Below are 65,413 nucleotides of genomic sequence, written 5' to 3' on the forward strand. Positions count from 1 at the left end.
ACTTACTACAGAGTTCCAAACTGTTCCTGGAAGCAATATCAGTACAATAAGCACTGCGTGGCGGGCTTCATGAAATTGTTATATATACATAATGCCAAGTGACAGCTGAAGTGGTGTAAAGCACACATACACTAGGGCCAGGAGCAGTGGAAACTATGCTATTTTGATTCATGAATCATGCTTAACAATTTGGAAGTCGATGGACGAATCTGGGTTTGGCAGATGCCAGGAAAATGCTACCTACTGGAATGCATAGTGCCTACTGTAATGTTTAGTGGAGGAGGGATAATGGTCTAAAGCTTTTTCCAGAATTTAAGATAGGCCCCTTAGTCCCACTTTGTGTCACCAGTTTGGGGAAGGCCTTTTCTTGTTCTGACATGCTAATGTTCACATAAAGCGGCCTATACAGGGCACTGACCTCAACCCTCTGAACACCTTTTAGGATTAATTGAAACACTGATTGCGAACCAGGCCTTCTTGTCCAACATCAATGTCTGACCACACAATTGTTATTTTAGTTGAATGGGCATAAAATGAAGAGCGCGTCACATGGAGCATTTGTTACTGGTCCCCAGCATTGTAAGGGGCTGAAGGGCCCATATTTCTTAGAGGATGTAGTGAAGGAGCTACTGGCCACAGTACATACAGGATTTAAAAGTATTTGATGACTTGACTTATTTAATTTTTACAGTGTAGGAACAAACCAGTCCCCTTCTGGTTGTCACACATAGTGCTAAAGGACAATGCTTAATATGAGATCATATTTTTCCATATGATCTCTCTTCTTCTTCTCATTTGGGAACCAAAAGCAGAAGGTGGACTGGGGGGGCAGATCCAGAGGGTGGCATTGCTTTATGGGTAGTTGGGATGATCAGAGATCTCCTTTTTTAAAATCACTCAGTTACATGATGGAGGTCTGTGACACTGGGCCTCCACAGTGCTTGGAAGTGGCTGGTACATTTCTCTGGGTTAGGCCTAGCCAAGCTCTTTGCCAAAGTAGACCACTGAGCTGTACCCCTACAACTTTTACATCTATGCTATGGTATGCGATGTGTTCATGTCACTCCCATTCAAATTTCTGTTGGCAAATAAAAAGAAAAAATATATAAATTGAGGGAAATGAATACAGCGTTCTTTAACAGAGTTTACAAGCTGATATTTACTTGTCACACCCTGATGAATACTTATGCTGGGAGTAAGAGAGGGTTCACAAACTGTACCTATATCTACTGTATCACAATGACTAGGATTCTCTTTCTTTGTTACATTTCTTCGGAAGCCACATATATTGACGCTGGAACCATACCATTTCATTGCCTTACACTCAGCCTTATTTTACAGGCTTGCATATCGTCAACACAGAAATTTGCCTGAAAGGTCCGACCCTGGGCCCAATCGCCAGGGGTATGCATTCTGAACACTTTACAATAATTGAACATGTGACATCAGGGTGGAAATATAATACTACAGCTTATAGTTACGAGCGTTCCTTAAAAATGAATCATGATTTACTTGACTAATTTATGTCTTGAAAAACAAGGTTTAAAACCAGTTTCAACTACACAATCCAATTATCTCCCTACAACTTGTAATAAGTTCTGCACATTGTTCATGTAGCTTACTTTATGATACAGGCTCACAGTAATACAAGAATTCTGCTGTGTAGCTTTGTTGAACTTTACCTGAATGTTTCAAAGAAAACATAACAATAATCATTTATTAAAACTACCAGTGATTTTTATGTTTTTCTTCTATAACAGCGTAACTATTTTGTAGATATTTAGCTGAAGGTTCTGCTTGTGGCAGGGCCGACATTATTAAGTCAATTTCCTATTCTAAAATTATCACATCACCAATGATTTCTAACCTTACAACAACAATCAGCAATTTATTTGCCTCTTCAGAAAACAATTAAACAAACTTACTTATATTAAAATACACATCCATTGCTTACTACCCTGACTAGTAAACACTATTATATAGGTACAGTTAATAACTTTACAGTGCTTTTAACAAAAAGTATTTGCTCCTTCCAGATTCCTTCTATTTTTGCATATGTGTCACCCTTAAATGTTTTAGATCATGAAACTTTTAAAATTGGACAAATATAACCAGAGTTAACACAAAATGCAGTTTTAAATGATAATTTCATGTATAGAAGGAAAAAGCTATCTAACCCTACCTGGCCTTTTGCGAAAAAGTAATTGCCCCCTTTCTTACTAAATCAATGATTATGGCCACCCCTGTTGACTCTAAACAGCAAACAAATAAAAAAAATGGCGTAGGCTAAAAGGTCTGAAAATGCAGCGCACATTACCGCTAAAGAAAGTCAAGAACAGATGAGAAACAAAGTAATTGACACCTATCAGTCTGGAAAGGGTTACAAAGCCGTGTTAAGGCTCTGGGACACCAGTGAGAGACATCATTTACAAAACTTGGACCAGTGGTGAACCTTCCCAGGAGTGGTCGACCTAGCAATATACCTCCAAGAGCTCATCAACGACTCGTCCAGGAGGCCACAAAAGCACCCAAACAAACATGTAGGCCTCACTTGCCTCAGTTAAGGTCAGTGTTCACAATTTTGCAATATGAGACTGTGCAAAAAATGGCATCCGTGGAAACCATTCAGGTGAAAAACCACTGCTGACCAAAAGAAAAAAACACACAGGCTTGCCAAAAAATATCTTGATGACCCTGTAGTAGTGTGTGCCTCTGTAGGATACTCTCACAGCAGGACAGGACACAGAAGTTTCAAAATAAAGACAGTTTAATTTTACTCTACAGCCCAATAAACAGACTAACTTTAGATGTTCACAACTTGATTAGTAAATAGCAAATAAAAGAAAACAGTTGAGTTCACACATAGGTAGGTATACAACTTATACAGCAATATGTATAACCATCAGGTAGTGTCCACTGCCAACCTGGAGACTTCTTCTCACACTGCCCTCTCCCTTAGGTTCAAAACTACTGCCTGTTTTGTTTTTAAACCCGATTGATTAGTTTCCATGATCCATCTGTGCAGCTGCTGCCTCTGCACTGCAGGTAGAAATTTAAAAACCCGCTTCTCTTCCCTTTTTTGGAGGCTTTAACCCCTTAATGCCTTGCTAAGGGGAAAGATTTATACGTTCAGACACCAAGACGTTACAGATAATATTCCGTGGACTGATGAGTCAAAAGTGGTACTTTATGGAAGACATGGGTCCTGTTACGTTAGTTATAAAGCTAACACAGCATTTCACAATAAGAGCAATCATACTGACAGTCAAAAATGGTGGAGTCAATCAAAAGGTCAAAATCTGAATAGAGATAGCGTACTAAAAAAAAAATATATCTTGTCAATGTCAAGAAACAGAAGTGTGAAATTTGGCAATTTTGTACCATGGACTTTGTCCACAATGTAGAACATCTTCAATTATTTTTATTATAATAAGATAACATCATTTTTATCAACGACTTGCTGCTGTAAACATGCAAAATACTATGGTGCATTGGTTGACAATGAGAGGCGGAAGGGCAGTCATAATAGTAAGGTTGGGCCAGATGCATACAGGGGCCGGAAGTGGAGTTGGGACAAAGATCGATGGTACCAACAGAGGCCCATAATTGGCTGTGATTGCAGCAGTGGCGGCTGGTGGGTAATTCCAATGGGGGTTCGCATGCTGCCGTTTCCTCTCCACGAACACACAGAATAATGGCACTTTGCGCCTTGCATTGTTAGCCCCGCCTCCCCGCTCGCGTCAGTCACTGGGGAGGGCGGGGAAACTCCGGGCTGGGCGGTGAGTGTGTTGGCTGGGAGCTGACGGCTGGGAGCTCCTTCCAAATGGGTGGCTCAGCCGGCGCTTTAGCAAATTGGGTGCCTGTTCATAGCTCTTTCTTGGCATAGGCAGGCAGGCAAAATCAGGGGACAGGAGGCTTCATGCACACGTGAACCCCAACGCGTAAAAGGAAAAAAAAATTGCAAAATTCATCATACATCTATTTTAATCTAAATTATATAGATTTAATTTAGATTAAAATGGATTTTTTATAAATGTTGCTAATTTTGTTTGCTTCCACTGGATTGCAGGACAATGATCTGAAATACACAAGCAAGTCTACCTCTGAATGGCTCAACAGAAACAAAATGAAACCTTTGTAGTGGCCTGGTCAAAGGCCTGACTTTAATCTGATTGCTGAATGCTGTATCCAGGGGAGGGCTGGCAGCCTAAGTCTAGTCAAGTTGCCCATTGCGCCACAGAATCAGCCCACCATCTATGCATATCTTTTCCTGATTTTCTAACACATGTTGATGTAATGTGATTGGGAGTACACTAAAAAAGTCATCATACATGGGACCCCTTAAGCAGGCGCGCCACCTCCTCGTACCGCCGGTATGACGCATCGGTGGTCTGCGAGTACCTTCTCCTATTTAAACCCCGTTTGTTTCCATTTTCTTTACCCGTTCAAAGTGTAATGCTTATTAGGTGTGCTGTTCCTTGCCATTGATCTATTGCCTTGTGTACCGACCTTTGCCTGTTATTTGACCACGATTCAGCGCTGCCTGCCTACGACCCCGGACCTGTTTATACCGTTTATGCTTCTGATCTGCCTGCCTTGACTTCGGACCTGTTTATACCGTTTATGCTTCTGATCTGCCTGCCTTGACCTCGGACCTGTTTATACCGTTTATGCTTCTGATCTGCCTGCCTTGACCTCGTACCTGTTTATACCGTTTATGCTTCTGATCTGCCTGCCTTGACCTCGGATACGTTTTGACCTCGCTGCCTGCCGTTGCCCTTGATCACGGACTGTTTACTGGACTGCTCTACGTCTACATATCTGCATAGTTGGATCCTCCTTTGCTACCTGACCCCGTGACATAGATAAAATGCTGCCTTGCAGTATGGGGGATGTATATCTGACTAGTTTGTTCCTTCTTTGAGTCATCCCCCATACTGAACACTACACATTCAAGCAATGGAATGGAGAACTACTCATGATAAGCTAAGGAAAAGACATTAGCAGTATTGGAGACAATAGGGTCAGATAAACCTTGTGCCTTCAGTAAGAGCAAAGGTGGAGGCAGGAAAAACACCAAAACAAAATAGGGCCAATGGCAATATAAAACCAGAGACAGGGGAAATACTGTAAAAAGATAAGCCCTAGCCTGGACACAAAAGAACCAAGGAAAGTGAAGCTTCAAAACCCCCTGGTACTCAATCCCAATGCCTGATTGGCTGGTGGAGTCACTTGGCCAGGTTCAGCCAATCAGAAGGCAGGAGTAAGGGCCAGCCCCTGATCGGCTGTTGGAGTCAGCTGACAAGGCTCAGCCAATCAGCAGCTGCAATATGTAAGGATGTGAGGGCATTCATTTACGAGGGGGTGCTTAATGGGTGCGTCACATAAATTAAAGGGGGGCGTTGGGTGGTGGGATAAATATACAATGTGCGGCTGGATGAGGACAATACACAAGGGTGTGTGTGGGGCAATGGGGCATTCATTTACATGCAGAGCTGGCTGGGGGTCATCACATAAAAACAATACACAATATAGGGCTATCTGGTGGGATAAATATACAATACAGGGCTAATTTTTAAGTTGAAGATTTTGTATGGCCTGTGAATGATGATATAAATATCCAAATGTTCCTTGGCAGAAAAAAGGTCCCAGCAGGAGCTCTCACCAAATGCGAACAAAAACAAAACAGAGAGGAGAGACAGTTGAAAAAAGGGCTGCTAAGGAATTGAACCTAGAAACTCAAGCACCCTAGTTCTACACCTTAACCACTACACTACAGACACTAGCAATGCTTCTATCTGTTGTTTTTTTTACCTCAATGCAGTCTTGTAGCTAGCCTTCCTCCCAAACAAACACATAAAATAAACCAAACAGTGGCTTGCAAGGGCAGAGACTTATGTTTTGGTCTATGTCCAGGAAAAGGTAAAGCCTGAAGGAATTGAACCCAGAATCTCAGGAACCAAACATTGCACCACAGAGAACAGGGATAAGTACCGACATAAACAATCCTTTAGTTTTTACCCCCATACAGTCCTTTACCTAGCCTGACTCCCAAACAAACGCACAAAAATAAACTAAAAAGGGTGGCTTGTAAGGGCAGAGACAAGATGTCTTATGTTTTGGTCTACATGGTTACTAAGAATTGCTTTTCTTCTCCAAAAAAACAAAACAAAAACCTGAACAGATCTAGGTAAAAATGAAGACATAGGGAATTGAACTCAGAAGCTCAAGAAACCAAGGCCCTTATGCCAGAGAACTGGCATAAGGGACTGGAGAAACAATCCCCAATACAGTCCTTAAGCTGATGCGACTCCCAAACAAACACACTAAATAAACTAAAGAATGGTGGCTTGTAAGGGCAAAGACAAGATGTCTTATGTTTTGGTCTACGTGGTTGCTCAAAATCGCTTTTTCTCCCTTACCAAATGCAAAAAAGCACACAAAAAAGCATCCAGGAAAAAATGAAATTTAAGCCTCAGAGAATTGAACCCAGAAACTCAAGAATCCAAGATTAACACCTAAATGGTTACACTATGGAGACTATCCTTTAGTTTTCACCCCAGTGTATTCCTGAATCTCTAGCTAGGAGTAGTGGTTAAGGTGTTGGACTTTCACCCGATTGCTCGTAAGTTCAAATCCAGCTGTTCTTTTCCCACCCCGGTAATGATGGGTGTTAACTCCCCTTGGCAAAAGCAGTGGTAATTGGTAAACATGTTGCCCATAAAACCAAGAAAAAAAAAGATAATTTAGTTGCTCATAAAAAAATAATAAAGTCGCATGCAATATGATACTAAGATGGTTTTACCAGTTTTTGATTGGTCAGCTGACTCCAGCAACCAAACAGCAGCCGGCCCTGGCTCACCTGTCTCTGATTGGTCAGCCCTGGTCAGGTGACACCACCCACCAATCAGGCAGCTAGGGCTCAGGGCCAGCTGCTGATTGGCTGAGCCTAGTCAGCTGACTCCAGCTAACCAATCAGCAGCCGCGCCAGGTTCACCTCTCTCTGATTGGTCAGCCCTGGTCAGGTGACACCACCCACCAATCAGGAGCCTAGGGCTCAGGGCCTGCTGCTGATTGGTTGCTCGCGTCACCTGTCTAGGCTCAGCCAATCAGCAGCCGGCCCTGGCTCACCTCTCTCTGATTGGTCAGCCCTGGTCAGGTGACACCACCCACCAATCAGGAGGCTAGGGTTTCTGGCCTGCTGCTGATTGACTGCTTAGTCAGCTGACTCCAGCAACCAGTCAGCAGCCGGAAGGCTTCACCAAGCTGGTTCACTAACCAAATTAGCATTTTCTATAGCCTCCCTCTAAAGGCGCAGGTGCTAGCACCTCCTACCCTCTGCAGTGACAACTACAAAGCAAAGGAATATAGAAAAAAAATACACACACTTAAATAATTCATTTTAGTTCCATAAAAGATTAAACATGTGAGACGTTCCTTAATGTGCCACATCAAGTCACTTCCTAGGTTGGAGTTAAGTCTCTATTGGCTCAGCAAGACTCCATTTATTTATGATTGGGTGTAGCATTTTCCATACTTCCGTTCACTCCAAACTGGGATAGCAAACTCCACCGAGTTGTTAATGTGACAAAATAGACAAGGCAATTCATGGAGGACACACTGCTTGTCATATCCCACAGGTCTGTGCTGTTAGCTGAGCCCTCGGAGCGTAAATAACGTGGGGGTGTTTTGTGGCCACCAACTTGGAGCAGAAAAACACCACTTTACTACCAACAACAAGAAAGGGTACTGCCTCTATCTTCTCTTTCCAACCAGTTCACTACCCCTGCTCCCTGAAAATCAAATCTAGCATTTTAGCATTTGTAAAATTTTTACTCATGGTGCGTAGTCAGTGGAGGACCAACTTATAACATGCTTTTCTGACAAGCTTAATGCGGTTTGTAGATGCTTTTCTCATCCAGCTCCTCATCAATCTGTGCATTGCCTAAGGATTTCGAGCAGGTTCTCCAGGGCACTAATAAAGATATCCAGAGGTATATTGCATCTATATGCACTTTATATCAAAGTAAAATGTATTACAGAACAAGTTAAAAATACTAATTTGTTTTTGTGATTTGCTTTTTCTCTTGTGGCCGTGCATTCTGCTATTGGACAGGCCATATCTTTAGGACTGCCACCTGTATAATAGGGAAAGTCTCTGAGTGAGATTTATTGAAAATCGCCACACATGCATTATTTGTATATCTGGAAAGTCTCAGGTTGTTGCCCAAAGATTCCAGGATAATCACTTTTTCTCTGGGTCATCACTTGAAAACTGTGAGCCGCAGGAGCGGCATTCTGACATGCCCCACTTCTCCACGCCGGCGGAAATGCCCACCAATGTCAGCAGGAACAGCCACCATCAGCGGGAAAGCCCACTGTTAGCTGCAACCTGCAAGGGGCAGCAGGCTCCAGGTAGCCAGAGCCATAAAGTTCCAAGGCATGATTATGTGTTGCCCACTCAGATTTTGTCCTTTGTAATGCACAGGAGTTGAAATGTTGAAGGCCAATGAGTTTTAACTGTAAGTATCCTAAAAATGTCCTCTTTTGTAAATAAACCTATACACAAAGTACAACTTCGGTTCATTCACATTATGATGATGGCTGTCATGCATAGCAATTGAAGCTCAGCCACCAGAGAAGAACACTAGTGTTTGGCAAGAGTAATGAGCAGATAATATCTTATTTCTTATATACCCATTAGATTCACTTGGATGATAGGTCATCACCCCTCCCCCACACCATGTGATTACTGTATACAAGTCATCTGGAAAGAAATAGAAAGAATTTGAATGGGGGATGGGGTCATGTCATGATATGCACAGGTCTTGTAAGGTCATCCATTGAGATCAGAAGCTTTGAAATTTCACCTTATGTAAACAAAAGCTTTATTTATAGTATAGGTATTAAATGTTTAGAAATTTAGAAATTTTAGTGTAGTAGATACAAGCACTCTTCATTCAAGAGCTAAAGGTGACATACCCTTTTTATAATAAGTTAATCACAGAAAGAATGTTAATCCTCATGGAAATCAGACTTTGTTTCCCAACTAAGAAAAGGTATATACAGTGGTGTAACCACCGTTCCTGTCTCCTGTAGTGGCGGGCAGGAGGTATGTATGCAGGGGCGTAACTAGATGCCTCAGGGCCCGGGTGCGAGAATCTGTTAAGGGCCCCCCCACCCCCTCACCCCCCCAAAAAAACATGATTTTTACCCAACAATTTTTTTTCAACTAATTCAACAAATTCAATTTACATATTGAATCATAATCAAAGAAAAAGGGGCGCATGTACAAAGGGCATAATCCAGGGGTGTCCAAGTTTTTTCTGCAGTGGGCCACTTCATCAGAATTGTATACGTGCGCGGGCCGCACTCATTTTTCACTGTGACAAAAAATATGGCCTTTAATAAAATATGCAGATTAAAATAAAGTAAATGACACAAAACCTTTACTCTTCCTCTCACTGATTTCTGGGCCTTGAAAGTTTTGCGACTACAAATTCAGGATTCCCTAGATTTATTCTAGGGATGAACTAAAATGAAAATTCTGGACCAAAACATTCAGGGTTCACTTAGCCAAAACCGAAAATGACCCCCACCTTTAAAAATACTAATAAAAACTCACGTTTAATAAAAGTAGGTAACACACAATTGGACAAAATTAGCAATATGACTTGGCATGATAGGAGTATGATTGCTGTTAGCCTAGGCAACCAGTAAATGCTGGTACCTAGGCATGATGGGACTGTGCTCGCTGTGATTGCTGTTAGCAATCACACTCCTATCATGCCAAGTCAGCCAGTACATGCTGGTACAGGGTGGCTGTAAGTGATGTGCAGACCCCATACTGCTGGCTCTCCGGAGCGGTCACAGCCCATCGAAAGGTAAGTGTTTGGTGTCGCTGGATGCCTCCTGATCGAGGCATTCCAGCGACACCATTTAAGTTTAGGAGGCGATCATCGATCGCCTCCTAAACGCTTTTAAAATGGGCGTCCGCCGCCATACAAAGTATGGCGGATGTTGACGCCCCGTGGAGGGGCCAGAGATGGCCCCTTCGTTCCGATCGCGGCTTTGCTGAATGCCTCGAGGTCGAGGCATTCAGCAACGTTTTTTGGGTGCAGAAAGCGAAAACAGATCGCTTTCTGCACCCGTTTAAAGACGTGCCGGTCCTGGCACGTCAATTGTCGTAAAGCACATGCTTTTCCGTGTCGTGCCAGGACCGGCAATTGTCGTTAAGGGGTTAAACTGCTTGGGACAAAGTCCTGTTTGAGGCAAAGGTGGAACTGTGGGACAGGACGGGTTGCTTGATGAAGTTGGGGGCCCCGGGGCAAATTTTGCACCAGGGCCACATGGTTTCTCTTTAATCCCCTGGGAATATAAAACATTCAGCTTTCTCAAGCTTAATATTTTCATGAACATTTTAATTGAAATGTTTGACATTTATGAAAACAAAGTCACATGCAAGTAAAAGAGCCTATCTATATTTGTACTTGGAATAGAACGTGGATAGGGGTAAGGGCATTAACGGGGTATAGGCAGCCAGCAGAATAATGGGGTTTGAAGTAGGGCTGCAACTAACGATTATTTTCGTAATCGATTAGTTGGCTGATTATTTTTCCGATTTATCGATTAATCGGATAAAAAAAGCAATATGCAAATTTTTCATTTATTCAAAATAAAAACTTGTAATTTACATTAAGATGTGTCATTAACACTTTTTCTCTTTATCACAATGGCATTTCTCTATTCACCTTCTTATTTTACCGATATAATAATTAAAACTATATTTTAAAGGTACAAGAACCCAAAACACATTATTTCTCAAACTAAGTTTTAACAGTAAATATTAATTCATGTAAACAATTTTTTCATAAACTATGATTGAGAAAAATGTAGGGCTGCGACTAACGATTATTTTCATAATCAATTAGTTGGCCGATTATTTTTTCGATTAATCGGATAAAAAAAATTAATGTAATTTTTTCATTTATTTAAAATAATTTAATAAACAAACAGGATGTTAAAAACAAACAGAATAAAAAACTTAAAATGAATTTATTGTTTTTATTTCCAAACCTGCCCCCCCAGTTATGCACATTTGAGCCCAGGCCTCCCACACTACCTCCCAGATATGCCACATACTCCCAGATATGCCACTCCGCCCTCCCCACATATACCTTATATCCCCTGATATGCCACCAGGGGCGGGCTGGGCCATGGGGCAGGGGGACAATTGCCCCCCAGGCCACCCTAAATACTAATAAAACGGCCGGCCGAGTGACCGATGCGCAATCACTTCCAAAGATGCCCTGCCACTTACCTGTACGTTGTACCACCCGAGACAAGCAGGAAACCAGCGGAGCCACACTGACTCCACTCCGTTCCTGCTTTCCAGGGCGGTACAAGAGAAGAACGCAGAGGGACGCAGCGGCTCCTGCAGAAGTCTGCGAGTGGCACAGAGTGATCTGCAGTTCAGGTAAGGGGGTAGGGGTGGTTGTATGAATGGGTATGAGTGATTGAGGGAACTAATGAATATCTGTCAATGAGTGAATGAATGAGTATCTGTAAATGATTAGTATCTGTAAATGAGGAAATTAATATATGAATGAGTGAATAAATGTTTGTGAATAATAAATTAATTAATGAATACCTGTGTGATTGCATGGAGGTGTAACTGGGAGAAAGCATTGCACAGGGAGGCTGTTTGAGGATACCACAGGCAGGCTGTTTGGGGGCAAAGGTGGGAAGTCCTATGCTTCCATTCTGGGTGTTGGGCAAATCCTGTGAGTGAAATCTGGGTGCTAAGGGGTTACTGCAGGGCAGCATTTTATCTATGCTGGCGAGATAGATAACACATGGGACATAGATAGGACCATTACACATAAGGGGGCAAAAAAAATAAATGGGGGGTCAACGCCAAAGTGTGGAAAATACTTTTTTTATTATTATTGTTGTAGCTTAGCCTGTCCTGGTATGTGTGTCTGGGTGTTATTGTGACAGGGCCTGTCCTGGTGTGCGTTTGTCAGTGTCTCAGAGCCTGTCCTGGTGTGTGTGTGTTTGGGTGTCGGTGTGGCAGAGCCTGTTCTGGTGTGTGTGTGTGTGTTTGGGTGTCGGTGTGGCAGAGCCTCTCCTGGTTTGTTTGTCAGTGTGACAGAGCCTGTCATGGTGTGTGTGTCTGTGTGTTGGTGTGGCAGAGCCTGTCCTGGTGTGTTTGGGTGTTGGAGTGGCAGAACCTGTCCTGGTTTGTGTGTTTGGGTGTCGGTGTGGCAGAGTCTGTCCTGGTGTGTGTGTTTGGGTGTTGGTTTGGCAGAACCTGTCCAGGTGTGCGTGTTTAGCTGTTGGTGTGGCAGAGCCTGTCCTGGTGTGTGTGTGTTTGGGTGTCGGTGTGTCAGAGCCTTTCCTGTTGTGTGTGTTTGGTGTGTCGGAGTCTGTACTGGTGTGTGTGTTTGGGTGTCGGAGTGGCAGAGCCTGTCCTTGTTTGTGTGTGTCTGGGTGTCGGTGTGGCAGAGCCTGTTCTGGTGTGTGTGTGTGTTTGCGTGTCGGTGTGGCAGAGCCTCTTTTGGGTTGTGTGTTTGGTTGTCGGTGTTGCAGAGCTTGTCATGGTGTGTGTGTCTGGGTGTTGGTGTGGCAGAGCCTGTCCAGGTGTGTTTGGGTGTTGGTGTGGCAGAACCTGTCCTGGTGTGTGTCTTTAGGTGTTGGTGTGGCAGAGTCTGTCCTGGTGTGTGTGTTTGGGTGTTGGTTTGGCAGAGCCTGTCCTGGTGTGTGTGTTTGGCTGTTGGTGTGACAGAGCCTGTCCTGGTGTGTGTCTTTGGTGTGGCAGAGTCTGCACTGGTGTGTGTGTTCGGGTGTCGGTGTGGCAGAGCTTGTGCTGGTGTGTATTTGATCATCTGTTTCCTGGCACTTTAGCTCTGTAGGTACTCCCAATCCCATTACATTATATCACATCACATCAACATGAGAAAGCATTGCACAGGGAGGCTGTTTGAGGATACGACAGGTAGGCTGTTTGGGGGCAAAGGTGGGAAGTCCTATGCTTCCATTCTGGGTGTTGGGCAGATCCTGTGAGTGAAATCTGGGTGCTAAGGGGTTACTGCAGGGCAGCATTTTATCTATGCTGGCAAGATAGATAACACATGGGACATAGATAGGACCGTTACACATAAGGGGGCAAAAAAACTAAATGGGGGTCAACGACAAAGTGTGGAAAATACTTTTTTTATTATTATTGTTGTAGCTTAGCCTGTCCTGGTATGTGTGTCTGGGTGTTATTGTGACAGGGCCTGTCCTGGTGTGCGTTTGTCTGTCAGTGTGTCAGAGCCTGTCCTGGTGTGTGTGTTTGGGTGTCGGTGTGGCAGAGCCTGTTCTGGTGTGTGTGTGTGTTTGGGTGTCGGTGTGGCAGAGCCTCTCCTGGTTTGTTTGTCAGTGTGGCAGAGCCTGTCATGGTGTGTGTGTCTGGGTGTTGGTGTGGCAGAGCCTGTCCTGGTGTGTTTGGGTGTTGGATTGGCAGAACCTGTCCTGGTGTGTGTGTTTGGGTGTCGGTGTGGCAGAGTCTGTCCTGGTGTGTGTGTTTGGGTGTTGGTTTGGCAGAACCTGTCCAGGTGTGTGTGTTTGGCTGTTGGTGTGGCAGAGCCTGTCCTGGTGTGTGTGTGTTTGGGTGTCGGTGTGTCAGAGCCTTTCCTGTTGTGTGTTTGGTGTGTCAGAGTCTGTACTGGTGTGTGTGTTTGGGTGTCGGAGTGGCAGAGCCTGTCCTTGTTTGTGTGTGTCTGGGTGTTGGTGTGGCAGAGCCTGTCATGGTGTGCATGTGTCTGGGTGTCGGTGTGGCAGAGCCTGTTCTGGTGTGTGTGTGTTTGGGTGTCGGTGTGGCAGAGCCTCTTTTGGGTTGTGTGTTTGGTTGTTGGTGTTGCAGAGCTTGTCATGGTGTGTGTGTCTGGGTGTTGGTGTGGCAGAGCCTGTCCAGGTGTGTTTGGGTGTTGGTGTGGCAGAACCTGTCCTGGTGTGTGTCTTTAGGTGTTGGTGTGGCAGAGTCTGTCCTGGTGTGTGTGTTTGGGTGTTGGTTTGGCAGAGCCTGTTCTGGTGTGTGTGTTTGGCTGTTGGTGTGACAGAGCCTGTCCTGGTGTGTGTGTTTGGGTGTCGGTGTGGCAGAGCTTGTCCTGGTGTGTATTTGATCATCTGTTTCCTGGCACTTTAGCTCTGTAGGTACTCCCAATCCCATTACATTATATCACATCACATCAACATGTGTTAGAAAATCAGGAAAAGATGTGCATGGATGATGGGCTGATTCGGTGGCGCAATGGGCCACTTGACTATACTTGCCCCCCAGGGCGTAGGCTGCCAGCCCTCCCCTGTATGCCACTGTACCCCCAATATGCCTTATACCCCCAGATATGTCACTCCGTCCTCCTCAGATATGCCTTATACCCCCCAGATATCCCAGAGGATATATACAGGATAAATACAGGATTAATCTTCACTGCCCCCAGGTCCCATTCCCTCCAGATTGTGAACTTGTGAGCAGGGCTCTCTCCACCTAATGTATCGATTTGTCTTAGTCTGTCAATTCTCATCTTGCCATAGCCCTTGAATTTATGTATTGTATTAAGCGCTGCATAAACTGTTGGCGCTATATAAATAAAAGATAATAATAATAATAATTTAGATTCCCCTTAGTTTGCCCACCTTTACCTCTAACTGCACTTTAAGTTAACCTTATTAATTAAATTAACCCTCAGTCCTCAGCATTAAATTAACCATAACTGCCCCTAATTTAACCCTAAAGACCCCATAAACCACAACTGCCCCTAAATTAACCCTAAAGACCCCATAAACCACAACTGCCCCTAAATTAACCCTAGAGACCCCATCAACCATAACTGCCCCTAAGGTAACCCTATTGACCCCATCAACCATAACTGCCCCTAAATTAACCATAAACACCCCATTAACCACAACTGCCCCACAGCAACCCAAATATTAATTTTATACTCACAGTTAGATGAATTGTTGAGCATTTTGATCGCAATAAGGAAAGGGGCGGGGCCAATCATCAGTGTGACTGCAGGGAGGGACTAGGAGAAAGAAAGGGGCGGGGCCAATCGTAAGTGACTGCAGGGAGGGACTGTAAGTAGTAACTGCTGTGAGTCACACTGAATGAAACGGATTATAAAACGAGGGGTATTTTAGAGAGCATTTTTTCTGAAAAAACCCCTCATTTTATAATCAATAAAAATTGCTTCAACTAAGCGATAATGATATTCGTTGGCAACGATTTTCATTATGGATTATATCGATTCGTTGCTGCAGCCCTACTACTATCCCAGGTGACCTCAATCCTACCCCACTGCAAAAGGGGAAGGCTGGTAAGGTACTGCTATCCTGGGTACCCCCACGCGACCCAGCAGCCGACAAGGAGAGCACCAAAAAACTGGGAATTTGAAGCCAGATATATGTAAGGGGCAGGCTGGTGAGACACATGCCATGGCCCCAGACAAGCTGTGGCTTTAGTAGGTGAGCCTGTCAGCAGAGCTCCAGAAAGGTGCCTGGCATTGATAGAACAGAGGATGTGGGGGTGACATTGACCTCATATACTCTAATGTAGTATCCGCCATCCCATACGCTGCTCCTCAGGCTCTCCTGCTCAAATGACACTGGCTCTAAAAGTAGAATAGAATCTTAAAATTCCGACTACATGATAGATGACTTAACAATCCTACTAGTTGTTTCTTACTTCTTTGATCTATCACTTTCCCCGCTCATGTCTGTAGGACTTCGCCCTGCAGCTATTCTCTGGAACTCTCAACCCTGTCCTACCAGATTCTCCCATATATTCCAACGTCACATTTGCAAATGTACATCTACTTTCATACAATGTATTTTTCGATGATACGTGTCAGGTCAGCTATTTGTTATGGAAAAATACTTCTGCCAATGTATCGTTTGCATACATTGTCCATCTCTGTCAATCCGATCTGTGAGGCAGACATGGCGCTAATATTTGCTCTGTAAATAGGCAGTTTTTAGACTTTACTTAATAGTAAAATTATTGTACTTTAAATTACATTGTCCAGTATTTTGTAATTCTGTTCACGGTATGTGCCTTGCTTCTTTTATAAATGTTCTAAATAGACTTGTAATTACATTAAAGTAGGCTACCATTTTGTGGAAACTGCTATCCGTATTAATATTAAATAGAGGACATTTTGAAGCTTCACCATGCTGACTGTTTATTCTGTACAGCCCGTGTATAATGCCAGCTTTGCATTACTAATCCAATTGGGGACATACCATATAAAACAAACACTTGACTTGTAGGAGGAAATAAATTCCTCCTGCTCATTCCCACTTTATAAACTTTAAAAAAGTCCGTCGGTCAGGTAAAACCAACGAATAAATGGCGTCGCGCTTCGTTAACAGCATGTGCGCAACCTTATTGCGTCACTTCGTCCCTTAACAAATATGGCTGCGCTAGTTTCACCGATGACCTTTACCCCGCTAAGGGAGTACTTCCGTCAGCAACTCATCTCCCATAATGCTACGGGGCTACTTCTGGCCAAAATGGCTACTCCCATGCACCGGCTGATCGCTCGGAGGCAGGCGTAAGTACAACTAGGGCTGCAGAAAGTAATCGATTATGAAAATCGTTATCAACGATTTTTATTATAGAGTAGGTGAACCGATATTCTCCAATATAGGATCAGGGTTTTTTTTTCAGAGCAAGTGCGATGAAAAATAGCCTTCGTTTTATAATCCGACCTTAAATGGAGGTCGGACTATAAGACTAACATCCAGATCCCCCTCAGCGCTGCAGGGGACCTGGATCTTCCTCTTTGGCAACCGGCGGGTGTCTGCGCTATGCTTGCAGACATCCCCCGTTACTGCCCTCTACTTACGCTGGCGTTTATGATGGAGCACCGGCGTAACGTGACTTTCCGGCGCTCCGTCATGGATGCCCCGGCGGAGGTGCTGGGCAGCAACAGAGGTTGTCCACGCGCATCACGCAGGCGTCCACCGGCTGCCCCTACTAAACACCAATGAGTCTGGGGAAGCATTAACCCGGGGGGGGGGGGGTCGGGCAGAGTGACATATCAAGGGTTATAAAGCATACCCTGGGGGTGGGCAGAGTGGCATATGAAGGGTTATAAAGCACATCTGGGGGGGGGCAGAGTGGCATATCAGGGGTTATAAAGCATATCGGGGGAGCAGAGGGGAATATCTAAGTAAGGTACATTATGAATTTAAAAAATTATGACCTTAAAATGGCTATTGGCTTTTCAAATATTTCTTTATAACATATGCTGACCAACTGCATAATAGAAAAAGTAAAAATACACGTATTACTGTTTATTAGATAAAATACTGTACCGTGCGGTGATGGCTCTTAGGTCATAAAGCATTGTTAAATTAAGCCACCAGGCACTGTAATGTTGTACAATATTTATGACGTTTATGGGGGGGGGGGGACGCTTTGCCCTATTTGCAAATAAAGTTGCTTTGGGACGTTTTAACGTAAAATCCTAATGACTTCAGGCTGTGATTTATTTTTTATTTTTTTTTTATTTCTTTTTTTTGGCCAAGGCCCGTTCATTCTTTTAACCTCTGCAGTAAGAATAGGAAACTTCCGTTGTTGCTCATGTATATGGCTGCATTACAGATTTGTATAAATTGAGCATTGACGATAGCAAAAAAAAAATGCATTTGATTAAATGATATCTAAATAAATTTAACTTACTCTTATTGAAACGGGTGAAATGTTTTGGCAGTTCAGAAAACTAGATTATAGGTAAAGGGCACTATTAACACATGTCAGACCTAAAACTAAAATGTCTTCTCCGCTGTCTACTCTTCTTTTCCAGTGAGGCTAATAAGCAAAATGTACGTTGCCAGAAGTGCCTCGAGTTTGGTCACTGGAGCTATGAATGTAAAGGCAAAAGGAAATATCTCTACAGACCTTCCCGAACGACGGAACTAAAGAAAGCCTTAAAAGAAAAAGAGGCCCGCTTGCTCATGGGTCAAAGGTAGGTTATCACCTCCATCACTGGGGGGGAAAAAAGTCCAACTTTGGTTTGGTTCCACATTAAACCATGTAAACTGTGAGAGGGATGAGCAGTGATTTATTTACCTTCCGTCCCCAGCCACCCTCTCCTCATCGGGTCTGGACTGCTTCAAAAGACGTGCTGAGCCTTTAAGGCACGGAGTGCTGCGATATGATGTCATATCCCGGCGCTGTGTCTTAAAGGCGATCTGCACAGCCTCTATAGTGTGAATGGGCTGTCTGAGAAGATAAATTAGATATCCCATGGCCCATTGAACAGCAGGACACTGGGTGACCTTATCGCCCAAGAGCGTTCTGTCCCCCATTTTGACAGCAGCGGGGACTGCTGCCTGCCATAGGCCTAGTCGTCCTAGGCCTGCATACATCACTGGGGATGGGTCCCTGGTTCCTGCTTGCATGTTCTCCATCTAGAGCCATTATTAGACTTTCTCTTTAGATTTCCCAGTGTGAAATTTGTTCACTCAAAGAGCTGTAGATTTCTTCCAATCACACCTTAAATAGCCGTTTTCTTTGAGATGAGAATCTCCCCCGGTCTTTATACCCAGTGGTATCCTCCAGAGGTCCCAGGTTCAATGTGCTAATGGAATCGTCACATTCAAATTCAGTTACTTTTGTCTTGCTGTTAATTTTGCTATTTTAGGTGCTATGATCTGTGTTATGAATGATATCCGAGTGAAATAAACTGACATATTATTTTTTCTTTATATCAAAGTGGTGGCAACAGCGTTCCAGAAATAAAAGCAAAAAAGAAAAGGTGAGTTCCTTTCTTTTCTCATCTAGTATGTTTTAAATATTTATTTTGTGTATTTTATGGAGCAAGGAAGGGTGGCTTCCCTGGAGGTTAATATAACACACCACCCCAAATAAGCATATTTATTGAGATGAATTTGCTACCTACTCCTGGATATTGGATGGGATAGTGAATCAGAACCTACGGAGGTACAGTGTAGTGGTAAAAGAGGTCCCTGTCCTTATATGTGTGTGATTGGGGCTATTGTTCATAATGTAACCATTCTTGGCTATGGAATTCTGCTTGCGCGATGCTTGCATGGATTTTTTTTTAAAGCACTATCAATCATTTTTCAGATCCAAAAGTGTTACAAGCTCCAGTAGCAGCAGCAGTGCTAGTAGCAGCAGCAGCAGCAGCGGCTCCGATAGTGATTCTTCTTCAGAGAGTGACGATTCATCCAGCTCTTCCACATCCTCTGAGGACAGTGACAAAAGCTCTTCAAGCTCATCGTCTTCCTCACAAAGCTCATCTTCCTCATCTGAGTCGGACACAGAGTCCAGCAGCAGCAGCAGCAGTAGTGAGAGCAGCAGCAGCAGCAGTAGTGGAGAGGACAGCAGCTCAGAAGATGAGCCAATAAGAAAGAAAATCAAAAAATAGAAGCGGAAGAACCAGAGAATGGCGTCTGAAACTGTTAATTCAAGATCTTCTATCTGAGATTTCAAAAACAAAAAGACTTGTCCTAGCTCGTATCTAATCCCATGTATATCTTGATTGATGTACACGTTTCAGAAGCACCTACGTTTTTAGAACTTTTTTATTTTTAATTTCAAGACATGGCTAAAGTGACTTCTTTGGAAAAGTCTAACAGGTTACATTGGCAAATTGGTTTTTAATTCCTTCTTTGTGAAAGATTACAGATTAGACAAGTGGATGTCACTGGCCACGCTGCATTCATTTGCTATATCTGGAGAGACTAAGCCAATGTGTTCACTGGTTGTACATAAACTGGAAAAACTTTTTTTCCCAAAAGTATTAACAGGGTGTAAATTAAGAAGCCAGGTTTGACCTCGTATCTGGAAAATACTATAAGTGTTTTGTCAAATATTTTTTTAGCAAAAAAAGTACAGAGGAGTTTACTAGTGAAATGCTAAAATGGAGGAGAAAGAATATTTCTACTAGTTCTATATTTTGTGCGATGAATGAGAAGTCCCAGTGCAGTTTTCTTTGTGCAGTGGAACAGATAACTGACTATATTTCCACATGGTGTCACATCCAATTTTTAGCACTAAAATATAATTGCCTTGTAAAAATGTTTTGGGTTTAAAACAGTGTGCCTTTTTATTTTAAGGAATGTGTAGCCTTAAAATGTCTATAGTGTAAAAATTGTCCCGAAATTGAACTTGTTCGACCCAGAGGAGGCTTGGTGCTTTATCAATCTAACTTTCAAACTGCTGGGGTTTGGGGGGGGGGGGGGGGGTTCTCTCTCTCTCTCTCTCTATATATATATATATATATATATATATATAATGTACATACACACACAATGTTTGGGTTCACTTAGTTATATTGTTTTTCATGAAACCTAACATAATTGCAAAATGCCTTTCTAACGATCGATTAGCCTTTTAAACTTGGATTAGCGAACACAACGTGCCACTGGAACATGGGTATGATAAAAGGGACTCTGATGCCTATGAAGATATTGCATTAAAATCGGCCATTTCCATCTACAATAGTCACTTACAACAGTCCCTAGACTGTATTTCTGATCCATTTGATATTTTAATGGACCGATTTTGCTTTTCTTTCAGAAGCAAGGAAATTACTAAGTGACCCCAAACTTTTAAATGGTTGTGTGTGTGTACGTATATAAATTTTTTTTTTATTTTTTATTTTTTTTTGTTCTGTATGGTTGTTCATGTGAAGCAAATGGTCATATAGTATATAACAATATGGATGGGAGGCTTTTTTTTATTATTATATTGTCAGTCATACAGTAAGATTTCAGAAATAAAACATCCTAAAAGTATCCAATGTGAAAAGCAATGCATTCCAGATTGGGTCTTGGTGATCTCCATATTGAGAATGTGAAAGGATTAGTCCAATAGTTGAAATAGTTTTATCTGTTTTTGAGCTCGTGTGACAGGGTGCCTGAAAGCCACAGTTTACTGTTTATAATGAAGCGATATAGTGAGTTGTACTCTGCATCCTTTGTACAAGTTTTAATGTACTTTGCCAGCTCTGATGTGGTGTAAATAAGCCTCACTAGTAAAGAAATGTAAGACCCATCTTTTAATAAACTTGGAAACGTTAATATTAAATCCTATAATTTAACTTTATTTATTATATATATTGCTGATATTCATTTTCAGTAAGCTTCTTGTCGTCGTCGTCCCCACATCATGGTTGGGGGCTACCTTAGGCTTGTCCCACGGCGTCGCCCCAGCCAGCCGGGATATACTGAAATGTCATTTCCCGGCGCGATGCATGTGAGCCGCGGTGTAAGGTCACTGTGGAGGCTGTGCTGGTTAGGCTAATTTTAGCCGGTTATGAATGTATTTTTATGATTATTCAGGTAAGGTACCAAAGCACAGAATAACAGGATTCAGGATTACCAAAGCTTGCTTTCCATTCTTATCTTGCGGGTACAAATCAGCATTCTGTACTTGGAGAGGAAACCAGTGAGGTACAAAATTGTTTAGGTTTCTTTTCTAAAGTGCGTTTTACATTATAATTATCTGTAATCACAAAGGTAACATTTACATTTTGTTTCCTAGACTTCGGAGCAGCCAGGGGATATATCAATCCCCACTTTATTTTTGTTTAAATAAACTGATAGGATAAAGCACTTCTGGGGCGCATGTAAACAGTTTTATAAAATACTTACAGTGCACGTCAGCAGTGACCCCTGCCAGAAGAGAACGCCTGATTGCACAATTGGACATTCCTTATGTCATTTCTACCAGGAGGGGCAGTCCAGGCTGCGAAAAGATCTCCCATCTAGATGCAAGAAGGTTAGGATGTACCAGTATGTCCTATAGGGCTTGTCCATCTAAGCCATTTGATTATGTAGAACCAATTCAACTGAAATTCACCGGGGTGTGGCATGACAATTGTCGTGATCTGGAGACGCTCCAGCAGCATACCTGACAGGCATCGTTGCAAGCCTCCATCGTACTCCGTGCTGTGGTGGAGAGGGCACATGCACCCATACAAATGTATAATGAAAATAGGCAATGTGCAGGAATGCTGAAAACTTGGTTAGTCCAGTGCCTCCGTGGAAGACTTTACATGACCACTCTTACCCAGAGATGTATTTTACTAAAGTGCCCTCGGTGTCCTACTGCACAATTGGCCAGGTACAAGAAAGAACTTTGATCTCCCCAACCGGCCTGTTTACACTACGAAGGCTGTAGCGGCTCCCTACATGTCCATAGGCCTCATTAAAAGGAGTTGTGTGTCTTTAAAACGCAACAAATCCCGGCGTCATTATTGTACCTGTACGCCAAGATCAAAGGAAGAGGCGGCTGGGGGCACTGCTCTAGGTTGAGCCTAGGGCCGCCACAAAAGTAAATACATCACTGCAGTTACACTTTAACTCTCGTCTCTTTTACTTTTGTATTTGACTCTTGGCACCTGTCCCAGCCTGTGCCTGTCTACCGTTAACAAACCTGAAGCCGTCTGCTCTGAACTGTCTGACCATTCTCTTGCCTCGCTACTGGTACAGTGCATCGAAATTATGACCACAAAATGAGTAAGCTGACACCTATAACTCTATAGTGAATAAACCCCTGCAATATCTGTTTGTTACTTGAGGTACTTTGATGTAGTAGCGGGCTAAGTAATATATGGCAATAAAGTGTGACAAAATTCCTAATATTTATGCCTCCTCTCCTCCTCTTTCATCAATTTTCTTAGCAATAAGTGGGTTTATTTTTAATAAGGAACATTTTTTTTTCTTGTGTAGCTTTGAAAACCAGACACACTGTACTGCATTATTATTACCACTTGAGGGCAGCCTTGGTCAAACCACTAAGGTCAATAAAACTTACTTCAACTTTAAAAGGCTCAGCATCTCCCACTCAGCCAGAGGAAAGCCATATGGAGACAATAAATAAACCATAACCTGAAGAAACATAATCCCCTTGCTGCCCCCCCACATATTTACACACTCTCACACAAAACACACCCTATACACACTCTAAAATGCATACATACATACATACATACATACTCCCTATCTAACTCCCTTACCATCTATCTCTCTTAAACCATGTCACGTGCCCCACAGTGCCCCCTGGCTTTCAACATCAGGCAGTCTAACTCCATCTGGCTGTGTTTATAGAATTCTGGACTGGTCTATGGCACAATTGCCCCTGTGCCAGTCAGTTGCTACACCAGTTTACACACACTCACATTAACATGCATATGCAATACATACTTACACTAACAAACACTCTTTAACACACACTTAAACATGTATGCTAACACACATACTTACACATACACACTGATGCTAACAAACACACACTCTCTAACATATACACCCTCTAACATACATACATACTCCTTACCTAACTCCTTTGCCCTCTCTCTAAATCCCTACATAACTCCTTTGCCCTCTCTCTCAATCCCTACTTAACTCTCTTATACACTCTTTCACTCCCTCATTCCCCCCTCTCTCACAGTTTCCTTCCACTTTCCTTCCTCTTACCCCTTTACCTTCCAAGCGCCATCTTTCTACCTGCTTATTTGAGCAGTCACTCTTTTACTGTGGGGTCACATGACCTTGCATTACCTGACCCTGACATGAGGATGAGCAGGGTTAATTTATGCGATATATGCCATATATGGCTCCTATCACAGGTACTCTCACCACCACCCCACCCAGCAGCTGACAAGGGGAGCACCAAAAGACAGCCATAACCCGTTCATAGACAAAAACACTGTCATATATTTTCCATATTGCAACATTTGGCCCAAAGAACACATCTCCATTGCACCGCTATCACTCTTTAATTGCCATTACACGCATTTTAGTCTGCAGAGTTCTGGATCTCACTGCCTGGCCAACTTGCCCCTCACATATATTGGGAGATCTCCTTGTTAGATGGGGACCCAGGGATACAACGTCAAGGGCAAGGGTGAGCTCCATCCAACTGCTATAACGGTAACCCCAACCCACCCAGAACCCACCATTTCCATATTGCAACATTTGACCTAGAGAACAATATATACTACACTGTTATACCCCTTTAAACTCGTCGGCTGACATTGATGCCCTGTCTGCAGAGCTCCCAGCCAGCCTGCCCCTCACATATATATTGGGTGTTCCTCTTGTCGGCCGCCAATTGATAAAGGGATTGGAAACATTTGATCGGCGTATTAAAGCCAGATATAGGTTGAGGGCTAAGGTTGGAGGCACTGCTTTTCTGGGTAACTCACCCAGGATATATATATATACATATATATATATATATATAAGGCACAGGCTGGTGAGGAACGTGTAAGGGGCAAGGAAGCTGACAAGGCAGTGAGATGCAGAATCTTCCTGAATGGGACAGGGAAGCACATTCCTTCCCGGGAAGTGAAATAGGTACCCTCACTTCACAGTGCACCAGAAACTCGCTAGCCTGCCCCTTACAGATATTCAACTTCGGCTTGTTTGCTGCTGGGTGGGGTGGGGATACCCATGACAGCAGTGGAGTGATCAATGGCATATATCACATAAATGAGTAGAATGGTCATTGGCATTAAATAGCGTCAATTAATGACAATGTGCTTAGCTACTGAATGGGTTTAACAGAATTTTCTGGATCTCACTCCCTTGCCATCCTGCCTCTTATGTATATCCGTCTACAAAAGGCTGGTCTTTTAGTGCTCCCCTTGTCAGCCGCTAGGTGGTGTGGGTGTGGTGGTAGCCAGGATTGCAGTGGAGTGCACATATTTAAACTCCACCCCACTGCTTTCACTGGAATCCCCAACCCACCCAGAACCCGGCATTTCCATATACCTCTTTAAACATATCGTCCGATATTGGTGCCCTGTCCAAGTCTGCAATGTTTTGGATCTCACTGTCTCACTAGCGTGCCCCTCACATGGTGTTCCCCTTGTCGGCCACCAAGTGGGTTGGGGTTACCTTATCCCTTCCTGGGCAGAGATGTGCTTCCCTGTGAGAGCCCTATAGGCCAAAAATGAACGAAGGGGCGGCAGCCTGCCTTTTTTGGGAGGGTAGTTGGGACAAGGATGTGGTCATAGGAGGGGGAGGTCCAGCAGGGCTATTGATACACAGGGACCACTCTCTTTGCTTGAAGACAGCAGGGGAAGCAAGCAGCTGTCCAGGGGCAATCAGGCAACAATACCTTTCCTTTTGGGGCCTTTTTTGTCCAATTTTCGGTCTTAGAACCCCCCCTCTTTTGAATTTACCACCTAAAATAGCCATTATGGCTGATGAGGGCTTGGAGAGTCTGTTCTTACAGATCAGGGCTTTGGCCCTTGAGAATAGCACCCCGTGGCTACGTGACCACATAGGTCATGGAGCAGTTTAGGCAGAGCAAAGTGGTTCGTCATTTGATACACTGGGATCATAAGGACATTGCGCTATAGCTGAAGGTTACAGCCTCTGTCAGGGCTATTGGTCAGCCCTTTCAGGGGGGTGCCGGCGGTTCCAGCTTGACCCCTTACAAAAAATTACTGCAGTTTTTTCTGAAGTAATAATGCAGTTTTTTGGACATGAAAAAACTGCAATACTGCACTTTTACTGCAGTATTACTGCACATTTACTGCAGTTTTACTTGCATTTGTACTTCACTGTACTGCAGATTTACTGCACTTTTTTTTTTTATATTGCAAACCTACAGTTGTACTTCAATGTGCTGCAGCTTTATTGCATTTGTACTTCCGTACAAAAATAACTGCAGTACAACTGCGGTACAGTGAAGTAAAAATGCAGTAAATGTGCAGTAATAATAGGGGTTATGCTGCACTACCATCAAATGTCTGGGTCAGTGTATAGTAGTGGGAATTACGCTGTACCATATCTTTTCAGAAAATGTTATTTATTTAAACTTATTTAATTTATTTATGAGTTAGTTTATTTTTCCAGATTTCTATTTTTTCCAGTTGACATACAGATACAAATTTGTGAAATAAATATTCTGGCCAACATTCATTTTTTGTGTGTGTGTGTGGGTGCCAAATACTCTAGGTACACCCCTGGATCTCCCTAATCAGCCCAATATTAACGCATGGCCCCACTGGCCCCGTGTTCTTGGGACCCCTGTGGTGAATCACATTGCTACCAGTGCCAGAATGTGGTGTCATATACCGCCACTCAGGAGTGAAGCAGCGTGCACTGCAGAGACAGAGGCCTCCCACCGCAGGACCTCTACAAGGTAAGTGAACTACAAAGGGGGAGAGTAGATAGTGAGAAGGGAGAGGGGGTAGATAGTAAGAAAAGGGGGAGAGGGGTAGATAGTGAGAAAAGGGGGGGGTAGATAGCAAGAAAAGGAGGAGAGGTAGCTAGTGAGGAAGGGGGTAGTAAGAATATTGAAATATAGAGTGAGAATGAGTGAGAAAATGAATGAATGTGTGGATGAATTGTGTGAATGAGTGAGAGAATGAATAAATTAATGTGTGGGTGAATTGTGTGAATGAGTGAGAGTATGATTTAATGTGTGGATGAATTGTGTGAATGAGTGAGATATTTAATGAATTTGTGAGAATGAATTAATGAATATGTGTAAATGATTTGTGTGAATGAGTGAGAAAATTAATGATTGTGTGAATGAATGATGTGAACGAAAGTGTGAATTAGTGAGTGACTGTAAAAGTGTTTGTGTGTATCATAGATGTATAATTGATTTATAGAAAGGCAAATATGGTACAAGCAAGGTGTTTGAGCCTTGAGGACAAAGTTGACTAATGCTGGGCTGTTTAGGGATAAAGATGGCAAGTCCTATGTGTGCTATCTGGTTGATGGACAGGTTCTATGTGAACAGTATGGACGCCAAGGCTGGCTTTGGGGGTTGCAACCTGTGATTTATTAATTTAGGGTTTTATCTATACCTTTAATGCTGAGTTTTTATGTGAATTCCAATTGATCTATACCTGCAAAGCTGGGTTTTTGTGTTATTATGTTGATACATATCTGTTATGCTATATTTCCATACATTAGTTATACCTGCAAATACAGGGTTTGTATGTCTTTTTCGGGTGATCAATACCTGCAGTGCAGTTTCCATGTGTTGTTTATTTGATCTATACCCTCAGTGCTGAGTTTACATGTCATTTCCAGTTGATCTATACCTACAATGCAGTGTTTGTGTGTTCTGTTTATACCTGCTATTCTATGTTTCCATACATTATTTATGTTTACTTGCAAATATAGGGTTTGTATGTGTTATTTAGTTGATCTATACATGCAAGTACTGTTTCATGTGTTGTATATTTGATCTATAGGGAGTAAGTAAAAGAGAGGTATGGCTTAGTGCAGGGGTGTCCACGTTTTTTCTGCAGTGGGCCACTTCATCAGAAACATATGTGTGCGTGGGCCGCACTCATTTTTCACTGAGAGAAAATATGGCCTTTTAGCATTTTAATGGATATTAATACAGGGTTAATTTGGCGATAATGAAAAAAGCAGTGGACAAAGAGTTTTTTGATCAACCTTTATATGTCATTCTATCAATACTAAATTACTTAAACAGTAAAAGAAAGTCAGTCCACAAACCATTTAAAACAAGTTTAGCCAAATAAAACTGCACAAGGCAGGAGCACACTGTGGATTTAAGCTGGCGCACACTGGATGCAGGACCGGATTAAGACACACACATATACACCAGGACAGGCTCTGCCACAACGACACCCAAACACACACCAGGACAGTCTCTGCCCACTGACACCCAGACACACACACCAGGACAGTCTCTGCCCACCGACACCCAGACACACACACCAGGACAGGCTCTGCCACACTGAAACCCGCATCAGGATGGGTTAAGCTACATACAGCATAAAAAATGCTTTTCACACTGCTTTGTTGTATTGATGCCCCCTTGTGTATTGATGCCCCAGCCAGGCCCCCCTGTAGTATTAATGTTGCCCCCCCCACCCTTGTGGATTGATTTTTATGTAATGCACCAACCAGCCCCCCTCCCTTGTTTATTGATCCCCCACCCCCTTTTGTACTGGTTAATCATTAAGTGGTCGGTGGAGGCGGCTGGCTCATGCGGGCCGCACCTTGAAGTCCGGCGGGCTACATGGTAGACACCCCTGGCTCAGTGAATGAGGGGACACTGGGGATGATTACGGGGGGAGAGGACCTCTCAATGTCACGGTAGGGTCCAATTTTTTCAATATAAAATGTGTTGGCAGTAGGGTCTGATATTAATACCGTATTTGCTCGATTATAAGACAACCCTGATTATAAGACCCCCCAAAATTTAAATATTCATTTAGGAAAAAAAGAAAGCCTTTATATAAGACTATCCTATAAGAAAAAAGTTTTACTAGTAAATATTAATTTACATGTAAGCTATTTTTTAATAAAGCTATGATTGAGAAAAATGCATTTTTTGTTTTTATTTCCTTTTATTTGCCAACCTGCCCCCTCATATGCCACTCTGCCTCCAGAAAGCCCTTATACCCCCCATAACCTCCCCGAATTACAAGTGCTTCCCTAGACTTCTCCCCATGCTTCAGAATCCTTGGTGTCTAGTGGGGCAGCCGGCGAAGGTCTGTGCGATGCGCACAGACACCCTCCGCTGCTGCTGCCGACACTTCCGCTGGCCTTATATGAATTAGCACAGGAAGGTCATGTGACGCCGGCGCTCCATCGCAGAGGCCCCGGCATAAGTGCATCGCACAGACCTCCACCGGCTGCCGGAGAGGTGGGTCCAGGTCCCCTGCAGTGCTGCGGGGGATCAGGATCTTAGTCTTATTATCTTTTATTTATATAGTGCCAACAATTTACGAAGCGCTTAATACAATACATATATTCAAGGGGTATGACAAGACGAGAATTGACAGACTAGGACAAAAAGATACATTAGGTGTAGAGAGCCCTGCTCGCAAGCTTACAATCTTGATGCTTGTAGTCAGACCGCTATTTTCTGGTCTGATCAGAAGACGACCTTGAGTATAAGACGATGGTTATTTTTCAGAGCATAAGGGATCTCACAAAATTGAGTACACCCCTCACATTTTTTGTAAATATTTTCTTTTCATGTGACAACACTGAAGAAATGACACTCTGCTACAATGTAAAGTAGTGAGTATAAAGCCTGTATAACAGTGTAAAATTGCTGTTTCTTTAAAAATAGCTCAACACACAACCATTAATGTCTAAACCTTGGCCACAAAAGTGAGTACACCCCTAAGTGGAAATGTCCATATTGGGCATGGAGTTCACCAGAGCTTCACAGGTTGCCACTGGAGTCCTCTTCCACGACGACATCACAGAGCTGGCGGATGTTAGAGACCTTGCGCTCCCCCACCTTCCATTTGAGGATGCCTCACAGATGCTCAATAGGGTTTAGGTCTATAGACATGCTTGGCCAGTCCATCACCTTTACCCTCAGCTTCTTTAGCAAGGCAGTGGTCATCTTGGAGGTGTGTTTGAGGTCGTTATGTTAGAATACTGTCCTGCAGCCCGGTCTCTGAAGGGAGGGCATCATGCTCTGCTTCAGTATGTCACAGTACATGTTGACATTATTATTATTATTATCATCTTTTATTTATATAGCGCCAACAATTTACGCAGCGCTTAATACAATACATAAGTTCAAGGGATATGACAAGACGAGAATTGACAGACTAAGACAAACCGATACATTAGGTGGAGAGAGCCCTGCTCGCAAGCTTACAATCTAGAGGGAAATGGGTGACAAACTAAGGCACAGAGAAAGGGTGAGAGGTAGTGCGGGGGGTATCAGTGACGGGTGAGAGGTAGTGTGGGGGGTATAAGGCACAGAGAAAGGGTGAGAGGTAGTGCGGGGTTATCAGTGACGGGTGAGAGGTAGTGTGGGGGTATAAGGCACAGAGAAAGGGTGAGAGGTAGTGTGGTGGTTGTCTCAATGACAAGGAAGTTTTAGCAGCTAAGGTGGAATGCTTCTCTGAAGAAGTGGGTTTTGGGATTTTTGTTGACTGTTGGGAGGGAGGGTGAAAGCTGAAAGTTCAGTAGAAGTAGATTCCAGAGATATGGGGCAGCTTGAGTGAAATCTTGTAGACGGGAAAAGGAAGGAGGTGATAAGTGAGGAGGAGAGCCTTTGTTAGGAAACAGTTAAGGACTGGAGGGAGTTTATGGTTGGAGATGATGGGAATAAAATTGGTTAGGTTGACCATGTTGGTTAAGTTTGGTGGTTGCGAGTGATAGGAATAGGGAGGAATATGTGGGGGACAGAAGTAGCAGAGCAGAGGTACTGGGATAGCTGTGATGGCAGAGGGATGGAGAGGGATGGTATTTGGAATGGTTTAATGGGGAGAAGTGGGTACTAAAGGGATCCAAAGAGTTGGTGCCCTCTACTGGCATGTTTAAATAGATCTGGTAATTAACTGTCTATATATTAGGACAACACTGGGGCAGGTGGGAGGGCGAGCAAAAATTCAGTTGTTGTGGGGAAGATGGAGGAGTATGGGCATTCCTAGGCTATCAAGCACAGATAGACAGAAAAGGGTATAGAAACAGGAAAATTATAATAACAATACAGAAAACAAATAACAGATAATTATGGAGATCTCTTGGTCCAATCTGTATACCTTTTAGCAAAGTATGGAGGTTTGCTTAGGCTTCAGTTGTTGTGGGGAAGATGGAGGAGTGTATTGCAGGCTTTGAGGGCTTTTAGCAAAGTATGGAGGTTTGCTTAGGCTTCAGTTGTTGTGGGGAAGATGGAGGAGTGTATTGCAGGCTTTGAGGGCTTTTAGCAAAGTATGGAGGTTTGCTTAGGCTTCAGTTGTTGTGGGGAAGATGGAGGAGTGTATTGCAGGCTTTGAGGGCTTTCAGCAAAGTATGGAGGTTTGCTTAGGCTTCAGTTGTTGTGGGGGAAGATGGAGGAGTGTATTGCAGGCTTTGAGGGCTTTCAGCAAAGTATGGAGGTTTGCTTAGGCTTCAGTTGTTGTGGGGAAGATGGAGGAGTGTATTGCAGGCTTTGAGGGCTTTCAGCAAAGTATGGAGGTTTGCTTAGGCTTCAGTTGTTGTGGGGAAGATGGAGGAGTGTATTGCAGGCTTTGAGGGCTTTTAGCAAAGTATGGAGGTTTGCTTAGGCTTCAGTTGTTGTGGGGTTTGAGTCAAGGATGACCCCAAGGCATCGGGACATTCAGGGTTCCCTCAATGAACTGTAGCTCTTCAGTGCTGGCAGCACTCATGCAGGCCCAGACCATAACATTCCCACCACCATGCTTGACTGTAGGAAAGACACACTTGTCTCTGTACTCCTCACCTGGTTGCCGCCACAACAATTCTTTTCCGGATCCTCAGAGAGTTCTTTGCCATGAGGTGCCATGTTGAACCTCCAGTGACCAGTATGATAGAGTGTGAAAGCGATAACACCAAATTTAACACACCTGCTCCACATTCACACCTGAGATCGTGTAACACTAATGAGTCACATGACACAGGGGAGGGGAAATGGCTAATTGGGGCAAATTTAGACATTTCCACTTAGGGGTGTACTCACTTTTGTTGCCAAGGTTTAGACATTAATGGCTGTGTGTTGAGTTATTTTTAAGGGGACACCAAATGTTGTGGGAGGAGGTCTGTGAGGGTGACACCATGAGCTAAGATTCTGTATGGCCTGTTGTGAAAGGAGGTCTGTGGGGGTGACACCATGAGTTAGGATTCTGTATGGCCTATTGTGGTTGGAGGTCTGTGAGGGTGACACCCTGAGTTAGGATTCTGTATGGCCTGTTGTGGTTGGAGGTCAGTGAGGGTGACACCATGAGTTAGGATTCTGTATGGCCTGTTGTGAGAGAAGGTCTGTGAGGGTGACACCATGAGTTAGGATTCTGTATAGCCTGTTGTGAGAGGAGGTCTGTGGGGGTGACACCATGAGTTAGGATTCTGTATGGCCTGTTGTGGGAGGAGGTCTTTGGGGGTGACACCATGAGTTAGGATTTTGTATGGCCTGTTGTGGGAGGAGCTCTGTGGGGGTAACGCCATGAGTTAGGATTCGCAGTTTTCTTTTGGTCTGTATTGTGTTTCTATTCTTTACATTACATTTATTTATGAAGGCAGAACAATTTAGAAACACATACAATAACAAACTGGTACAAAGGAGAAGAGGGCCCTGCTCTTGCGAGCTTACAATCTAATTCATGCAACTGGAGATATGCCAGCGCATCCTACGCCATACGTGAACTTCTCAGAATAGCATTATGTATGACTTGTACATTGTTTTTTGATGACCCAATGCGCTACTTATAACCTTGGAGGGATTCTCTCTGGCAGATGTTGCTCATGAGTTATTTTTATCTCTTCAGATCATGTGCAGCTTTCCAATGAGTAATGTTTGTATAGGTTGTATTCATGTTCCTTATGTGATGTAAAGTTTTTTGGGGGGAATTTCAGTCATCAGGATTTCATTTTGTTTTATCTTTCCTGGAATGTCTACCAGACCCATTAACGGGGACGTGACGTCAGAGCCCAGACGACTCTATGAGCCGCAGCCCACCCTTCGTTGCGGTATCCGTGGCAACTGCATCAATGTACGTATGACGCACTAAACTATGGCGGAAGGCCCACCCCCTCCCCTTGAAAGGGAAAAAGAAGCGTGAGGAGGAAGCTTAGTCACTAGGCGCCTCCTACGCCCGCTCGTGAGGTAGCCGGGCTTTCTGAGAGGACTATTGGTTGTCTAGAAGCGCAGCACTTCCTGGATTGGCTATCGCCGTCCGAGAGAGTGACGCAGTGTAATCTCGCGATACGGACCGGAACAGTTTTTTCCCTTTTACTCCTCCTCTGACAGCGAGATCTTTCGAGACTTTGCACGCCTCCATTCATCCCCGTGTGTGGCTGCTGGCCTGTTGACTGTTCGCCGCTCGTGTCCCTTCCCACTGCTCACTCTGCTGCAGTCATGTCTGTGGTGGGCTTTGACTTGGGTTTTCAGAGCTGCTACGTTGCCGTGGCCCGTGCTGGAGGCATTGAAACAGTTGCTAATGAGTATAGCGACCGCAGCACCCCGTGAGTATACCCGGCGCCGCCATACTTACTGTCGCCCTTCGCTTTGCACATGCTTATTCCCCACCCGAAGGCCCGGGTTCCCACCGTGATTATCGATACTTATGACGATGCGTCCACCGTGTGTACCTTCATTGACTTAGATATGGCTCTGTGTCCAGTGATAATTAATAATGGGGCATATTTACGTGGGCATACTTATCCATTTATTATTGCTTATGTATCTAGATGTGAGTATAATATATATATATATATATTTGCTCAGGTATCCATTTGCTGAATAGATCCCATAGTTTAGTGCCAAGAAATGTGAAAGAATCCGGACAAAGCAAAGATGTGTCTTAAAGAAAAGACACCTGTTTTCATTTTTCACTCTAGGGAATTTATTGGTGTGGGACTATTATGAGATAGGATAGCCCCACATTACACCACTAGTGATGTGTACTTTAGAATCCATAGGGGTGATGCTCGAATTATTGTTTTACCTGAGCTTGTGATCACCCCAGGACTTAAGGCTTTCCCACCATTAGTGACATTTTAGTGTACTAAGATTTACTTCCCAGTTATAACACCCCACCGCCTGTTTCCCGGCGTAGTGGTTTGGTGACAGTTGTGCTGTTCTATTTCAACAAACGTGAGAACCCGTAGTGAGGTAACTCGTTAAACATCCACTCCTGGTTGAGACGCAGAGAAGGGCAGCTACCTGGCAGTTGTTGGAGAAACCTTTCTGGTAGTTTCCTCCTCGTGTCCACAATGTTTCCAACCGCAATGACCAGCAAAACACACTTTAGTCTGATCTGCCAACACCTGTGTGGTATGAGAATGTCGTTAAATGGCAAACGGTAGTGATAGTGAAGTGACGCGTTGAAGAATGTGTTCGTTTAAACCTCAAGAACTACCTTTGTACAAGAACCACTAAAAACACTTGAGCTCACACGAGCACCGTAAGATACGAGATTGTTGAGGATACGAAGACAAATGGGGTCTGTTCAGTAAATGGTGAGTTGGCAGGAGATGTTGAAAGATTTTGGTCCCTCATAGATGGTTAATTGAGTGATCCAACGCACCCTTCACTGGATAGACCCCTATTTGTCTTTGCACCAACAAAAAAAAAAATTATAAATGGTCAAAGTTTTAAGCAAGGTTTCACTGAGGGACACGATTTAGTAATTTCAGCCGGTGCCTACTTCCTGGCATTGTGCTAACCAAGGCTCTGCAGATTTCAAATTTCACTGCGCTTCATGGAAGTGCCCTGCACCACATTCAAAGATTGAACTGAGGCACTCAATTATTCCTGTAAGTGTTCTGGACTTTTCTTTATAATGATACTGAGAGATTGGTGTATTTTCCTATTTTATTTTAGTTGGTTTTTTGTTTTGTTTTTTTTATACCATGGAAGTAAATAATTTTTAGATGAGGTTGTGTACCAATGTCTGTGTTACACACACTCACACACGCATACCATTGTGTATGGCATCCCACACATTGTGTGTGTTTAAATATATACGAAAATAAGGTAATTAAGATATTTACGTGATTCATTGGAAAACAATAGAGCTTGTTGCAATACTCTGGTCTTCTGGGTTAGCAACACTTCAAAACAATTACTATTAGTCACCTTATAAATATATAAAATAGCCAAACAATGATAGCGATAAGAGCAATTGGTGTAAACTATTAAAATAAGGAAACTGACACCCAATCACAGAAAAAAATAATCTAACGTGGTCTTGTCTGAGCAAGAAATTGTGCGATTGACAAAAATGAAGCCGCCAGGTGTGCAGATAAAGCTTATTGGAACAAAATGAGATTAAACCAGGTTTTTGTCAGTCCTAAAACTCTTTCCTGTATACTGTACTTAAATACATTATAATTTCTCCCCCTCTAAATGCGAGAATTATCTGGTTCTCTGCAGGTCAGTGGTGCATGTGCAAACATTCTCAATTATTATAAGTACCGTATTTGCCCGATTATAAGACAAGGTTTTTTCCAGAGCAAATGCTCTGAAAAATACCTCTCGTCTTTTAATCGAGGTCGTCTTATAATCAGACCTCAAATAGGTCTGACTATGAGACTAAGATCCAGATCCCCCGCAGATCCAGATCCTCCTGTGTTATACCCCCCTCCCCCCCAACTTACTGGTGCTTCTGAGTCCCCGGTGCTTAGTCCGGGCAGCGTGTAAAGCTCTGCACGCTGCCCGGACTAAGCACCGGGGACTCAGATGCAGGGGACCTGGATGCTCCTGTGTTATCCCCCCGTCCAATTTACCGGTGCTTCTGATTCCCCAGTGCTTAGTCCGGGCAGCGCGTAGAGCTCTAAGCGATTCACGTAGACAACTTCCGCTCAAGCGTGTAGAGCTCTACATGCTGCCTGGACTAAGCACCGGGGACTCAGAAGCACCGGTAAGTTTGGAGGAGGGAGTGCTAAATGGGGGGGGGGTAAGGCATTTCTGGAGGCAGAGTGCTCTGTGGAATGCCTTTTAACCCCCTTAATGCCACTCTGCCTCCAGAAATGCCTTTTAACCCTCTATGCGCCACTCTGCCTCCTGAAATGCCTTATACCTCCCTATATGCCACTCTGCCCCATAATATGCCTTTTAACCCCCTAAATGCCAGAGTGGCATATAGGGGTATAAGGCAATTCTGGAGGCAGATTGGCACATAGGGGGTCAAAAGGCATATCATGGGGCACAGTGGCATATAGAGGGTTAAAAGGCGTATCATGGGGAACAGTGGCATTTAGAGGGTATAAGGCATTTCTGGGGCAGAGTGGCAAGCCTGGGGGCAGATGTGCATAACTGGGGGCAGGTTGAAAAAAGGAAGTAAAAACAAAAACATTTTTCTCAATCATAGCTTTTATTAACAAACAATTGTTCACATAGTTTACATGAATTAACATTTACTGGTAAAAATTTTTTGCTATAGGGTCGTCTTATGTTCAGGCTTTCTTTTTTTTCATTAATTAATCAAATTTTGGGGGGTCGTTTTATAATCGAGCAAATACGGTATTCATCTTTATTTGTCTTAATACAGGACTCAACAAACCCTGGGTGCCAGGTCGCCATGGCGACTAGAAACCGCTTCCTGGCGCCCGGGGGGTTTGCAGGATTGCCATAATGAATCCAGCACCGTATGCCCTATTAGGGGGAGTAGTGTGTGTATGCATGCAATAGTGTTAGAGTCAGTGTGTTTGTGTATATGTATAGTACCAGATGTTAGTGTGTGTGTATGTGTATAAGAGTGGTGTTGGCAGGTGTGTACGTGAGTGTAGAATGTTAACGTGTATGTGGAGAGTGTTGTGTTAGTGAGCTGTTTAGGGGGCACAGGGCCAGTTCTTTCACTGTAACTGTGGCTTATGGGGAACACTTTTTATGGTACCTATCTCGTCTACCTCTGAATTGTACCTCCATGATGTGTAAATGGAGTGAGTGCTGGTGGGGGCTGCCAGCGTGTTTTTCTTTTTTTGTTTCTTCGTTTTTGTATTTTTTTCACCAGCGTAACGCAAGGAAAGGAGAATGGTGCTGCTGTATAGACAATGATTATAAACTGCCCAGGCCTCCTGCCCAAAGCAGTACAAGGTAGCATCAACAATTATGAATTACATCAACACTTCTGCACAAAACAGATTTGCTTGTTATACGCTTAGCAAAATAAACCTGAGCAAGTTTGAGCCACGCTAGCATCCTGAAAACCTGCAATTTTGCTTAGCGCTTTTAACATGTGAAACAAGTGAGGCGCAAAGCACAGCCAGCCTACTGTTTTTAGTGATCGATTACCATTTAAAGCCATGGCAAGTTGAATCCCCACTTCAAATGAAGAGTGAAGATTTCTGCTCATCACACCAAATGTATGTTGTTTTGTTTTGTTTTGTTTTTTTTACACACAAGTTCACATTCCTGGCTGGTCCATCCAGACCCTGTCAACGTTAAACCCAAATTACAGGATTATATGGGCATTAATTGCTCTGTTCTGTGGCTGATTTGGAAACTCTGTCCTAGAAGAAAAACCATTAGTGGGGATGGTGCTAATGGGCGTGTAAACTGTAACTGATACCTTGTGTGTAGCGTCACCTTGAATGCATATTGAAGTATTCCGTAAAAAAACCAAAATCTGGTTAAAATGCTGTCTGCATCTTGTGCTAGTTTTGGCCACTTGAAGCAGCCTGTTGCTGGTAGGGAAGCGCTTCCATTGAAACCAATAGGAGCACTTTTTGAGCATACACGCTGGAGGTTTTGTTAGACTCCTAAAACTGGAGATTGACTGCACGCTCCAGGGGCTAGCTTGGCAAATGCCAGCAAGGGACAGTTCAAACCCCCATGTACATGTGCGGAAAGTACTCCAATTAAGTTCAGTGGCACCCCTTTCCTGTCACTAATTGGCTGCTTCATCAGGCCACGTAATGAATTATTTTTTAGTGGAGCTGGGCCTTGTATGGCGTGTGCTTTCCTGTAGATTTTGTGGCGAAATCTGCTTTAGCTCTACAGTGATATGTTGGAAGGAGCATTTGTACCTAGTTTACTCAATGTATGTTTTCCATTGAGTAAAAAGTAGAACACATTGTTACAATCTGGTTTTGCACTTTGTACCTTCTGAAGATGTGGCTGTGATGTAACTGGGTACAGCAATGTCAGCATATCCAGCCATTCGCCATGACAATTCACCATGGTCACTGTTTAGAAAGCCAATAAAGAAGTGAGAAGGGAGGGGGGAAATACTGTTGGTAAGCCACCCAGCAATCCTATGTAGTAATGCATAATGGAGATCTCCCACATTACGAGGGGTGTTGCATGAAAAATATGTGGTCTGGATGCCCGGTCATGGCACAATGGAACATATACTGCATAGTATACTTAAGTTACTTTAGATGCTCTCTTGGTTCTCACCATATTGAGCTCTTTTGGAAAGTTGAGTTTCACCAGATCTGTTGCATTATTGCCCATTTGTGGTCTAGTGGTTCGGTGTCCATCTTTTCTGTGCAAAATAATCCCATGCTATTAGTCAATAAGCCAAGCTTCAACTCCCACAATTCACGCAAGATCATGGCTGGCTTATCCATGTTAGGAATTTGGAAACGCCATATGTGTATTGGTACAAATCTGAATCTTCATGCCATCTTCTTAACCTAGCTGTTTGTGCTTCTTTTAGAAAGTTTGGGAAATGTTCTCATTATTTCTGTGGTAGCCAATACCACAAACGGCATGCTTCTCCTAAAATCGTTGACCACAAGAGTGGTAGGATCAGTGCCAGCTGTCAACTGTGGATATTTCCATAGGCTGCTTGAGCTCTTTCTATGCTCTTCACCTGCCCAGTCTAAAGCCTGGAGCTTAGTGGCCATATTCACAATAAGTGATGCACATTAAACTTGACGTTATTTTATTTAAAAAATCTTGCAATTGATTTTCTTTTAATCTGTAAATGTTTTGTGAAGTATCAAGAATTATATTCTGGGTGTGGCATGTCCTCTTTTGTGCGGAACATGCATGAGTAACACCTTGAACAGGTTTGGTCATGAGATTAGGCTGTGGCATTCCCATATTTATTTTGGGTATAATTAAGTTTGAAGTTCCTGATTTTGAGCAATGGATAATATTGTGCAGTAAGAAAGCTTTCCAAAATAGCCATGTTACTGGTTTATTTTTTAGCACTTCACAAAATGCGAAGTCAAGAAGAAAAATCTAAATCAAATCAATGTTTGTTAACCTTCAAACCAGCATCGATTTATTCTGGGTACGCTTGCAAACAGATTTTTAGGCACTCAGCAGGTAGGTTGTCCCACACACCTTGGAGGAATAACCACAGTTCTTCTGCGGATTTCGGCAGCCTCCGTTGCTTGTGGAGATCAGGGCTCCGTGTGTGTGTGTGGGGGGGGGGGGGGGGGGGGTCATACCATCACTTCCAGGACTCCATGTTTTTCTCTACGCAAAAGATGGTTCTTAATGACATTTGAGGTCGTAGTCTTGCTGCAGAATAAACTTAGGGCCTTCGTGATGGATAAATATCTGCCTGTACTTCGTGGCGTTAATGAGACCATTAATTCAGACCAAATCCCAGCGGCGCTTGCACCATGCTTCACTGTTGCCTGCAAACACTCATTTTGTACTCTGTTTTAAAGGCAAGGGGTGTTAAAAACAAGAATTCTTACTTTACAGCATTTTCACATCCTACAAAGACTATTGCACAGTACTGTATATCCCGAAAAGTAGCCTTTTTGATGTTTACAAATAGCAGCATTATTAGTACTTTGCTACAAAATTACTGTTGCCATGGAAACTTGCCAAGTGCTTCTGCTGACTGCCACATACTTGGCACTAGGGCTGAAACAACGAATCGATAATAATCGATAACGGAAATCGTTGTCGACGATTTCCGTTATCGATTAATCGAGTGATCGATTCGTTGTTGGAGCACTCGGCTCCTTTTACTTACCTCCGCGAGCGTTCCCCGCTTCCGCTACACGCGCTGCACTCTCCGCCTTCTTCTAGTTGCGTGTGGCTCCATTCGCACAGAGCGATTCGCGGGGGTGGGGGTGGGGTTTCAGGGGATGCAGGGCAGAGTGGGGGGGCAGGGCAGGGTAGGAGACTGGGTGCAGGGCAGAGTGGGGGTGGGGATGCAGGGCAGGAGACTGGGTGCAGGGCAGAGTGGGGGTGGGGGTGCAGGGCAGAGTTGGGGGCTGGGTGCAAAGTGCCAGGGCTGGGTGCAAAGTGCTGGGTGCAAAGTGCCAGGGCTGGGGCAAAGTGCTGAGTGCTGGGTGCAAAGTGCCAGGGCTGGGTGCAAAGTGCCGGGTGCAAAGTGCCAGGGCTGGGTGCAAAGTGCTGGGTGCAAAGTGCCAGGGCTGGGTGCAAAGTGCTGGGTGCAAAGTGCCAGGGCTGGGTGCAAAGTGCCAGGGCTGGGTGCAAAGTGCCAGGGGTGGGGCAAAGTGCTGGGTGCAAAGTGCCGGGTGCAAAGTTTCTTGAACAGTAATAGTCCACCTCTTTTCAGAATGTTTGGGGTTATTTTGTTTCATAAATATTGTTTGGGTTTTTGTACTTTGAAAATATTGTTTTTTTATTACATCATAACAAAATAAGAATGTTAATGTAAATTTTAAGTTGTTTTTTAACATCCAGATCATTAAATTATTTTAAATAAACAAAAAAATTGTTATTAAAATAATCGTTAGTTGCAGCCCTACTTGGCACCTTAGTTTAAAAGTGCAGCTTTGTATGTTTCGCAGCCCTAGGCAGAAAAAGCCTGTTCCATGCCTTTACGGCAGTGAAGTATGCCTTTGCTAGCACCTGCTGATGTTTGTGGAACAGATGCTGGCTACTGACATGGCTGCCTATTTAGCCCGTGCCGTACATGTGTAGTAGAAGAGGTGCTTTTCTGAAATGTTTGTTTTGCAGCATATGATTATTACAGATGGTTACATACGATATTTGGTGACCATGTTCCTTAGCTTCAAATTATATGTAAAATAGCAGGTTTTCTATGTTGGTCAGCTTTGCCATATTCAATAAATGTCTGTAACGGGTCTACAAATTCGGTTGCGATCTAGGAGCTAGCTAAAAAAGATTAGGAAACATTTTTTTTTACCCCTTGGTTAAAGGATGTTTATTGGGGCAATACACTACACATGCTGACTGGCACTATACATTTACACACACACTGACAGAATGCACACGCTGACTCTGATGTTAGTATACACATACACGTTTGCATAATACAGCCCAGTATACTTTTCTAATGAAGTTTCCTTCTGTTGCAGAGCATGTGTTTCATTTGGTCCCAAGAACAGAACAGTTGGAGCAGCAGCAAAAGGCCAAGTAAGTTAATTTCGATTGTAAAGACACAAGCTTTTGGGACCTCAGAAGGTCACAGCATTTTCATCTGTTTATAGTCTCAGGCTGTGTCTATAACAGTGTTGCTCTTTAATTTCCTCTTTGCTTTTAACTAAAACAAGCATCCTTCCTGCTCGCAAGGTCAATGGGTTCTTTCTTAAAACAAAAAAATACTTTTTACTGCATTCATGAAGAGGTGCCCTTTTACGATAAAAACGTGTCGGTAATATGCTTTTGTAACATTTTGTCCTCCAGGCTACATGAGTAACTTAATCAAACAAAAGCACCTTGGCAACCTGGTTTTAACAAAACCTATTGATAGCTGGTGAAACTGGCATCACTATCGTTTTTAATTCTTTGCTCTGGAGGTTTTCCAAATCGTGTTTGTGCAAATGTAGTATTTCCTGATGCTTTTTTGGTAGGAAAAATGCTGACTTGATGCTTCCTCTATTTCCTCTAGGTGATATCGAATGCAAAGAACACATTACAGGGATTCAAAAGGTTTCACGGCCGAGCATACACAGATCCATTTGTCCAGGCTGAAAAACATGGCATTGCTTGTGAAGTTGTTGAATTGCCTACAGGAGCAGCTGGTTTCAAGGTCAATAATATGAAGAATTGTGTGCCGCTGCATACTTCACTTTTCACCTGACCTCCATGCCTATATTATATACACTCCATTATAGTAATCCTATTTACTGCCATATGTCTTTCACTGCCCATTCCAGAATGTTGTGTGTTAGGGGCTAGAGGCATAAAATGACAAAATGCTTGCCTTTTCCAGGTGATGTATCTGGAGGAGGAGAGAAGCTTTACCACAGAGCAGGTGACGGGAATGCTCCTGACCAAGCTGAAGGAAACTGCAGAGAGCGCGCTGAAGAAACCTGTCGTGGATTGTGTTGTAGCTGTGAGTTTATATTCCTTATCACAGTGAATGGATCTTTTTTTCCTAAAATCCTTCTCATCCCGGCTTCCACATGCTTTAATAAATGTGTCATTTTCCAGGTTCCATGTTTCTTCACTGATGCCGAAAGGAGATCTGTTATGGATGCCACACAGATAGCAGGGCTGAACTGTTTAAGGCTAATTAATGAAACTACTGCAGGTAATCAACCAGTCCACTGACTACATGTGTGTCTCCACACCGGGGTGGAACTTTCTAATAGTTTAAGTTCATCACAAATAAAAATGGATGGTTTCTAATTTGGGTGGACTGCTTACTTAATAAGCTTACTTAGTAGTTAAGCTTCAGTCTGTTTAGAAAATGAAGAGGTTAGAGTTGTATCGTTCCTCATATTGACTTTTTTTTTTTTTTTTTTTTTTCTTCCCTGTTTAGTTGCCCTTGCTTATGGAATATATAAGCAAGATTTGCCTGCCCCAGAAGAGAAGCCAAGGATTGTGGTCTTTGTGGACATGGGGCATTCTGCATATCAAGTGTCTGTGTGTGCATTCAACAAGGGAAAACTTAAAGTGAGTTCCTTACTGTAAAAATGAAAAAATGATCTGCTCTAATCACGTCTTCATTGAGAGTACCAACAGGACTTTCCTCACATTTAATTGTTTGCAGGAATGCTTTTTATATTGCAAGTGTGGAAACACAGCCCCATTTTACACAGTATGAGTGGGCTACGGATTTTAATGCGTTTTAAGTATAATATACAGACCTTAACCTCTAACGCTGACTTAGGAAAAAAACTCCTATTTTTTTTTATTATTCGTATAAAGCACCACCAGTTTCTAGCATTAACAAAGTAAAAATGACTATTTGCGTTAAAGTTAACACACGCTGCAGTATTCCGGTACAGGAGATAAGGATCCCGTTCTTGCTTACAATCTATTTGCAATGGATTTCTTGGGGGTGGATAATTTGATTGTAGCAATGGTCATGTAGAGGTCTCTAATGTGGGGAGAATTAATGGTCTTTTTGAGGATGGGGGTTGTGGGTATTAGGGGGGGAATATAAAGTTGCACTTCTGATACAGTTGAGAAAAGCATAACTGTTAAGATGTCCGGTTACAGATGTACTCTCACAATTTTTACAGGTTTTAGCCACTGCGTTTGATCCAACATTGGGAGGCAGGATGTTTGATGAGGTCTTGGTAAACTATTTCACTGAAGAGTTTGGTACAAAATACAAGCTGGATATCAAGTCAAAAATTAGACCTCTGCTGCGCCTTGCTCAGGAGTGTGAGAAACTCAAGAAGTTGATGAGTGCAAATGCTTCTGAACTGCCCCTGAATATAGAGTGCTTCATGAATGATATTGATGTCTCTGGATCGATGAACAGGTAAGACAAACACTTTCTCCACTAGGGCAGGAATTGTTTTATAACATATGACCTGATCAGTTCAGCAGAAAAAAGGCATGAAACACAGAGTGAGGGTAAATATTGAAGGCTCTTATCGTAATTATTTGAAAAACAACCTGCTGCATTGTGAACATTCTTGCAATTTAAGTACTTTAGCCCTGACCTTTCCTGATTAAATTATCCCTAGATGAAACTAGTAACAATAATAAAACAAAGTTAGTTTTCTGAAAGCCCTAGTGTGTGAGATTAGCCGTGACAACAGGCTAGTGATTCTCTGTAGATAACTGCTGTACTGCACATGCGAGTGCAACTCGAGAGTAATCCTTTCCAACACCCACAATTCAAACTTAATCCTAAATACACATGCACCCCCCTCCCTATGCTGCCATATTGAGTTTAAAAACCCACTTCTGGCTATGGAGGTAGATGATAGGACTTTTTGGTAATCTATTGATGTGTAATACAGAAATGTTCTTCCTCTATACAAAGGGGCCATTTTGAAGAAATGTGTGACAGTCTCTTATCTCGAGTTGAACCTCCTCTGCGTAGTGTTTTGGAACAAGCCAGTAAGTATATAAATGACCAGATTGAAGAAATGTGTAAATCAGACATTTTGAGAGTATAACCTTCTAGTCGGGAGGGAAAAAAATACCATACTGGCCCGATTAGTGTGTGTGCGGCCTGTAATCTGTGTAGTCCGGGACATGAAGGTGTGCCCCCCTCCTTTTTTCAAGCAGCGCGGTTAGGATCCAGAGCCCCCGCTGCACAGCAGGGGACCTGGATCCTCCTCTCTGGCAGCCGGTGAACATCAGCGCAGTGCAGACAACCTCTGCTGCTGCCGGCACTTCCCCTGGGACTTCTATGACGGTGCGCCTGCACAGAAGCCCCGGCGGAAGTGGCAGGCAGAGGTTGTCTACCCGCATTCCGCAGACGTCCACCAGCTGCCCCCGCTAGACCAGGAAGTCTGGGGATGCGTTGGTAAGTCGGGGGGCAGAGTGGCATATCTATAAATAAGGGGGGCTAAAAATGGCCATTGATTTTCCAAATTTCTGTTTTATATAACTAACTGCATAATAGATACCAAAAATGTTAATACCTATATTCCTGTTCATTAGATAAAATACCATTCCACTCGTGTATTTTTTCTTTAAAAACTTTAAGGCTGCTGCCTATAATCGAGCCAATACAATATAAAACGTGCTTCTCCTAAATAAAATATAAGCGATGATGATGACTTACTTGGAGGGACTCTTGAGTCACTGATTGGCAAAAAATCCTGGTATATTTGGCTCTCGAGCTTTTAATCTTATGTAGTGTTCTGCATTGGGGATAGTATTCGCTTATTTTGTTTTTCCCCCTCAGAGCTGAAAAAAGAAGATATCTACTCGGTAGAAATAGTTGGTGGTGCCACTAGAATTCCTGCTGTTAAAGAACGAATAATGAAGTTCTTTAACAAAGAAGTCAGCACAACTCTGAATGCTGATGAAGCTGTAACCAGGGGCTGTGCATTACAGGTTGGTATATAGACTTCATCCCAAAGTGGATTCAAAGGAAGCACCATGAAAAATGAGATCTTCTGAGAATGAAACACTATACTGTGTATAGTGATAAAGAATAGCCCTTAAGAGTTCATTCTTGCCCATTCCTATATATTTATCTTTTTGTAGGTAGTCATGTGATATTTTCTTGTATACACTACTCAAACACTTTACTCACAGGATGGTTGCTGGTAATAGAGTTCCCTTTTCCATCATACACTTGGCTCCTGAATGACTTAGCCTAGAGCATTGTACTGTTTACCTCAAAAGCTGCTTAAGAGATGCTAGTATAGAAATCCCTTTTTCACATTCTGTACACCAAGGCATTAGCCAGCATAGTGTTTATTCTTTAAATATTCAGTTAGTTAAGCCTGCCACTGTGACCAATAAAAACTCTGGAAGGCTTCATTATCATTGCCATAAAGGTCACTTAAAATATTTTATCTGGACAACAATGGCAGCCTACAGGGCTGTACACAGAGGAGGGTTATTGGAATAAAGGAGATAAAACTGACTTTTTGTCAGTGCAGATTTACATCACTCTAACCTTGAGCTGACGTTGATTGCTAAGGCACTAAGTGATTCCTTCACTAAGGAAGTGGTTATAGTTTTGTAAAAGAGAGCTACTATGATCAAACACGTAATTTCATCCACTCTTTTGCAGTGTGCAATTCTGTCTCCAGCCTTTAAAGTGAGAGAGTTTTCTATAACTGATCTGGTGCCATACCCCATATCGTTGAAATGGAATTCCCCAGCTGAAGAAGGATTGAGGTAAGAACATTGATATATTTTTTATTTTCTTTTAACCCCTTCGTGACAAAGGCTGATTTTACTTTTTGTACCCTTCGTGACAATGGCCGTTTTAACATTTCTGCGCTGCTCGTGTTTAGCTGTAATTTTCTTCTTTCCCGTTTACTGAACCCACACACATTAGATATTGTTTTTTTCAGGACAAGAAGGGCTTTCTTTAGATGACATTGTTTTGATTGTATCATATTATTTACTATTAAAAAAAGTATAAAATATGGTGAAAAATTTAGAAACTTTTAGTTGAAAAATCTTTTACTCATCTATAAAAGGTAATGAAAAAACCTGCTAAATAGATTCTACTATTTGTCCTGAGTTTAGAAATACCCAATGTTTTTATGTTTTTTTGCTTTTTTCTGCATGTTATGGAGCAATAAGTACAGGTAGCGTTTTGCTATTTCAAAGCCATTTTTTTCCAAATCTGGTAATTCTTCCCTCCATGTGCCATTTCGGGTATCTTGGAAGCCGGCCAATGCAATTTACCCCATCAAATCCTATATTTTTGAAAACTAGACAGCCCAGGCTATTCCAAATGCTGGTATTTTAACCCTTTCCAAGCACTTATTCTACCATCAGCCTTTGTCAAACTTTATGGTAGTAATTTTTTTTGCATTTGTTTTTTCACACACATTTTACTTCAGGTATGAATAAACAGGTTCTGGTATATGTCACTATCATAAAACACCCCAATATGTGTTTAGCAACATCTCCTGAGTACAGCGATACCTCACATGAATGATTTTGCCTGGCTGTTCGGGGGCAAAAGGGCCACATTTGGGGCATGAACATTTTTCAATGTTGAACTTTGGCATTTGGGGATCCACTGCCCATGCCCTATTTGGTACATCTTTGAGCCGGGCCTTTTCAGTGTGCCCAACAAAACCATATATTTTTGAAAACTAGACACCCCAGGGTATTTTAAATGCTGGTATTTTAACTCTTTGCATGCACACTTTACCACCAGCATTTTTTCAAAGTTTGCAGTAGTATTTTTGTGTGTGTATTTTTCCCACACACACCTACTTTATGTATGAATTTACAGCTCCTGGTATATGCCGCTGTCACACGACACCCCAATATGTGTTCAGCAACATCTCCTGATACCCCACATGCATGGGTTTGTCATTTTTGGGGGGAACTAAAAGGCCACATTTGGTACGTGTGCATTTTTCTAATTGGAAATTAGATGTGTGGCCATCCTTCCACCCCCCGTGTTAATTGGGACCTTGTTGAACCCGGCCAATTCAATTTACCCCATCAAATCATAATTTTTTTTAAAGTAGACAACCCATGGGCATTTAATATGCCAGTATTTTAACTCTTTCCATGCGAGAATTGTTTTAAGCTAATATGCTAATTTTAGGACTTGCTCACAAAAATATATATTTTTTTGCCTTTTTTATTTTTTTAACATTTTTTTTCAACTTGAAGGTTCCCCTGATAGTGACATCAGTGGGAAATTATTTTTACATTTTACTGGTTTTTTACTATTTTTTTTTTCTAATTTTATTTTTAATTTTTTCTAATCACACTGTGATTAAAAAGCCTAGCTCCATTGACTTGCATGGTTGAATGCAGTACCTATATTCAACCTGCAAGTCGAGCCAGAGTTCTCTAGAGGGTCTGGAGACCGTCTAGCGAACTTTTTAGACTTTGTTTTTCTTTATTGAATTTTCCCGGACCGTCGCCATCTTGCTGGTGGCGAAAATCACCGGCAGCTGCGGCTGTGACCGCTCTCCGGAGCGGTCACAGTCCATCCCCAGGTAAGTGTTTGGTGTCGCTGGATGCCTCCTGATCGAGGCATTCCAGCGACACCATTTAAGTTTAGGAGGCGATCGTTGATCCTCTCCTAAACACTTTTAAAACGGGCGTCCGCCGCCATACAAAGTATGGCGGATGTTGACGCCCCGGGGAGGGGCCAGAGATGGCCCCTTTGTGCCGATAATGGCGTTGCTGAATGCCTCGAGGTCGAGGCATTACAGCAACGCCGTTTCAGGGCAGAAAGCGAAAATAGATAGCTTTCTGCACCCGTTTAATGACGTGCCGGTCCTGGCACGTCATTTGTCGTTATCGACTTGAATTTCCGTGACGTGCCTGGACCGGCAATTGTCATCAAGGGGTTAAAGGCGCAATTAAAATGCACTATTAATTGCATTAATTGTTGTTCTTAGTTTGTTCTGAGGTAAAAGATAGGACTAATATGTTTGACCCAAGTGATTTTTTTTTTATTGGATGCTATAGTAGAAGTTTAAGGGAAGTAATGGAACCCCTGCTGCGTACCTACTTTCCTAGCATAGGAGACAATGTCCCTTATGTCTAGAAGTTTCTGCAAGAGCCTGGTCCTTCTGTAACACGGTTCTTTATCTCCCTTGTGAGATGTGTACTGTAGAAATATTGCATTATACTATGAGTTTACTGGTAGATACACAGGTCCAGGCTTTAACATGTCAATATAGTGCTTCTGGTAATGCAGCCTCCTCAAATTTCCAAAAATATACCTTTCAACTGTCAAGTGTTGGCAAAAGGTACCCATGTTGTGTTTTGTTGGTTTTTTTTCGTTTTTTTTCCTCCATCCAATATTGTAGATGTAGGTATAAGATTGTATTATAATGTTCTTGTAAAATGCTTTTTTTTTTCTTTTTTTTTTTTTTTCTTTCTTTAACTCTAGTGATTGTGAGGTATTCCCGAAGAACCATGCAGCTCCTTTCTCCAAAGTGCTTACTTTCTATAGGAAAGAGCCCTTTTCTCTGGATGCTTATTACAGTGCTCCCAAGGAACTACCCTACCCAGACCCTTCATTAGGTAAAATTGGAACTGCAAATCTGATTAATTTGCATAAAACTTTGCCGTCTCTTGATATTGTTTCAAACCTACGGTTGAAGTCTGTTACTTGTCACGGCCTTTGAGCGATTTTGTTGGCTTAGATCCCAGACCAAAAGTTGTCGAGGGATCTGTGGGTCGGGTATTAAATACCAAGTATGGTGTCACAAGGTGATGGTTAATTGTCTGGATTACTGTGTTCATTTGTTTAGGTCAGTTTCATGTTCAGAAGGTGATCCCTCAAGCTGATGGATCCAGCTCCAAGGTAAAGGTTAAAGTTCGTGTAAATGTCCATGGGATATTTAGCGTCTCTAGTGCATCACTTGTTGAAGTCCACAAAATCGAGGAAGGGGAAGAACCAATGGAAACGGATCAAGCATGCAAAGACGATGAGGTAGGCTTTATAGGCTTATAGGCTTCTTAAGATTTATAATACTGTATACAATTTGTGGTAAACAGCATAGTTCCTTAATCTTTTTGTAGCTTAGTTTTTAATCATTTATGAAATTTTGGTTGTCTTATATGACCCAAAACTCTGTTTGCAGAAAATGCAAGTTGACCAAGAAGAGGCTAAATCAGAAGAAAATCAGCAGGCACAGCAAGAAAACAAGACTAACCCTGAGGAAATGGAGGTGCGTTTATTACCATATTTATTTAAGGAACTACTTGTGTATTTCATAATTTCAAAATTTGAAAAGGAAGTTCTAAGCTCCAACGTCCTAGAAAACTGGTTTTGCAAAGGGTTATGCAAACATCATGTTCTGGCGCAAAATGGTAGAAGTAGTCCATCCTGCTGAATGTTCCTGTGGTGCCCTCCACTTCTACCTTTGCACTAAAAATCCTCTTGATAGGTGACCCATAATGTAAATAGCATAATTTAACTGCATGTGTAAAGTATTGTCCAGAATATGAAGAATATTCTAGTCCATGCTTAACAGTTGCAGTTTAAATTCCAGTTTTGTTCATGCATAGTATTTAACATTAATAAATACCGTCGCAAGCCGAAGTATAGTTTTGGTTCTCTCCCCTTATAGACAACACAGCCTGGGACCAAGGACAAGAAGACAGATCAACCTCCCCAAGCCAAGAAAGCCAAAGTAAAGACCAACACAATTGACCTGCCCATTGAGCACTACCCTCCATGGCAATTGGGAAGAGACGTCTTGAACTTGTTTGTGGAAAATGAGGTTTGTAACATGTTGACTGTATACACATTAGGTGTGTGTTAACATTTGGAACTGCAGTCCAGACTTTCATGTTTCTCTTTTTTTGTTTGTTTTTCTTTCCATCAGGGCAAGATGATAATGCAAGACAAGCTAGAGAAGGAGCGTAACGATGCTAAAAATGCAGTTGAAGAGTATGTGTATGAGATGAGGGACAAACTGTGCACCATTTATGAGAAGTTTGTCAATGAAGATGTAAGTGTGTTTGATTTTAATGTGTTTTTTTTTTGTTTTTACTTGGTATGGTCAAAAAAGCCGCTATAGGCTAGAGACACTGGATAATTTCTGGAGAACGTGTCCTTGCATTAGGAAAGGAATTATTTGAGGGGCACGTTTAGCATCAGTGCTATATCAACAGCGAATAGGCAGGTCGTCTTGAGCTTTTACCAGCCTAAAGCTCATTATTGGCTTTATCGCTTATCTGCCTTTTAGCTAAGATCAAACGTAGTATCGGTTTAGTATCTGATACGTCCCCTATCTGGGGACCATGTTTTTAATGGATTTTTGGAGCATGGAGATGGATGAAGAGCTTGCTCTGTCCACTCCATGCCTTGACCTGGTGTACCTTCCGGTTTGTTACATCTGAAATCGCTTCGGATCCCATTTTACATGTAATTTGAGGAAACAAACTTGCATGTTATATGATTTTTAGGCCCGTAACAGCTTGATTCTCAAGCTGGAAGACACTGAGAACTGGTTGTATGAAGATGGAGAAGATCAGGCCAAGCAAGTTTATATAGATAAATTGAATGACCTGAAGGTAACTCAAATAACTTGTGGATTTAATTGATAAATTTGGGTACTTATCTAATAAAAAATAAATAAATAAAAAACCCAGGATATATGCCTATAGCCAACACTCATATTCATTTTTTTATTTACTTCTAGAATTTGGGGCAGCCAATTCAGACACGCTATCAGGAGTCTGAAGAAAGACCAAAATCATTTGAAGAGCTGGGAAAACAAATTCAGCTTTATATGAAAGTGATTAATGCCTTCAAAAATAAGGTAACTCTTTATAAATTGTCTTATGTCCACAGAAACTTAAAGCCACGGTCACAGTGATGACCCTGTTTGCGTGCAAATCATTGCAGTGAGAGAGTATCAGTGCTTATGCATATTGGTATAGTTTAAATATGCAGAGAGACTTTCTGGTGAAACTTGAAATTTTCAACAAATTGTTTTTTAAATTGTGTGATCGCTAAGTGAGTTTATTTCAGAAACCTTCCTGGCAACATGCAATAATTACCAAGTATGATTGAGGAGTTAGGTTAATCCACAAACATACACATCCATTTTACCATTTGAGCTATGCTACAAACTTAGAGGTCTCTTAACTTTCATATTGATAAAAGAAATCTCAGCTCTTCACTGGTCTAGACCCATTACAATGTTGGTAACTGGCTTTTTCCTAAAACCTTTTGGTTTTCCACCCCACAGGATGAAGCATACGACCACCTGGATCCTGCAGAGATTGAGAAAGTGGAAAAGAATGTGAATGAGGTGATGGAATGGATGAATAACAAGATGAATCTCCAGATGAAGCAGAATTTAGCCATGGATCCAATAGTGAAAACCGTAGAGATTCGCGCAAAAACAAAAGTGAGTTTTGAGTAGTGGGGATAGATCATCTTGTGTTTCTAAGATATATATATATATATATATATATATATATAATTTTTTTTTTTAATTTAAATTGAGTGACTTTAATTGTGTTTTTCATACCTTGGTTACTTTGCTAGTTTGTGTCACTAGGTGTTTTCTATATCCTTTTCGTTTTCTATACACTGTGCATTCTTTCAGAGAAGAAGTCTGTCTCAAAGGCTTTCATTTGAGAACAGAGTTTTTATGTCCTTGGTCATTTGATCATACCTCCCTATGAACACTGAGCTGTAATAAATTATTCATACTGTTTTGTACGAGTGTAGAAAAGGTAACCCTACCCAATGATGCTAGCGTGTTCCACCTGGCTGGGCTGTTGAGATCTACTTAACTATAGAATTACCCCATACATGCTAAACAAACCTTTGTTAAAATGCCTGGGTTAAAGTTGGTTTGAAACGGGTTACTTACCCTTCCCGTATTATTTATTTTTTTTTTTTTTTTCTTCCCCCTCTGAAGGAGTTGACGGGCATTTGCAACCCCATAGTCACAAAGCCCAAACCGAAGGTGGAGCCTCCAAAAGAAGAGCAACAGCCGAACGAGCAGAATGGACCAGTAGACAATAATTCAACAAGCCAGGGCCCACAAGCTGCCGAACAGTGCCCCGATACAGCTGCTTCTGACGCAGAGAAAAAGCTTCCCGAGATGGACATTGAATAATTTCCATTATCTTTCTATTATAAAACCGTATAATAAAGCTTTAAGTTGTTACCATCGTATGGCTCCGAATACAGATCAGAGAAAAGTGACAGCAATTTTCTTGTAGTTTCCTAGTCAACCTCCTTTTCTTTCCAGCGTATTTTTTTTTTCTACACTCTTTGACGTTTGTACATTTTTGTCATTTTTCTTTGTTGCGTTAGGATAAGTCTTTGTTGCTACAGATGATTAGAGATGGCTGGATCTTGTCCATAAACAGACAGGCTTGTGTCTGAAGTTACAACAGATCTGTAGCTTAATGTAGTAGGATTCATGGTCTAAAAAAAAAAAAAAAAATATTAGCTGAAAAGCATCTGACCCCAGTAAAAGCAACACTCCTGTGTTCTAAGCGTTTTTAAGACTTTTTAAAGATGAAGTCTTGGTTTGCATCTCTTTTCTGTATGCCGCACTTGCGCCCTGATGACATCTGGTTGACATCAGCATCTTGCATGGCAGACTGGTTGCTTGGTGAGGCTAGTAAGAAATGGAGTATTAAAACCCAGAATTTTCCATGTGTCTTCTGATAGTAAAAATCCTATGTTCTTGATGTTGAGGAGCTGAAATCTGCTCTCACTTGTTCCCTAAGTATTAAGACTTACATTCTATATCTATACAAGGCATCTATATATGTGTTCCAATCCACTGCTTGACAACTTCTGAATAGAAGAATCTTATGTTTATAAAATGTTACAGAAGATCTTAAATATTGGTTAACATATAGAAGACAGAGAACCATGTTTAGTTGAATCGGGGAAACCACAGGCACTCCTGGGGGAAGCCATGAATGTATTGTTTTGGAGCTGGGGGTTTAGTGTTGATAGTCACTTGAAGGGTGCTTGTGGATTCACTTGGACCCATGCAGTGCAGCTTACCTGTCAATCATCCTTCATGTTATTTTAAACATGGGGCGAGTAATAAGTAAATGTTTTGTGGTATAGCTTTCTGGTAACCATATTGGTCCCAGGAGAAAACTGGATTCTCTGTTAAGCACATAGAAATTGTATTAGAGATGCTGTACATAGATTATTTCAACCAAATTGAAATGTCATGTGCAACATGTATACGTATTTTTATGTTTAAGAAGTGCACACCAGATAGAAATCAATTTATATGTATTTTTTTTTTTTAATTGTTCCAGAATTTAACACCTTCAGCAGATTTCATCTGAAAATAAACATGCTGGGTTGCAAGCTGTGTTGTGTTTCTTTTGTCTCAGAAGGAATCGTATGTCTTTATTTTATTAAATTCTAAGCATTTAGGGCAGCTAAAACCAGAGTTGTTGGGGGTAGACCTGTGCCTGCTCCCCTAGATCCCTGTGGCTGAGCTCCTAAAAGGGCCAAATGTGAACATATATGGCTTCAAGGTAGGCCTTTTGTGACAAAATGGCACCTGCTGCCCCTTTTTGCCGAGTGGTTTTTGCTGGTCTAGAGACTTTAGGTTATCTCGAGATGCGTATGGTGTAGGGCACAAGGCCTACGTCGGGCACGTCCAAACTTCTTTCGAAGAGTGCCAGATTTGATGAAGTGAACATGTGCGAGGGCCGACCATTTTGCCTGGCATTCTTTGAACCGTTAAAATTAAATGCAAATCAACTATTTTATGCAAAGTTTATTGAAAACGGCATACTTTTCATTTTGTGACTTGGATGACAAATCCAAACAGGTGTTAAATTCAAATATATTTGTAACCAACTGATTTAGACCAACTGAGATTTTACAATGTATTCATCTTAATGGAAATAAAACTTGCCTGCACTAATGTGAAGGGTGAAACTGAGATCTGGATTGCAGCACATAGACTAGGTCATTGGATAATGGAATTATAGCACAGTCACGGACAGTCAGGGGTTAATGAAGGGTATGACAGCTTGCTACCACAGATTCCTATATGCTCCCTTGTCTGCTTTATACATGTATCTTGAGTGCACAGCCCTGTCTGCCTGTGTGTTGTCTGTGCAGTTACTGCTCCTTGTCAAGGTGTTTGGTAGGCAGAAGTTTTTTTTTTTTCTTCTTCAATAGCCCTTAATGGTTGCCCTTGTGGCTGTGTGTGGAGGCGCAGGGAGAAGGAAGGCCCAAATCTCGGGACGTCCGAGATCTCGCGAGATTTGGGCTTTCCTTCTCCCTGCGCCGGCTGATGACGTCAAGTCCCACGGGGAGGGATCCCAGACGTCCTCATGCCTATACATACGCTAACATACGCTTACCCATTCTAACACACACTTACACATTCATGCTAACACACACACACATTTGCACATACATTCTCACACAGACACTCATACACTTGCACATTCACATTCAGCCATACTTTTGCCAAAAGGTCACGTAATATCGCATTCCCACCGCCAGCTCGTCACACCACCCCTGGATCTGAGTGGGTTTACAGGTTATAAATTAGTATGTGTCCTTAAGAATTGGAGCACCGTATGATATCATATCCCAACACTTATTGGCGACGTTGCTGATGTGGCGGTAAGGGCTGTGCTGCCCCAAATAGTCCTCTGGGACTGAGAAAGTTTAAGAAGTCCCAATATAATATAATTTGGCGAAATAATTATGTATACATAAATTAAGGAATACAAATACAATTGGACATTTTTTTTTAAGGTACATTACAGTGTCTCAGCCCTCCCACACCATCCGAGCCTAAAGGGCCCCAGAGCCCTTTAATGCACCTCTGATAATAAACCGTAATCAAAAACACATTTGTTTTGCCCAAGATATAGACAACTAAATCATTTTCAGTCCTCTCCACGTCAATTTTGTTATTTTGAGGTAAGAATTTGAGGGGATTTTTATGACACACTGACTAAAACAATGTAGTCAGAGTACCCCTGGAAGGATGCACTTGGTTACCCTAATTATATTTACATTACTACAGCATTCGCTCCTGTATAGAAACACTGAAATAGTCCTCCCATCCGATAGATGGCGCCACATGAGAGCGGTGAGTTCAGGCTTCCCATAGCAGTCCTAGCACGAATTACACTCTGTATACAGAGGCGGTGCGGATAATGACGTCACGTGACTGTCATCCTAGCTCCGGTAAGTTGAGCCGTATCTCTGGTATGATTGTTAATGAGAATAGGTAATAGGGGGGAGGAATAACACATGAACACACTTACTTACTGAGCATTATTATGTGTCTGTAGTGCCTCACAAAGCTTGTCATCTTTAGGCCGGCATATGTATATAAAGTGCCTGTTTGAGGAAGTTCATGATTGGGCTGTGTACGGGGAAGGCGCTAACACCTCAGCGCACGATTCCTAGGATATTATTATTATTATTGTTTATTGTCTTTGGCTAATAGACGCATTCTTTCAATCTTTTTTGGTGTAATAATTGCTGCCAAAAATAAGCCGATCTGCTGTGTCACTGTTATGCAACGATTCAGAATGTGCTACCAAGAGTCTTCCCGCAATGAAAGAGTTAAATGCTCGAGTTTTAGGAGTAGATCGGTGTGTAGCTCCATTCATTGCCATTAGGAAGGCCAGAAACAGAGTTTATATGTATGTCTGATGCCTAGCAACCAATCGGTGACAACCTTATATGCTGTATAACCTTTATCTAGGGACATGTTAAATGTCTGTTCACTCTCCCTGACACGCCCACTAAAGAAGAATGCATGTTACTCGCTGAGTACTTTATGTGTATCTATGTATGTATGTATGTATGTATGTATGTATATATATATATATATATATATATATATATATATATATATACACACACACGCACGCACACATACACACTGATCTGAGGTAGACCTTCTTTCTCCATGGTCCTACTATTCATGCTTGAAGCAGCCAGTCACAGAAAAGTTATATGTATATATATATATATATATATATATATATATATACACACAAAAAAGGAAAGCGCACGCTACAAAGCATATATACATTCAGATTCCGGGGAGCATGTACAAAGAAGGAAAGCTCTCCCATTCATATCAATAGGAAAGACCTCTGCCTGCAGTGTTTGCCGCGCCAGCACTGGAGCTGATCAATGGTAAGTATGTCATGTATATGGTGATGTGGGAGGGAGATTCTCCATGTAAGGGGACCCCCCCCCAAACATTTACGGGGGCACACAGCTATCATATACATTAAAGTTCTAACCATGCACACAATGGTAAAAATACAACCCTACCCCGAAAACAAGAATGTAAAAATGTCAGAAAAAAGTTATTTGTATGTTTTTGTGTTGTTGAAGCCTCCTATTCTCAGAAATGATATTCTTTTTTGAGCCCCGAGTTCCCTGCATTGCATTCTTTGACTATACAATAGGTTTAATTTATTATGAATGAAAAAAGTAATTTGAACAGCCTAGAGATAGACCTGATTTCAAAGTGGACTGTTGTGATGCCAAACTAATATTGATGATTTAATCAAATGTTATATTTGTTCATTAACATGTTATTTTTCACCAGCCTGTAACCAATGTCAACAGAGAACAAGGAAGCCCAGGAGGATGAATTACTAGCCCTCGCTAGTATTTTCCCCGAACATGAATTCAAGAGAGCAGATACGGCTCCTGGAGGGGAAATCCAAGTGTGCCTTGAATTGCCTTCAAATTTTGAAGTATCGTTGAAAAGTGAGTGGGTGGTTCCAGGGGTAACCAATGGCTAATATGGGTTCCCTGCAGAACTCTTTTAGCGCCATGTCAATGTATTTATTATCTAGCCATATTCTTGAAATGAAGCCTCTTTTTTACTTTATCCAGGTAACACAGCCAGCGTCAATGCTGAACAGTTTGAAGAAACCGTTTCATTCCTTCCGCCGATTGTGTTGAATTTTGAATTTCCCTCGGCGTACCCATCAACGTTGCCACCAGTCTTCACCCTCAGCTGCAAGTGGCTGTCACCAAAGCAGGTTTGTTGACAATACTAATGCTAGATGCTACACAGAGGCATTAAGAGAAGATATAGCAGCAATGGGAATACTTTTTTTAAGTTCTCTCCATGGGGTGTTTACGTCATCTGTTTATTACGTAGATACATAGACCCCAATGGTTCTCGTCTGCTGTCATAGTCTATCTAGTCTGTCCTCAAAACCGTACTCAGTCCTTAGTCTGATCTTCTATGCAGGATGTCCGCCTCATGCATGTTTAAGTTCTCTAATTTGTAACTTCCATACATCATATATATGTTTTCTTTTGTATACAAAAAATGTGAACACGTTAACTGAAGCTGGCAGGGTTTCATTAGTTTAGACACAACCTATGATCTGTACATTGGTCTAGCTGTACTTCTGCCAACCGTACGGTGATATTTTGTGCAGTTGAACACACCGTAGCATACATTCCTATATGCCTACAAGGCCTTGCCATTCTCTTAGGCTAACAGTCTACAAGCCCCCTTTAAATGACCCACACATTGCTTGGGTTAAAACATATATATATATTTATTCATTACACAAGTTGGCATAATAAAGTTGTTTTTTTTCTTCTTCATTCCAACTGCTATCTTAGCTTTCTTGTCTGTGCCAACACTTGGATGACCTTTGGCAAGAGAATGCAGGGTGTGTTGTCTTGTTTGCTTGGATGCAGTTTCTAAAGGAGGAGACTCTTCAGTACCTGAATATTAAATCCCCATATGAGATAGAATTAAGTCCGAATGTATCACAGAAATGGAAGAACTCCTCTGAGAAAGCAGATGTTTGCACTACCAACGACGAGGTAACCCTTGACAAAAGGGCTATACAGGACGTGGAGTCTGTGTCTTCCCTTATCGAATGCATCTTGGACTTCAACGAAGCTCAGCAAAAGAGATGCTTTGATTGCAAATCTTATATGTGTAATATCTGCTTCAACGAGAAGATCGGAAGTGAGTGCACATACTTCAAAGATTGCCACCATGTCTACTGCAACACATGCCTTAAAGAGTACTTTGAAATTCAGATTAAAGATGGCCAAGTCCATGCGCTCAACTGCCCTGAGCCCGATTGCACCTCCATAGCTACACCCGCTCAGGTAATGCTGAGATTTGCTCATCTCACATGCATTCTGAAACAAATTGGTGGATATGATGGTTTAACCTTTTTTTAAACATTTTTTAGCAATCTTACCCAGTAGGTAAGCACAACCTGCCACAAGACTGCCATAAACCTTCCTTAGGGTTATGGCAGTCTCCCACAGAAAGCAACTAGCAGTGGTTTCACCTAAGTGAAGAACATCAGCTTCAACATACTTGTATAAAGGCACCTCTCAAACAGAGGGGAAGGTCTGCATGATCTTTAATATATACGGTATATATATATATATATATATATATATATATATATATATATATATATATATATATATATATATATATATGTGTGTTTCATTTGTAATAGATATCATATACATTAGTATATTACATAAGTGAGTTCCTCCTCTCAAATTATCATCTTCTTTCCTTTGTATAAACGTACAGAGGGTTTCATCAGATTAGACATTAGCCCTTGTTCCTCAACTCCTTTGTCTGCCGCGGATGTCTAGCCAAACACACCTCTTGCTTCCCGCTGCACATATATGCAGCATACTTATTGTCAGCCCGCTCCAGTCATACAGCTAGCAGCCTGCATGGTCTGTTTTGTTGCAGAACAAGAAGCGATGGAAGTAGCAACTCTCTGCTTGTTTGTCTGCAGGTGAAAGAGCTAGTAGGGGAACAACTGTTTAGCCGTTATGACCGACTTCTTCTGCAGTCAAGCTTGGATCGAATGCCTGATGTAGTGTACTGTCCCCGTGTCATCTGTCGGACACCGGTCATGCAAGAGCCAGAGGAAACTATGGGTATTTGCTCCAGCTGTAATTATGCCTTCTGTACATTCTGTAAGATGACCTACCATGGAGTCTCTCCATGTCAAATCACAGCAGGTAAGTGTATTGGGGGTCTTTTCATGGCGGCTGGCAATTGTCTTTTTACTTAAATCTAATTTACAAATGCTTTTTGATGGTGGAAAAAGTCCAAATTATTTGTCTTTGCCTTGTTGCAGAAAAGCGTATCTTGTTGCGAGAGGAGTATCTGGTAGCAGATGAGGCTGGTAAGAGGTTCCTGGAGAAACGTTATGGGAAGAGAGTGATACAGGAGGCGGTGGAGGAGATGCAGTCAAAGGAGTGGCTGGAGAAGCACTCCAAGCCCTGTCCTCGCTGTGGAACACCCATACAGGCAAGTCATGTTCTTTCCAAAAACTGCCAGCCATTTAAGTTTCCAATGACAAACTTTAGCCAGTAGTGTATGTCATTAGAAATGTTTATAGGAGCAGATTCTGGAAAATTTCTTTATACCTTGACCAGTGCAGTGTTACAAAATCCAGAAAATGAGGGGAAACGTTTGTATTTTCCTTACACCTACCAGCGGGGGGCGCTATAAACCTCAGGTAAGCAAAATACATTTGGGTGGGCCGGTGAGGAAGAAGTTTGTAGCATCGGGCTAAGAACAGTTTGTTAGGTTTGTGCAGAGAAAGGAAACAAAACGTGTGCCAATCAGGATTGGAAATAGGATACTGAAGTAGTGCTATGTCAGGTTGAGTTTGTTTTGCATGGTACGTATTGATAGAGTCTTATTGGAATACATCTCCAGCGAAAATGGCAGTAGGTCGAGATCTATTTTTTTCAGGGAATGTCCTGTTATGGGAATAATCAGTCATGCTGGTACCATGATTGGACCTTTGCTGCTTGTCCTACCTAATGTGCCCATGTTTTTACACCTACGCACTGCTTGGTGGGGAGAGGGGTTGCTGCTTGACAGCAACAGATGGAATATCAAACTGGATAGATTGTGGGTCAGTTTGAATTGACCTTCTCTTAGGAGGTCTTGATTCTAATCCAGAGAAACACAAACACATGGTTTAACCCCTTAAGGACAATGGGTTGTCCTTAAACCCATTAAAAACAATGCGTTGTGAGCCCCTACATGTGCGGGCTTTGTCATGAAGGGGTTAAAGGCACAACCAAGTCAATTAATATTGTTATAGGCATCAGTTAATGCCAACAGCCTTCTGCTATGCTTACGTTAGCCACAGGGGCCATCCTTCAAGTAACTTGTGGTGAAGCGAGCCAGGATACTGATAGCTTTTACCTTTAGATATGGTTATTTTGGTGTCATATTTAACTTGTTGTTTTTGCCTGCAGAAAATTGATGGCTGCAACAAGATGACTTGCACTAGTTGTACGCAACATTTCTGCTGGCTGTGCATGAGCATATTGTCAAAAGGAGACCCATATGGCCATTTCAACGACACGTCATCGGCCTGCTTCGACAAGTAATTTTATAATTCAATACAAACAAACGAGTATTTTAATGTATTGCTAACTTGTGTGTTAAAAGGTTCCTTAGAGCAGACCTATTATTGATATACTTCCTCGTGTTCCATGCGGGCCCGATCTTTACTCTGTACTTTATGCAATGCTATAGAATATAAAAAGGAAGCTTTATTTTCCTACAGCCTTAGTTACATTGACAATCTTTTCTTTTTACTAAAATATAAATATGAAGAAGCTATATATTGGCTTTCACATTGGTCCCAAATGTGAAATAAAATAACGTGTTAATGGTTTGGGATTGATTTTCTATTACTCCACAAATTTTTTTGCAAAAAAAACAATATAGCAACTTAACTTACATATAATCCAGTACATACACATATATGTTCCCGCAGCTTTTTTTCTTAGAGATGTAAGTACCAGGGCATTTACTGGGGAGGAACAGGCAGGATAGGACAGTTACTGGGAAGTGCTAGGCATGATTCTACAATTACTAAAGCGCAGCAAGTGAAACAGGAGCATCTCTCGTGAGTAAGTTATAGCAATGTGGCATAGAAAGACTTGAATATATTTTTTTAAATGAAAGGGCCGCTAACTCTGTTTTCAGGTCAGTTTTGTTTTTTTCGTAATTTTATTTGTCAATCCCAGTTGTGTTATCCCATATGTTGATGTTGAAATATCTTTTGTGTTTGCAGACTGTTTCGTGGCGCACATGTCGACGTGGAAGATGAAGACTGAGGACTGAGATTTGAGGACCATTTAAAGGACTGCTTTCCAAATTTTTCCTAATATGTTATGGTGCTGACCTTTCGCATAGTGAATCACCTAGGAATCACTAACCTGTGATTCAAACATATGAGTTTGTGCATAATATATGGAAAATTATATAATATATTGAATATAGCGTTCACCCTTCACCTGTTCAAATTGACTGCAGTAGGGAATAAATGAGTTAATGTGGATGTCAGCTGACAGGGTATGATGGATCATCTATATTTAACTGTTTGCCATGTTTTATGTTTCTTAAGTAAAGCTATTCAATGAAATGATATTGCTACACAGGAGAACTAAGGATCTTCTTAAATACAGCATAGCACTGCATGAACACATTGTATATAATGCTCAGACTTTAAGGTCCCTTTACCAAAGAGGGGGTTTGCAAGAGAGTTGAACATTTCACCTCCCTGATATCATTATGCACTATTAATTAAAAAAAAACAAAAAACCCAAGTGAGCTTGCCCTGTAGGAATGGCCGGGCTTCCCCTGTAGGAATGGCCGGGCTTCCCCTGTAGGAATGGCCGGGCTTTCCCTGTAGGAATGGCCGGGCTTCCCCTGTACGAATGGCCCGGCTTCCCCTGTAGGAATGGCCCGGCTTCCCCTGTAGGAATGGCCCGGCTTCCCCTGTAGGAATGGCCGGGCTTCCCCTGTAGGAATGGCTCGGCTTCCCCTGTACGTATGGCCCGGCTTCCCCTGTAGGAATGGCCCGGCTTCCCCTGTACGAATGGCCCGGCTTCCCCTGTACGAATGGCCCGGCTTCCCCTGTACAAATGGCCCGGCTTCCCCTGTACGAATGGCCCGGCTCCCCTGTTAAATGTCTACTCTAATAACTTATTTGGCTATGCATTAGACAGGGCCAGCTCAGTTCTTATTGCAGCTGTAGAAGCTCAATAGGGTTTGCCTTTTGTAACTTTGTGATTTCAGGGAGTGAGTGCAGATTTTCCATTTGTTTTCACAGATCGCACACATTCAATCAGCCAGTTTGTTTCTAAATATTGTCTTAAATAGAATAATGTATGGGAGTACTTATTACTTTGTGTAGTGTCATTATAGTCAAATAAATTATTGAAGTAAGCCTGGATCAGGTTCATGTTAAAACATTTTCAAAAGTATAGGAAATTGAATGTTCTTGATGCAGTGGCCTACTTGAAGATGCTGGTACCCCTGTGCACTAAGTTAATAACTTTAAATTCTACTTATATGTTCACGACAACCAGGGCAGTATTTCTAGTCAGACATATGTTTTGTGGGAGCAGATTGAAACACTTAACTTAGATAATGGCTCCTCTTGTATAGTAAGTCTGTTGTTTGTGCCAGATACAGCCATGCGTTGTTCATTTAGCTCGAAGAGAATACCGAATTTATTTAGAAACGCAGAACATGTTTTAGGTGGCGTTCACAGAAGTCCTTACATATTAGCGCACATTTTATTTCCAATGGCAAATGTATTTTAATTAAAGTAAGGAAAACACTACAATTTTATACAATGCAAAATTAGAAAACAATGTTTTGTACATGAAAACCACACAATCTTATGGGACTTGGTCTTGATTGTAAAAGTTCTTTAAAGTTTACATAAATGTTTCATTATGTTTTGAAAACCCCTGATGTTCTCTCACTCTAATGTTTAGTTGCGCGTACAGGACACACCGCCGTGGAAGTGTACTGGAGATGTGTGTTGCCTATGGAAATAAAGAATAAATACCGGTATGTGTGTGTGTAAGTCACTTCTATAGAGGTTATGTAGTTTGTGTCACATTTTCTACGTGGTATCACCAAGGCTACCCATGGATTAAAGCAGCCATTGCACTTTATCTGTATGGCAGTAGGAGCAGCTGTCTGAACTTCATGCCATTCCCATTGTTGTAGACTAGCTAGTGGAGTGAGGAGAAGAGTTTAGGAGCACGAAATTCCTGGGATAAGTGAACACTGAACTTTGCCGTTCATCCATAGCGCATCCAAAACGTCAAAAATATCCAAATGGGAAAATATATACTTTCTAGAAAACAAAGTTATCTCACAATTATTCAATTTATTTTAAACCACATGTTGCTGATATTGTATCCATCCTTTTCTGAGTTTAAAAAAACCCCCTCTTGTTATTGTATGTAGGAAACAAGGGGCAGCTTTAACCCTTCAGTACCCTTAGGATGTACCTGTACATCCTTAAAACCTGTGGCTAGATGCCCATTAGGACGTACAGGTACTTCCCGACTTTGTTGCAGCAGCAGGCCCTTATGTTGACAGCCTGGGCACCCCTTCTTCTTGCTGACTCAACATGTGTAACAGCGCTGACATCCACCAGAAGTTCACTTAAGGGCAGAAGAACCTCAGCAGGGTCTTTCTAGATCTCTCCCATTATTGCAATCGCCAATGCAGGGCTATGGAGCCCTGGTTGTTGATCGCAGTGTGATCAGCACAAAGAGATCAGGAGGAGAGGGAGAAAAATAGTTTCTTCCCCTTCCAAAAAAATGAAATATAAACGTAATAAATACATTTAATGAAATAAAATTGATCGGGAGGCATGAAAAACATGAGATAACCCCTAAAGGGATCTTGATGCCATTCTGCACTGGAAACAAAAAATGAAATAAAATAAAAACTAATTTTAAAAAAGTGCCCCTTAACCCTCAAACCCCTTAACTCAACAGTATTAAAAATATGTAATATGGGGTAATATGTAAATCATGGATGTGGCCCTCTGGATGTGGGGTAGGACCGTAATCAGGAGATGTTGCTGAGGAAGAGCTTGGTTGGGAATCTGGTAGTTAGTCTCAGAAGACACCAAGCACCAGTGGTTTTGATGTTGTTGATGGAATGACTTGGCAGTGGAGCTAGCTGCACAAGCGCCCTACAACACTGTGTGAGGGGCAGGGCTCGACTCAGAGAGCATTATGTGGGTTGGGATTGGGCCGGGGAATGGGCATGGTTAAACACTGCCCCACTACATCAGAGAAAAAGGAGAGTGATCTAGAGACCTGGGAAAGCGGTGCTTTGCCGAGAGTCTCCGGGTCAAACACAAAGAGCTCCCAGGTATGACACAGTATAAGACTCCACCAAAATATAATGGGTAGGAGCTTGTCGTCTAAGTGCGTGTGACGTGATGTCACTGCCATATTCTGTCCCTACGTGCATGGTTAGCAATTAACCTAAGGGTCTGCAACATCGTGACTTGCCAATATCTGGCCAAATTATCTTACCTAATATGTGGACATCCTTAAAGCAGGAACCCGAAAGCTTTTGTGCGTGTGACTCCAGCACTTTATGTTAATACATTTTGAGAGTCCCAAGTCAGGTTTACACAGTCTGGAAACTGACTTCTTTCTTTTCTACACGGCTGTGATCATATAGAAGACTCCCACTTGGTGCTTTTGCTACCAATATGTTATGGTTGCTACCCATACCTGGGAACTTTCAAAATTTCACTTTCTAAGAGGCATAGACACAGAAACAAATCGTATATATATATATATATATATATGTAAATGAGCTGACCCTGAGACTCTTGAAATACTAACTCTTCAAATGCATGTGATGAAGCCTCCATAGTGGTGACTCGCCAAATGGCTCTAACTAGACTTGGGCACCAGGGGGCTCTTCGTCTTCGTCTTCGTGCTCGTCTTCGTAAAAAAAAAAATCTTTGGATTCCGCGAATATTCGCCCGTTCCTGTCTTCTCTTCGGGCGAATATTCGTTTTTTCTTCGTTTTTTCCTGTTAAGGGGTTAATACGGGGTTAACGTGTACCGCAGCAGCTCTGGCGCCAGTAGTTTAAATGTGCGTTTCAGCAACTCTATTGGTCGCCAGGAGGGGGCCTCCTGCTGGTGACCAATGAGCTCACTACCATATATATAGCTAATATATTCTCGGGCAGAATATTATGCTACTCAGTGTAAAACCAACAGAGGGCAGCATTCTGTCCGAAGATATATTAGCCATATGTGGCAGTGTGTTCATTTTCATCTATTAATTATTTAAATAAAATATATCCCCATGATCCGCTGGTCTCCCCGCTGAAACAGTTAAATGTCCGCACTCGCAGACATTAATTCTGTCGAACTTGCAAACTCTTTTTTCTATTTGTTTTTTTTGTATTAAACCATTACACGAAAGGATCATGGGAATATATTTTATTTGAATAAATGCAAATGAGCACACTGCCACAAATGGCTAATATATGTTCGGACAGAATGCTGCCCTCTGTTGGTTTTACATTAAGTAGCATAATAACTGGATTTCTTTCAAGCATATGGAACAATGCTACTTCATGTAAAACCAACAGAGGGCAGCATTCTGTCCGAACATATATTAGCCATATGTCTTCGGACAGAATGCTGCCCTCTGTTGGTTTTACATTAAGTAGCATAATAAATAACTGGATTTCAAGCATATGGAACAATGCTACTTAATGTAAAACCAACAGAGGGCAGCATTCTGTCCGAACATATATTAGCCATCTGTGGCAGTGAGCTCATTTGCATTTATTCAAATAAAATATATTCCCATGATCCTTTCGTGTAATGGTTTAATACAAAAAAACCCCAAAATAAATAGAAAAAAAGAGTTT

At 42.1% G+C, this 65,413-nt stretch overlaps 2 protein-coding genes and 1 pseudogene across 5 annotated transcripts; all 3 read left to right on the plus strand.

Moving 5' to 3' along the window:
- The first annotated feature begins 32,848 nt into the window (after positions 1-32,848).
- On the plus strand, positions 32,849-51,786 carry LOC149297883 (heat shock 70 kDa protein 4-like). Of its 4 annotated transcripts, XM_089488024.1 has the most exons (20): positions 32,849-32,955; positions 40,696-40,753; positions 41,229-41,369; positions 41,553-41,675; positions 41,774-41,873; positions 42,105-42,238; positions 42,811-43,055; positions 43,566-43,642; positions 44,439-44,590; positions 45,279-45,385; positions 48,090-48,223; positions 48,454-48,635; positions 48,787-48,875; positions 48,965-48,971; positions 49,276-49,428; positions 49,534-49,659; positions 50,117-50,224; positions 50,353-50,472; positions 50,905-51,066; positions 51,586-51,786. In XM_089488024.1, exons 1-20 carry the CDS (start codon positions 32,849-32,851, stop codon positions 51,784-51,786), a joined length of 2,526 nt encoding a protein of 841 aa, XP_089344150.1. The 4 variants fall into 4 exon arrangements, with proteins under 4 accessions (XP_089344150.1, XP_089344148.1, XP_089344147.1 ...); XM_089488022.1 differs by lacking the exon at positions 48,965-48,971 and having other exon boundaries at positions 48,787-48,873; positions 50,353-50,496; XM_089488021.1 differs by lacking the exon at positions 48,965-48,971 and having other exon boundaries at positions 48,787-48,873; positions 50,353-50,492; positions 50,892-51,066.
- LOC149297884 (U2 spliceosomal RNA) lies at positions 49,877-50,051 on the plus strand (annotated as a pseudogene).
- A 4,477-nt stretch (positions 51,787-56,263) lies between the features above and the next one.
- Positions 56,264-60,074, plus strand: LOC149297885 (E3 ubiquitin-protein ligase RNF14-like). Its single transcript, XM_089488118.1, has 6 exons — positions 56,264-56,417; positions 56,547-56,695; positions 57,294-57,794; positions 58,454-58,682; positions 58,802-58,974; positions 59,940-60,074. Exons 1-6 carry the CDS (start codon positions 56,264-56,266, stop codon positions 60,072-60,074), a joined length of 1,341 nt encoding a protein of 446 aa, XP_089344244.1.
- Positions 60,075-65,413: the final 5,339 nt, after the last annotated feature.

The sequence above is a fragment of the Sceloporus occidentalis genome, unplaced genomic scaffold (genome assembly GCF_023333645.1).
Source record: "Sceloporus occidentalis isolate IW3139 unplaced genomic scaffold, rSceOcc1.0.p SCAF_36, whole genome shotgun sequence".
Lineage (NCBI taxonomy): Eukaryota > Metazoa > Chordata > Lepidosauria > Squamata > Phrynosomatidae > Sceloporus > Sceloporus occidentalis.

What these genes read in the sequence shown, in the direction of transcription:
- LOC149297883 (XM_089488021.1), top strand. Translation starts at nt 32,849, where the DNA reads ATGTCTGTGGTGGGCTTTGACTTGGGTTTTCAGAGCTGCTACGTTGCC. An exon ending in AGAAGTTTGTCAATGAAGAT is followed by an intron (nt 49,660 to 50,116) that starts GTAAGTGTGTTT and finishes TATGATTTTTAG; the next exon opens with GCCCGTAACAGCTTGATTCT. An exon ending in GTAACTCTTTATAAATTGTC is followed by an intron (nt 50,493 to 50,891) that starts TTATGTCCACAG and finishes AACCTTTTGGTT; the next exon opens with TTCCACCCCACAGGATGAAG.
- LOC149297885 (XM_089488118.1), top strand. Translation starts at nt 56,264, where the DNA reads ATGTCAACAGAGAACAAGGAAGCCCAGGAGGATGAATTACTAGCCCTC. An exon ending in CCATAGCTACACCCGCTCAG is followed by an intron (nt 57,795 to 58,453) that starts GTAATGCTGAGA and finishes GTTTGTCTGCAG; the next exon opens with GTGAAAGAGCTAGTAGGGGA. An exon ending in GCTGTGGAACACCCATACAG is followed by an intron (nt 58,975 to 59,939) that starts GCAAGTCATGTT and finishes TTTTGCCTGCAG; the next exon opens with AAAATTGATGGCTGCAACAA.